At 36.3% G+C, this 71,765-nt stretch overlaps 5 protein-coding genes across 9 annotated transcripts; 2 read left to right on the top strand and 3 right to left on the bottom strand.

Annotated features, from left to right (window-relative positions):
* Nucleotides 1–19,970: 19,970 nt before the first annotated feature.
* Nucleotides 19,971–37,420, bottom strand: LOC135142236 (RING finger protein 207-like). Of its 2 annotated transcripts, XM_064073915.1 has the most exons (10): nucleotides 37,333–37,420; nucleotides 37,095–37,283; nucleotides 36,899–37,047; nucleotides 36,620–36,723; nucleotides 36,176–36,355; nucleotides 35,821–36,025; nucleotides 35,511–35,765; nucleotides 21,535–22,074; nucleotides 20,617–21,165; nucleotides 20,409–20,558 (listed from the first exon to the last, which is right to left on the bottom strand). In XM_064073915.1, exons 2-10 carry the CDS (start codon nucleotides 37,265–37,267, stop codon nucleotides 20,506–20,508), a joined length of 2,208 nt encoding a protein of 735 aa, XP_063929985.1. In that variant the 5' UTR covers nucleotides 37,268–37,283; nucleotides 37,333–37,420; the 3' UTR covers nucleotides 20,409–20,505. The 2 variants fall into 2 exon arrangements, with proteins under 2 accessions (XP_063929984.1, XP_063929985.1); XM_064073914.1 differs by having other exon boundaries at nucleotides 19,971–21,165.
* Nucleotides 37,421–37,488: 68 nt separating this feature from the next.
* Nucleotides 37,489–38,307, bottom strand: LOC135142367 (retinal rod rhodopsin-sensitive cGMP 3',5'-cyclic phosphodiesterase subunit delta). The gene is made up of 4 exons (XM_064074057.1): nucleotides 38,161–38,307; nucleotides 37,923–38,106; nucleotides 37,738–37,874; nucleotides 37,489–37,692 (listed from the first exon to the last, which is right to left on the bottom strand). Exons 1-4 carry the CDS (start codon nucleotides 38,205–38,207, stop codon nucleotides 37,611–37,613), a joined length of 450 nt encoding a protein of 149 aa, XP_063930127.1. The 5' UTR covers nucleotides 38,208–38,307; the 3' UTR covers nucleotides 37,489–37,610.
* A 411-nt stretch (nucleotides 38,308–38,718) lies between these two features.
* LOC135142364 (small G protein signaling modulator 1-like) lies at nucleotides 38,719–52,579 on the top strand. Of its 3 annotated transcripts, none has more exons than XM_064074052.1 (11): nucleotides 38,719–38,798; nucleotides 38,846–38,992; nucleotides 39,041–39,477; nucleotides 39,834–40,174; nucleotides 42,662–42,993; nucleotides 43,046–43,342; nucleotides 49,478–49,827; nucleotides 49,897–50,256; nucleotides 50,306–50,430; nucleotides 50,993–51,450; nucleotides 51,697–52,579. In XM_064074052.1, exons 1-11 carry the CDS (start codon nucleotides 38,783–38,785, stop codon nucleotides 51,783–51,785), a joined length of 2,952 nt encoding a protein of 983 aa, XP_063930122.1. In that variant the 5' UTR covers nucleotides 38,719–38,782; the 3' UTR covers nucleotides 51,786–52,579. The 3 variants fall into 3 exon arrangements, with proteins under 3 accessions (XP_063930122.1, XP_063930121.1, XP_063930120.1); XM_064074051.1 differs by having other exon boundaries at nucleotides 49,478–49,830; XM_064074050.1 differs by having other exon boundaries at nucleotides 49,478–50,256.
* Nucleotides 39,397–54,108, bottom strand: LOC135142365 (cell cycle checkpoint control protein RAD9A-like). 2 transcript variants are annotated; one of them, XM_064074053.1, is made up of 6 exons: nucleotides 53,887–54,108; nucleotides 53,586–53,839; nucleotides 53,268–53,538; nucleotides 53,027–53,207; nucleotides 52,595–52,979; nucleotides 39,397–39,486 (listed from the first exon to the last, which is right to left on the bottom strand). In XM_064074053.1, the coding sequence occupies exons 1-5, from the start codon at nucleotides 53,918–53,920 to the stop codon at nucleotides 52,598–52,600; spliced, it is 1,122 nt and encodes a 373-aa protein (XP_063930123.1). In that variant the 5' UTR covers nucleotides 53,921–54,108; the 3' UTR covers nucleotides 39,397–39,486; nucleotides 52,595–52,597. The 2 variants fall into 2 exon arrangements, with proteins under 2 accessions (XP_063930123.1, XP_063930124.1); XM_064074054.1 differs by lacking the exon at nucleotides 39,397–39,486 and adding an exon at nucleotides 52,416–52,498.
* Nucleotides 54,109–54,223: 115 nt separating this feature from the next.
* Nucleotides 54,224–55,254, top strand: LOC135142366 (vacuolar protein sorting-associated protein 29). Its single transcript, XM_064074055.1, has 4 exons — nucleotides 54,224–54,332; nucleotides 54,406–54,597; nucleotides 54,648–54,883; nucleotides 54,932–55,254. Exons 1-4 carry the CDS (start codon nucleotides 54,330–54,332, stop codon nucleotides 55,047–55,049), a joined length of 549 nt encoding a protein of 182 aa, XP_063930125.1. The 5' UTR covers nucleotides 54,224–54,329; the 3' UTR covers nucleotides 55,050–55,254.
* The last annotated feature ends 16,511 nt before the right edge of the window (nucleotides 55,255–71,765 follow it).

Genomic DNA, 71,765 nt, shown 5'->3' with positions numbered 1-71,765 from the left:
CTATTATTCTCTAATCTCACCCCATTCCCAAAAGTCTAGCGTAACTACCGATCATTTATCCGCGCATCACTTGGAAAGTGACCTACACTACTCTGACCTACTGGTGCTAATCTAATCTGACTGACATGATCAGACTCTTCGAGAAACTTACGAACAATATGACATGTTCCTAACAAAACAGCTTTTTGAATTTTAATAATTATTGAATCATTCAAATGCAAAGACTTTAAATTCTCAAGCTATTTGGGACTACACCTACATTAGAGATAACTAAGGGTAGAATTGAATTTTTTTTAAGATTCAACCTGGATTTTATTTCTATCGATAATTGTAGATATTTTGAAATCTTGGTGTGGTATGTTTGAATAATGTTGTTTGTGTTAGAAATAGCAATGGCTTCGTTCATGTGTTTTTTGATAATTATGATGTCTGGTCTGTTAGCTGTAATGTTTAAGTCTGTAAGTATTGTGCGATCCCAGTATAATTTGTATTTGTTATTTTTAAGAAACGGAGATGGAATGTAAGTGTAATAGGGTGTCGTATCTTCGATTCAGTTCATAAGTGTTGCTAATTCTTTGTGAATGATTTTGGCTGCGTTGTCGTGTCTAGCTTTGTAGTCAGTTTGTGCCAGGATGCTGCAGGAGGAGATTATGTGCTGGATCGTTTCAGGTTTTGCTTTGCAGAGGCGACAGCAGTCGTTTCTTATATTCGGATCTTTGATGATGTATTTTCTGTAATTCTTGGTATTGATTACTTGGTCTTGAATAGCAAACACAAATCCTTCTGTTTCGGCATACAAACTTGATTTTTTTAACCAAATCAATGACATCTTCTTGTTGACATGAGTTTCTTCTAAGTCTTTGTAGAATTTTCCATGTAGTTGTTTTTGTTTTAGCCCACTTATTATTTTGTCTACTGTGTGGGGGCTGTGGATTTCTTCGGTGTTCGACAGATTTAAGGGTGTGTGGTTCAAATCTACCCTTGTGATGGTGCGAAACATTTCATTTCTTTCTGCTCGTTTCAAGAAATACTTCTTCAGATCTGAGATTTGTCTCTGATATAAGTTTTCTAGGTTCTGGAAACCCCTTCCTCCATTCTGTGTTGGTAATGAGAATCTTTCAATGGACGATTTTGGATGATGCCTTCTATACTGTGTGCAGATTTTTCTTGTTGCGATGTTTAAATTTTCAAGATCAGTTTTGGACCATTTAATGACTCCAAAAGAATATGTTAGGAGTGGAACGCAGAATGTATTTACTGCTTTCATTAAATTTTTTCCATTTAACTGTGTCTTCAATATTAATTTTAATCTCGCTAGGTATTGATCTTTCAACTGTGTTTTCGTTTTGGTATGATTTATGTGGGAGGATTATTATTAATATTATTATTATTAATTATATTATCATTATTTCAAGAGGGTTTTTCCATAACAAAATTTTGTGATGACGTTATCAACATTTTATCGGTAGTGGTTTCTGACCATCTTCTTGAAATTGAGATTGGTTTTCTATTGGTTAAAACATTAAATTTTCAGCAGTTTACTACATAATTGATGTTCTTTTTTTTTACTCTCTCTTTAAATGAATAATTATTTATTTATGTGTTTTTTTTTTGGTATTTCATGGTTTAAGCTTCGTAATTGGGTTGCGATCTGTGGAGCTTATATGATAATAATAATAATAATAATATTAATAATAACACTAATAATTTTAACAAGGACTAGTATATCAATTTCAATGGATATCGTGTAATATTATTATTAATAATAGTACCGTATTCTCAAATTTTCGGGAAAATGGAGTGAACTCAATTATAATAATAACAAACAAAATCAAGGTGGATTCATAAACCACACGTAAAGGAATATGTTATTTTATAAAATTTAAACTACATTTACGTTTAAACGAATTTTGGTTAAGGCTTTACCATCTAAACGATATACCTAACATGCATATAAAATGTGACAACAACTATTGCGGTAATTATTGGGAAAATATTTGTCTTATAAAAATGGACACAAACAACAGACATACGGAAACGGGAGTTAACGAGTATATTTTTTCATAATCTAAGAAACATAAAACAGCAAGAAAACATGAAAGTATCCATTTACTGGATGGACCCTATGACAATGCTTCCTTACCTTATGACTGAGAAATAAAATCAATTACTTAGTAAATACTCTAAACAGGCAATCACAAATGAATCTCTCTGGCAAAAACGTGAAATTCGCATTAATGCTTAGACTTCAGTCATAACAACGATGAGTTCGTTCTATGATAAGACATTAAAAATTAAAAATTCGTGTTTTAAAATTACCATAAGCGATTACCTTAAAACGTGAAGATTTTTCATAACTTTAAAAAAAACGAAGTTGATTTGCGCTCAATCAATAAAGTTATAAATTGCGTGTTTTTATCCATTAAGTCTAATAACGTGCTTTCAATTTCTGTGAATATTAAAATATAACTTGCTTAAAGGTATTCTAAAGACATTAATAACTAATAACTGTGTCAACTTTATGATTATGTGATCATTACAGGACTCACACAAAGTAAATTTTTTAGGTAGATTGTTATGATATATGGATTACTTTACGAAGAAATACCGACTATTTCGTGTGTGACCCTGACATATTATTAAGCCATTTCATAATTAACCCCTGGGTGTTATACCCTGAAATGTATTTGCTCAATTAATTCTTATTACGTACCTTGATGGTAAAACTAAATTAATAACATTGCTGACAGACAAAACTTTACCTGTTTTTATAAAACTAACAACAAGCTCTCTACAATTTGTTCAAAATGAGTATTACATCGATTGTAATAGAATTTTTATTACTGCAAACAGTAAAGCCTTTAGAAGATTTCATCTGGAAAAACTTTCACAAGGAAACAATAATTTTAATAAGCTCTAATTTGGACACTCTTGACGACAGATTAATTTTCATTTTATATTTAACTCAACCGAAGTTAATAATACACCCTAAAAGCAGCCCCAACTTAGAAATCTTTAATAACTACATCATTTCCGAAACAAACCTGACCTCCCTGTCACTTTCTATTAATTTACTAAAATCTAAAACTCAAACCAAAGGACGCTTTCTCATCATCCCACAAAAGGACTTTTCCGAAGATGAAACCAAAAATGCGTTCGAAACCTTATGGAACCATTACATTTACAACGTCGTTATTTACATTAACTGGACGTCTTTCATAACGTGGTACCCCTACAGTTGCGAAAATCGTTGTGGAACTGCCTTTAATTTAGTAGAAAATATAAAGTTTCCGTACGACTACAAAATTCCCAAGCGCTTACAAGGATGTTCTATTAATGCGAGCTGGGATGACTTAGCTTTAGCTATAAAAGATCCATTTGATAAACGAGACCCGGGGTACAGTGTTCGCCTTTTAGACACTGTTGCAGAAAAAATTAATGCAAATATAATTTACTTAAAAAGCAATATAAAATATATGTCATCTGGATTAAAACAATTCCCAAAATGGAAAAACGAACTGCTAGAAAAATCTATCGATCTTGGTTTTATGGTAAAGAATGTTCCAGAACCCCTGGGACCGGAATTCGAGATGAGTGTTTCTTATTTCGAAACGTACTGTTTCTTCGTACTACCACGAAGACGCAAAATCACTAGTAGTACCAATACCTTAGTGATTTTTTCAGCTGAAATCTGGTCTCTAATTGCTATTACCGTAATCTTCATGACGGTGCTCCTGAAGAACTTCACCGAGAGGTCTTTGCAACGTTGTTTTTTCGAAGTGCTTGGATTCATGCTGCAGTCCCCAATGAAACGAGTTCCGAAAAGTACTCTAACAAGGTTTACTTTTGTTTTCTTCTTTTTCTACAACTGCAATTTAAACTGGATCTATGTTAGTCAGTTGAGTGGTGTTTTGAGTAAACCAAGTTACGAACCAAAGCTTTCGACAATTCAAGATGTGGCTTTAAGCAATAAAATTTTGCGTTTTAATAGCTTTTGGGACCAGTTCTTCGAAGGCACGATATTCGAAAAAGAAATTTTTGAAAAGAAAATCGATATACCTGACGAAAAAAATTCTTTTAAAGATCAGATAACAGACTTTCTGAAGAAACTTGATCATGGGTTTGTGAATTCAAACACACGGATGCACTTTATCAAAAACTATGAGAAGTTGAATGTTGTCTCCCATGAAAAGGTACTTACATTGACATTACGTATCTTTATAAAGCTTTTATTTCAGATTACGACTTTACATTCGCATCTAATGTTCAGGAAAGCTTTTCCATTTTTGGTAAGATTCAACGATGTGCTGTTACACATTATAGAGGGTGGATTGATGTCCAAGTGGTTTCACGAGAGTCAAATTCCTGTGGAGAAACTTTCTGTTCGTGATTATGAAGATGTAGAAGGATATCTAGATCTAGATCGTATTATTTGTGTTTTTGTGCTTTTAGGAGTAGGATTTTTGACATCTTTCTTTGTGTTTGTTTCAGAGTTATTAGTTTCTAGAAAAACACGACGTTGAAAAGCAAACGTCATTCATGTATTAAAGTGTTATACATTTTTTTTATATATTGATTAAACCTTATTTATTCCAACAAAAACATTAGTGATAATAATCTTGAACTTTGCTAAGTCAGAGGACTAACAAGTTATGTACGTATGTATTACATAATGAATAAAATAGAACTTTTAATATTGTTAAAAATTATATTAGGATGACTAGAGAACTTATACAAGGATTAATTTCAAACAGTTTCAGTATAAAGCAGTGTTCTCAATGTTGCAAGTGTTTCCGACTGTCTGTCTCTTGGCGAATTTATTAGATAAGTAATGAGCAAAACGACTGAAGAAACTACTATGACGTCGTCCCAAAATTTGCTAAGCAATCCTATTTACAACGTACACAATAATATGCTTGTTTTACTTAACATACAGTCGTTGATATATGTGTTTCCATTCCACTGTTCATGATGTATTCTTAACGCGATGAACATCAATGTTGTAAAGTAGGTCGGCCGGTTCTTTCCTATTTTTTTTATTTCTACATTTAGTGTACAAGTCTTGATGTCCGAGTTTCGGCCATGTCCGTTGCAAATAATGCCGTGACAAAGCTCCTGTTGAGGGGGTTGTGGATGGGCAGTACATTCCAAACTGTACAGACAGGGCGACTTCAGATAACTGGACAACGTCACCAGGAGCATTGTCTGTTTTCATATTGTACCATGTTCGGTAATTTAAAATCGGCGTGGGTAAAACCACGGTGTATAATAAGTTAGGTGTTACGACGAAGCGTATTCACCGTGCATCGACTTGACGCCGGTTTACTCACGATGAGCGGTCGAGAGAGACAGACAGCGGCGGCCTGTAACCTCTCACTTAGATCTGTTTAGCAGCGTTTGGCGGGCTTTTTCCCTCTGTAGGTGTGACAGATTTTGCTAGGTTTTCTCTGCGATTTCTTACTTGTTTTTTGATTTATCAATAAAAATGGGTAGAAAATGTGTTGTGCCTAATTGTTCTAGCGGATACAATGGTAATCCCGAAAAAGTGTCGGTGTTTCGGGTACCTAAAGACAGATTACTGGAATGGCACTTTTATTGCAGTAGTGAACTGCTGCTTTTGAACAACACTTTGCACTAAAAAATACTGGTCGTCGCTATAATAATAGTAGGCATTTTATGTTGAATTTTATTTTTACTTAAAACAATTACTCCCTTTTTATCGGTTATGTGTTATGTTTTAACATTCAAGAAACAGAATTTATGTTTATTTTCAGAGGGTTTTTGAATGCGATATGTATTTTTTTTTTATTCCACATAAACTATACTTTTTGCAGAGATTTTTCGGCACAATTCGACAAGCAGGTTGTGCCAATGGACATCCCTTATCTATAACTCTTTGCAGCTATACCGAATGTTATCGGTTTATAAATTATTAAAACCTCCGAAATTTGGTAATTGCACACAGATGCAGGAAAATAGTAATGCAAATCATTCGTTATCATTTAATGACTCCAAAAATATTTTTGAAACAAATACCAGAATGCGGGAAAAATCATCTTGAGAAAATAAAAAGGAAAATTGAATATATTTTAGATACAGATTCACCGATTAACGAAATAGACGAACAACTATTTGAAGATGCACTACAACTAAAATTGTTGACAACATCATTTATTACTTGGCTGGATTTGTCGCAAAAAAAAATTGTACAATACTTCAAAATGTACTATTTGCCGTGAACAGTTATATAACAAAGAAGATCCATGTTCTAGTAGGTACATCTGAATTTACTAGTACAAAATCCAGGGGGTGGTTAAACCATCCAGATTTGTTAATGTTTAATATGTTCCGATGGGTGGAAGGGATACTTATGAAATATATCGATTTTGTGGATGTATTCGATGCAACAATTGAAGAGCTATTCGCAACAAAAATTTGTATGACTATTTACTTTCCTTTTTCTTGTGAAGAGCATAGAATGGAAATATTTTCAAAGGCAATATATTTTTAGACAATTATGCAAATTAAACAATTTTATAAACAGGAACAAGAGAAAACAACCAAGGCATGTGCAGAAAAAAGAAAAGAGTCTCGATTACAGACTACGTAATAATGGTAAATTTTTATTTCTCAAACAGTAAAGCAGATCATGGTTAATGGATATTTTTTAGTTGTCTTGTGAAACGAACAGAAGTGAGTGAAACTAATATAATATGTGAAGGCGAAAAGAACTATCTTTAACAACGAGTTTACATTCATCTTTTTAAATAAATTATTATTTTAAAAATGTTTAAAGTTTTGATTTTAATACAACGGATAATTAATTTTGATGATTTTTGGACCTAAACGGCTTTAATTCCGACAAATACTTCTCCCGTCTCTTTCCCGTCAGTGCGATTAAATGATGGCCGCCCTCTTCTGTTTCTCTCACTCCAAATCTGTGACTAGTTGGGGACACATTTCACGCGCTCGTCGGAACACCTAACTTATTATACACCGTGGGTAAAACTCAACAATATATTTCTTAGTAACTCAAATTTACACAACTCTCTACGCGATTATGTACAAAATAACTCCGGCACAACTTAACTGGATTTTCTAGAAAGTCACTGGACTCGACTAGTTGACTGAATAATCATCGCTCCCGAAGGTGGCCTCTGTTTAAACCCATACTTCCCTTCTAGATGTTCCGTGATCGAGATCTTTCTAGAATACCCATCGGCCGCCGTCACCGACTATGAGTCACCCATCATCGCCGTACATACTAGAACTCATAGGCGTCGAATCGGGGCGGCGTATGGATTTTTTTTTGTGACAATATTAATGATAGGGGCCGAATTGTCACGCGGCCGGACCTGTAGGTACTAGAGAGCCACATGTAGGGGTGAGTGAATCTGTAGTTTGCAATTGGCTGTAGCCGTTTGATCGTCATTGAATATTTTTTGACAATTTGCGCTAAAGCCGCTATCTGGCCAGAAATCGTCTTACACATGAGGAAAAAATTTAGGAATTGGTAACCTTAACGAGCTATAATAATCAAGCATTATTTCGTCAATATCGCTAGTTAAATCCTCTAATAAAACCGTTCTGTTTTGATATGCATTTTCTTCATTTCAGTTAATTTTTATATGTGTATGTTCTTTCTCGAACATTCTGTTTGTATAGTGTGTTTACCAAAGCTTTTAAATAGTGCTTAAGGTTTAAAAAGTGTGATAACAGAAATTATTACATTAGTAAATTTAGGTAATCATGGAGAGAAATACATTTTATTTTTTATGAATTAATTTTCATATATATTATCAATCTAATTTTAATTGTTCATTTAAGAGTTTTTTTTACTAATTTAAATATTTGGAGAATTCTGCCGTCTTAGTGTCTTTTACTGCTGAAAAAATTTATTTAAGCCTTATTTATTTAAATAATCACTGGACTCGATCTATATTATTAGTAGTTTAAAACATTCTTCAAGCTGTAAATTATGTGTCGCGATACCGTTTTATTTTCTACTATAATTTATATTTTCATTATTTGTAACAATGGATATAGTAAACTAAAGGCGTCGACCTTCTACACTTTGTGACAACTCACCATTGCATTGGTTACAGTTTCTTCAGTGGTGATTGAATGTAACATGAAAACGCATCCTGTACCTATTTTACTTCTTTTACATTCCATACCTATCCTGTGCGGCAATATACTGGGAGTGTTCATATTTCCCTCAATCAGCCATCAAAGTGTTTTCCAGTCAATATGGAAAGAACTATCCTTAAGAGGTCACAACGTCACTGTGGTAACACCAGATCCTTTAAATGACCCCTCTTTAATCAACTTAACGGAAATCAGCATTCGATTCACTTATGACTTCCTAAAACAAACCACAATGCAAGACCTTATGTCAAAAGATTCCAACGTTTTTCAAGGTATAGATACTACGTCGCGTTTCATGGATGGTGTTGTCGAAGCCGAACTCAACAGTACCGGATTCAAGGATCTAATAGACAATCAGTCCAACTATTTTAATTTGATTTTGATAGAAAATTTTCATCCCATTATGTACGCTTTAGCAGAAAGATTCAGGGCACCTGTCATTGGAATTTCTGCTTTTGGGGCACTGGCACTCCACCACAACATTGTTGGTAATCCCACACACCCAGTACTGTATCCAGATCTACTATTTGGCTTCTATAATATCGACGTATCAATGTGGAAAAAAATTAAAAGTGTTTTATGGAGTTTGTTCTCACGACACTACTACCATGGTGATCTCGTACCTAGAGTACATAATACTGCAAAGAAATATTTTGAAGAAAATTTACCATATCTCGGAGATCTCGAGAGGGCTCAAAGCATGCTTTTTCTTAATGTAAACCCTTTATTGTATCCGCTGAGGCCCAATGTACCCGCTGTAGTCGACATGGGACAGATGCACATCAGACCGGTGAAACCAATTCCTGAAGTAAGTACCATCAACACCACGTTGTAAGCTCACGTAACTCTACATCTGAAAATACAGGATTTGCAAAAAATTCTAGACGAAGCTACCGAAGGTGTGATTTATTTAAGCTTGGGAACGAACGTTAAAAGCGTAAGTTTAAATGAAAAACTGAGGAACACTGTAACAGAAGCCTTGTCTGAATTACCTTACAAAGTTCTGTGGAAATGGGAATCCGATTGCTTGCCTGGAAGACCAAAGAACGTGATAACCAGAGAGTGGTTCCCTCAACAGGATCTGCTTGGTTAGTGTTTACTTACTATTTTCCTATTTTAATAATTATGCTTTGCAGCACATCGAAATATTCGTGCTTTTTTAACGCAAGGTGGTCTTCAATCCATTGAAGAAGCAGTCTCTAGAGGAGTCCCACTAATTGGAATGCCTTTCCTGGGTGATCAGTAGAGAGCGGATTTCTGTCGAGCTAGGCAAGGCCAAACTCGGTACTTCTCGTACGGGATGGGTATTCATTGCAGTTACGGGTTGCACTTCGTTTATTTGAGATTAGAATAACGCTGCTTCCTTGCACTCTGCTGTTAATTCTCATTCTCATTTACTTAGCCATTTGATTAATAAATCGTTAATTGTATTTATGGAATAAGTGACGATTAAATTCAGTGATTACTGATTATTATCTATCACCCGCCACTGAGTCCCGGCGATCCAGCGCGTCCCCACCTATAATTGTGACGTAGCCCGACAGAAATCCGCTGTCTAGTGATCAGCCATCGAATGTACAAAAAGCCATAGAGATGGGGATCGGACTAGGTGTGGATCCCGTTACTGTGAGCAAGGAGGAACTAAAAAATCGTATAATTAACGTTGCCGAAAACAAAAAGTGAGTTGCAATTGTTTTAAGATTGAGTTTAACGAAGAGACAAGGACGCAGTTAGCAGTTATGAACTTTTTTAAAATGTAGTATGACACTGTTTACTATTTTAGATACAATAAACGAATCAAGGAACTACGTGAACTTTTGTACGACAGGCCAATGACTGGGCTGGAGAAAGTTGTTTGGTGGTCTGAATACGTTATTAGACATAAGGGGGCAATACATCTAAGGAGTCCAGCTGCTGATTTTTCTTGGTTTGACTATTTATTAACGGAAGTTGTCTTAGCATTAGTTGCAACGATTAGTATTATTATTTATATCTCCTACAAAATAGTCCAACTGTTAAAGTTAAAATGCCATGAATAAAATACAAATAAACTTACTTAAACTTATTTATTTTATTTTTTTTATTCAATTACGTTCCCCAACAGGGCGAAGGTCCATTTACAACATCCACAACACCCACGACCCAAGCTGTAGCGGGCAAGCACGATGCTAACTAACCCACCCGGGCCCTCTTATTTTGACATTTTCTGAAAAGTAGATGCAAAGTTAATTTCGTTCTGATGCTACTATGATTTTGACCCTAAATATTTTTTTAGCAGGGATGGAATCTGAGAACTCTTTGTATTACTACTAATAATAATAAATAATTCTATTTATCGGTTCCTTTAATTATTTGTGTCGTCATTTAATATGATAGGCCATAAAATTACGGAGTGCTATAAAGCAGTACTGTCGATAAAAAACTGTTTATAAATAAGTGTGTAATTACGTAGTGCCAAGAAAGATAATTGCTTGCAGTTAGTCAAGTTAGGGAAAAAAGCTTTAGCACTAGTGCCGTTTTGGTCATTTTCTTGGATGATGTTTTTAGATCTCTTTTTAATTTTTGTCTTTGATGTTAATGATCGAAATCAGGGACACAATGCATAGGATCGTATGGTCCTCATAGACAAGCTCCGCACAGAAATAGTACATGGAAATGTGAAAACGTCTAACCGGATGCTGCACCCAATGACAAGAACGGGTTAAATTACAATTGGAGTGTACTTATCGAAGAGGAGATAATCGTATGTGTGGAAATCTCTAGGACACTTTCTGCATTTGTCACAACACTCGAAACATTTTAATTCAGTTTTAATATACAAAATTTTCAGATTACAGAAAGAAATAAATAAAACTTAGCAATCTGTATCTAGAAAGGTGTGTTATGTAATGTTTGAAACAAGTTGTTGTATTTAATTTCTGTTGCAAAAGACACGGTTTATAATAATTAAATCTAAAAATGATAGAGGAAGATTATCAAAACCCGGCTGAAACCAATTTTCTTGATATGAGTATCAGAACCCTAAATAAATTAAATTGTTATTATCTCATGGAAAACTAAAGAAAAACTGAAATAAGTATATTAGGGTAAAGGTAAAGCAATTTAATTCATATTAGAACTTTCTTTATTGATCACTATATTCTAATTTTTCAACACAAAGTTAGCATGTCTTGTCGAAACAAATAAATAATTAATAGAATAATAACCAGAAATATACCAAATAAATTAGATACCACTTAAGTTTGTAAAACTTTTTTCGTACATCAAAACAAGATACTTAAATAAACTTTCACACCACTTTGCTCTGACTTGTATTAAGCACTAATGAAAAATAATTTTGTATTAATTTTACTACTTCTGGATGTAGTTACAGCAGGTGTGATAACCTCTTTCATTAATGATCACTTCCAAACGAACGAAACTATCGTCATAGCTAGCACAAACTTTTTCAACTGGGAAGAAAACCTTCAAACTGTATTGACATCCAAAAACTCTAAATTAATCATAACACCACAGAATCAACTACAAGTACCACCTGTAATTAAAAATTACATATTTGTAGAAGATAATCTACAAACTTTAAATGCCTCATTAATAAAAATAATCTACACTATTAACGCTAGAAGAAACTTTTTAGTAATATTTCAAAAAAACACTACTGAAGATGAATTAAAATCAGCTTTCCAAGCATTATTGGGTTACTATATCTACAACGTGGTGATTCTAACAAACTTGACGCAGTTCTTCACTTGGTACCCCTACAACAACGAAAACCGCTGTGGTAAAATTGTTACTTTGGCCACAGAACAAGCAAATCCCTTTAAAAACAAGATTCCCAATGATTTGGGAGGTTGTTCCGTCAGTGTTACTTGGAGTAATCTCACATGGACTATTAAATCGCCGTTCGATAAATCTGACCCAGGATATGCTGCAGTAGCTTTGGATACTATTGCCCAGAAATTAAACCTCCAATTAGACTATTTAAGGCACCAACTAGACTACTATTATTTCGCAATCAGAGACGGAAATTTCAAAGTGTTGTGTAAATACATAGAAACGGAAAAAATCGACTTAAGTTTTACCATTGGTCATGTAACTGATAAGCCTTGTCCAGAATTGGAGACAATGAAACCCATCTTGCTGTATCCACAAAATTTTGCTTTTCCTCCAAGAAAACCAATTCGAAACAACGACAAAATTTTCTCTATGTTTAGAAAAGAAATTTGGTGGACACTTCTAGCCTCCTTTTTTACAATGTGGTTACTTTGGAAAACCGTCACAAAGCAATCTTACCAAAATAGTTTCTTTAGTATCATTCAATTACTAGTTCAGTGTATGATTTCTAAAGTACCTCAAAAACAACTACCAAGATTCGTTCTCTTCATTTTTCTTTTTTTCGTGATGAATATAAACTGGTTTTATGTGAGTCAAATGAGCAGCGTTTTAACACAACCGAGTTACGAACCTCAAATTAAAAATATTGAAGACATCATAAAATACAACAAAAAGTTGAACTTCTATCCATTCTTCAAGCAGTTCTTGCTATCTTACGGCAACGAAACTTGTGAAAAACTGATGGCGTTAAGAATGACAGATTTAGATAGCATTGCTCTACACGATTATAGTTTACAAAGCTTTGTTGACGATGCTGACTATGGGATAGTTATGCAAGAAACGGATTTGGTGCTTTTTAGAGATTCTCAGAAACTACAAGTCCTTTCACACGAGAATGTAATGGTTTTGATTTTGTGAGATAATATTAGTTTTGTTGATTGGGAATTTTCAGATTTATCCAGCTGCTGTAGTATGGAGTATGCGCACAGGTTTTCCTCTGAAGAATCATTTCAACTACTGGATTACTAGAATCGTGGAAAGCGGGCTTGTTTTAAAATGGATGCGAGATACAGCTGTCGCCCTTCCCACATATAGTTTTTCTGATGACAAAAATCAAAAAGTTGTTGCTCTTAATTTTAATCATATTTCATTAGTTTTTGTAATTTGGACTGTGGGGCTTGTAGCAAGTTTTGTGTGTTTTGTAAGTGAAATGTTGTGGGGGCGGAAGTCGATTATATTAGTAGAAACATTTTAAAATTAATTAAAACCGTCTGTCTTTTAAATAATAAAAAAATGCACACTGTATATAGAGTAGAGGTTATCTAGAATTTGAATTATTTGTCAAAAATTGGTCAAAAAAAAATAATAAAGAAATTGCTTGAGTCTATAATTCTTAGAAAATATTATTAAAAAATAAAAATCTATGATAAAAACGAAGTCTTCTAGATAATCTAAGGTTGTTGCAATACACTTACGCCATTTCTTTTTCAATCGCTTAACCCCACCTAAATACAGTTCTCGTGGTTGCTGTTCCAGAAACTAACAACACTGAGCTTCTGAAATAAATAGGAGTAAATAAAAATTAAATTTTTCTCCGAGAAAAAAAAGGACAAGGCAGCGAAACAACATTTTAAGAAGGCAGCAAAACAACATTTTAAGAAACAAAAAAAAAACAAAAAAAAACACTCAATAACGTAGACAACCATGAATGTTTAGTGGAATGGTATCCTACAGGTTGGTAGTTTTTAGAGTTTTTTAAGACAGCGTAGGTAATTTAAAAAAAGTCTCTTGCCCGGATTTCTTGGTCTTTTGCTTTTAATTTCACTACTAAAGGGTACCTAATTGTTCAAACGAAATGAAATCGGATTCGACGTCACGGTCTCCCACAACGAGTGTAATTAATGTAAAATCAGTTAATTGGAAATTTTCTCATTTGCAATTTTAACTATTCCGCCAACACTAACCGGCAAACAAAACGGACACCTTTTTTTTAAGATCCGAAAATGTGCAAAATAAAATACGATTTCGGTTACAATACCTTGATGTTGTTATGCAACGTTTATTGTAACATTTTTATCCAAAAATAACTAAAATATATTATTTTAATAGAAAATGATAAAAATTCAATAATCAAAGTTGAAAAAAAAATTAGAGCAAAATCAATGATCATTGACACACTGTTTAAGGACGTCAATAACGGGTATTTCCCCCACGAACCTGTAGGACTGGTGTCATTCTCCAGGGCATCCCATGAAATAAATTGTTTATTTATTCTTGTTGGATATTCTCTCATTCCTTAAAAGCATATCCTGAAGCTCAACTAAAGTGCGGGGTGCAGGTACACTCAATTAATATGCTGGTCAAGAAACGACATCAAAAATAAGCGTAGTAAAAACGTCGAAACAGTTTACTTAGAAAAATTTTGTTTCATTGTTTTATAAATTTAAAGTTCCGCCTGTGTTTTTAAGACAATTTAACTGTAACAATGAAAATAATTGTTTACGTAAATCACGTGACAGGAAATTCACTTATTCAGAGACTTAACTCATTTTAGTAACAATAAAGGTCTAGATGTTTTTTTTTCAGTTACTTATTTATGTAATTTATACACACTTCGTGGCTTCTTACTCGAGATTTAAAACAGTTCATTTATTACAATTATACTAATCTTAAACATGGATCTATTTGAGAGAAAGAATTTTAAAATTTGTAATCATAATTTATGTTTATTCTGTACGTATTATATTTATGTGGTACTTTTCTTACAGCCTGAATTTGAACATTTATTCCGGAATTGTTATTTTGATTTTGATCATTTAATATGTGCAGCGTTGGGCAGTATCTAGATACTTGTATCTAGATACTTGTATCTAGATACATTTTTGGGTATCTAGTATCTGTCTCTAGATAAAATCGAATTTAAGCACAAAATATCTGTATCTAGATACAAAATTAATGGCGCAGATACAGATACTTTTTTTTATTACATTTTTTTTCAGTAGTTATTAGTTGAGTTATACTAGTAGTAATTTTTGATACTTCATGTTGGTGATTTTGGTCACATAAACAAAAATAGAGGTAAGAGGTCCACTAATAGTGTTCTGTCACGGAAATTTTCATATTTTAAATACCATCATTTACTACATTGTAGCCTTCAGTACCTACTTATACATCTTAAAATATAATCCTGAGGGTAATAAATCTAAGCCATGGTAAGATGGTATTTTAAAAACCATAAACCACAATTCACTATTCACTGCGTTTTACGCTTATCGGGGCAATGCATTTTATCTGTGTACCTCAGCAACCCGGGTCCCGTAGGCCCGCTGGTTGTATTTATGTTATTAAATAAGAGTAATTTTAATAGTAAAAATATTTGTTTAAAGTATGTTATTAATTTTAGAAAATAATAATTGCGTGTTACATAATGATTAATTTTTTCAATTAGCACAAATTAGTTCAGTAATCGACTAATCGAATGTTCAATACATACATTTCTCTCGCATAAATCCCACATTTGTTACTGTTTTATACCTTTATTTTTCAGACAAATGTAGCATCTTTTCCTGTTGCCACATGTATCATTTCTTCACTTTTTCATTGTTGAACCTAACGCGAGGCGGGTTTGGCAGGTCCGTTTTGCCCTAGAATGTGCCGATTATGTTAAAGTGTAAATCTTTGCCAATAAAATTAATATTTTTACAACCCTCGGTACAATAATTTATCGTGATATATTCTCAGAAATCGTGAAACGAGATTAAAATAAAATGAGTTTTAACAAAAATCTGAAAATTTAAGGTTGCCCTCTGATGTTTCCGGCCTGCCAGGCAGCCTTTGATCCTATAAGGGGTGTAAGTACCTTTCTAAAAAATTGTACTTATTTTGCCTTAAACGGAACAAGCAATTCTTCCTAAAACCTGCCGCACCGGGATAGACGATTACCGGACATGGTCATAAAAACATCGTAAGCCGATATTGAAGAATAATAATTTATGACAGGTTGCCGACAACAGACCTTCTGCACAGAATAATTATTTCCCGTATTCTTTTGAAATATTAATTTTAATGCTGGAGATAATTACACTAGTTTACAAGGTTTTATATCCAAAGACAAAAATAGTTGAATCTAAAGGATTTGGGTTCGGGAAATTCAAATCTGAAAGCAGAAAAAATCCATCACGTCAGGTTTTTGAGATATTTATATAAACATACCTCGGGTTTTTTTTCTTTTATACAACTCTTATAACTTTTTTATTTTTAAATATATATGAACATATAGTTCTTTAAGCAAATTTGTATCATTTTAAAAGACCATTTAGGTAAATAAATAACATGAGTGTCAATTTTTCAAGCTACTAGATTGTCATCAATGTGTTATTTAAAATTTTTCAAGTATTGATTTTAGAATAATTGGTTGCTTTTGACTTATCTACGGGAAGTGATAATAAAAATGTGAGGTTGACCTCACAAAGATCTTTTAAAATGATACAAATTAGCTCAAAGAAATAAAGGTTTATCTATAAGAATAAAGAAGTTACAGGGGTTGTATCAAATAAAAGCAACACCCAGTATAAACATTATGACTGAAAATTAAAAATGGTTAACACTGACGTTCTTTTATTGGCAGTACTGTCAGTTTCCCTTATAATAGACCAACAGTAACACATTTTCGTCCCAAAAACCTTTATACCTTCATTTTAAGCATATTTGAACAGGTCTTCCCGCTTTAGGTACTATAATTTTACCACAAATGTAACAAAACTGATTTGCACTTACTTTCCACGATTTCGAAGACATTTTTTATGCGACAATTGTGCATTAACATGAATCAGTTTAACACAAACGTGAAGGTAAAGCAAAGTTCATTATTTTGGATTTATGAAAAAACCTGACGTGATAAGGATTATCCGTTTTTGGATTTGTTATCAGTAAGTAATTTAGAAGTAAATTTTTTTTTTTTATTTTTGGATACGAAAAAAAGTTTAAATTTGTAAACTAGTGTTATTAGATCTACTCAAACATAATTTGGACGCTGTAATATGGGAATAAAAACAAAAAAAAATTCTTTTTAAGCGTACGTAATAAATATTGCTCAATTTGCGACACATCAAACAGCGAAGCGATGGCCTATTTCCAGGAAAAAAGAAAAGATTTTTCAGCCTTGAATAACTATGCTACAGTAAAATGTTTATTTTTTAAATTTAATACCACAATCCCTTCTTTTGGACCCGTGGAACGGGTGTTTAGTAGCGGAACCCAAATTCTGACACCGAGAAGAAATAATTTAGGTGACGTTCGAAATGTTGTTAATTTTAAAAAAATCACTAAACAATACATAAAAAAATACACAAACATGTTTTCAGTTATTTTATTCGCCAAACCTTCAAAAAGTATCTGTTTTCTTGTATCTGTATCTAGATTCTGGATACATTTCGAAAAAATCGAAAACAATCTGTATCTAGATACTTTTAAAAGTATCTGTCCCCAACACTGAATAGTGAATATGTGCCTGTATTCCATATGTGCTTTGTTTTATGTGATATATGAATTCAGTCAGACTCCGAATTTGTACGTCTTGTTAGGATATTTGATAGGGCTGCTTGCTCAAATCCAAAGAGTATTAATGGCTCCTGGGCTTCGCACATGTCGTTGTAGATCCCTTCGGTTCCTAGGCTTTGAATTGGTGTGAATGTCAATTTTGTCTTGGTGTCCATTTCTAAGACGGATGATATGTAACCGGTCCCCGGATTAGGACTAAAGCTGCTTGATCATTGATATGATATATATTTTCAAGGGTAGTTCTACGTGTAAATTTTTTCCTTACTTTAACTAACGTTACCTTATCAAACATATGGTTAGATGGGTACTCCGTAGCATCTCCTTTGCTTTTGGTGTGGTAGGGATGACTGGGTCCTGTTTCTTCATTTAGGTTGAGAGCTCGTCGTGGTTTCATGACTGGTCAACTTTCCCACTCTCGAAGTTCTCCATTGTGACTTTCCTTTCATCCTCGGGGATTTCGTTCTCCAGTCGTTTTGGGCGTGGACGATTGTCAGGAAGCTCAATCGTTGATGCCTCGTACTCATCTTCCTGTTTTGGTATTTCGGATTCTTTCGCGGGGTCTGATTCGGGGGCGGTGTAATCTTGTAGAACCAATTTGGAAATACGTGTTCTTCCATCAACACGACTGTTGTGTCGATGTCGCTGTGTGGGATCTTGATCTAACGTGCCCTCTTGGTCCATTTCAGCCTCGTTCTTATCCCGAGATCGGTTTCACCTTCAGGGCTGGAGGTAACTGCAATCAGGGTCTCCTTCTTTCCTCCGATTTCCTTGAAGACCTAACCGAACTCACCGGTGCTGTCTCGATAGAGTCCGCTCCACTTCGGGTAGAATCTTGTCGCCAGATTCCGTCCCCTGTCCACGTTGTTTTTCTTTTCTTTTTGTTTCCTGTAATTGGGTGCTTACCCGTTGGAAATAAACATTATTGTTATTATTAATATTATTATAACATAGGTCCTCCACTTTGTTGAATATGTAAAAATGATAACAGCGACAGTGTTGCACCGTTGCCTCAGAGAGAGGAAACAACGTCAGACGCTGTCTACATAAGCACCCACGAATTTCCGCTCCGGGTCACTCCGGCTTTCGAGCTAGTTTAACTCGGAGGCAATTCTACTCTTGCAATCCAAGTCTTGTTGAGATTTAAACATCGCTTTCCGAGGCGATCGTGTTGAGATCGGCCATCCGCTCGTTCCACAAGACTTTCGCTCTGTGGCCTGCCGGACTGAAGCCACCTGAGACAGTCCGTAGCAGCATCAGGTCGTTCAGAAAAGTTCAATTTCAGCATGAAAACTGTGGATGCTTATATTTTATAATTTTTTATGTTTAGAGAATTTTATTTCAAGAAAACAGGAAAACGTGTTGTTTGTCATTCTACTGATGTATTAATCAAATATTCAAACACATTACTTTACTGAAACTTTGTTAATGATATATTTCTTGTACTCAGTGTTTTGCTTCCATTATATCTAAAATAGTAATGTTCAAAAAGTACACCTGCTGATCTTTGAGAATTCAAATATGCTTCAAAATGTAATCTTTGAAAAATGTATATTATTTATATATAACATCTAAAATGGTTCTGAGTGTACAATCAAATATCTACATCTGATTTATCTGTCATTAGTGGTTCAGAATGAAGTCACTCGGCGGGGACATCGATCCAAACCTTCCTGATCAGGGGTTCCAACATAGAGCGTAGTCTTTTTTAACACGTAGTCTGTTGGGACTCACTTTCCACATATTACGTCATTGTAGTTATCTGAAATCCCCCTAGTTGTACAATTTGGAATTCACTACCCCCGCCATAGCCCCTCAGAAGGGCCACCATCACGGTCAAAGTGGAGAAAACACTTCTACGTCCATATCGTTTCCAGAAAACCGATTTATGTCCTAACTTTGTCCGTCAACATAATCATGTTCTGTTGGATTCTATCAACGGTCCAGACCCCTCTGTCACAATTTTCGCCACACTCATGTGTTATAATATATAAGACTTACAGGCAGACATTGAGAATTCTCTCAGTGCCCAAATATATCGCATTTGTCGAAGATTTTGGGCGTCAAATATTCTTGGGGCCAAGTTTATTTCAATACAACACATTTTATGTTCCACTCAACCAGATTATAGTTTTTATCACACAACCGGTGCTGTCACGTCTATTGCCTATTTTATCAGCGACTGCCTTACATTTTTTTTTTCGACAGCTGAAATATGTGCGTTAAGCAGGGGTTCATGACTAAAACTGAAGTATTTCCTATTAGAAAAAGCAACTCGAGTATCTAAAATAAAACTTTTTACACAAGATTTAATAAAAGTACTATAGTTCTGTAAGATTTAATTTTCTTCGCTTTTATTTTACTTTTTGTTTTGCATTGTAAGTTAAAATTATAACCTTCGTACTTTCTTTAAATGAAACACATAACCGCTCAATTCCGTTTATTACAGTATTAACAATACAATAATAACTCGAACACTATCATAAGTTTTTCGTACATACTTCGAAAGTCTACCTCTAAAGAACAACAGCGCTAAACTACACGGATTATTTGCAACATGAAACAAGTCTAGAAGACGCAGTATACAGTATATTGGTGCCAACGGGGTAACCGTTGACAGTAAATTAGGCCTAAAATTCCACCCCCTCCCTCAATCCCAAACACAGTACAGCAGCAACCCCTCGTACGTGTACCGCCTTGGTTAATTGCTTTTCGGTTTCCTTCTAGTCTCTTGCACTGCCGCCACCAAACTCTTGACTGCTTCTTCGTGTCCTTCGAAACTATCTGCTTTCCTCAAAGGCATAGGGTTAGGGGCCGACAACTTATGGCATATGTGATGGCGGCGCTTGGGAGGAAAAGTTTCCCAGCTCCTCTGCTTTTGCGCAATCATATTCTCGCGTTTGTTGATCACCAAAACCATCATCTTATCGTCGGCACCTTCAAAGCTCGATCTTCTGCTAGAGGTGCTTAACGAGTCCGCCGAATCATGAAGCGGGTAGAAGACGTTGTCTTCGCCATCACTGTAAGGGTAAACTTTAGGCTTTCTTTGTTTAGCGGGTGGTTTTGCTTTGTTTTTACATTTGGGGCTGCCGGGGGTGGAGCGCGTTTCTTTATGGACTAGAGCTTTGACGCTCTGGCTTGTGGTAGCGTCGGAAATTCTCTGGTAGTCCGATTCAGTGCGTTTCTTCACTTCGCTATCAGACTTGCTGCAATTGATCTTATCACAACTTTTGCCAATCTTCTTGTACATGATCCGCTTATTAGTACCGAGTTTGTTTATGGAATCTAGATCCGTTTTGCTTAATTTTAATTCGGTTTTTGACAGTTTTCGTTCCGTTTCAGGATCGGATTTTGACTGAGATGTTGCGGATTGTCTACGACAGACCATGTCATGGAGTTTTTCTTTAAGTTGGGTTTCGAGGCGCTCAATGTTCATTTGATGGGTGCTTTGAAGAAACGATTTTTTCGGTTTTATAGGGGTACTTAAAGGCTTGTCGGATTGGCCAGCAGATTTGCTTCTTTCGCGTTCTTGAATGTTAGGACGGACTTTTTCGAAGAGCTGGCCCAAAACTCTGGATCTGGAGCGCGGAATTTTACCTAAACTGGCGTCGGCTTGCTGTAAAACACCTAAGAAAGAGAGATGTTAAGAAAAGGAAATATAGCTTGTCCTAATCTACACAAAAGGAACTCTAAAAACTGCCAGCGAAAGTATACATCAAGGAACAGACACAAAGATAGGAGAGCAATTAAAAAAGCTGCTGCAGCATAGAAAATTTATTTCTTCACTTCATTTTTCGACTATAGTGTATCCGAATTGCCAAAATAAGAATTTGAAAGAAATTTTGATTTCATAGTCCACCCAGGTATTCGTCTCTCTCCGAAAAGTTACCCTGCACAACGTCAAAAAAATTCAACAAAAAATATAGCATACAAAAAAGTAAAAAACTACAAAAACCACAAAAAAAATTAAACTAGGTCACATACAAGGATACTCACTAAAATGCTCCAACAGGGCTTGCATCTGCTTGCTCTGCTCGGCAGCCGAGTCACCCTGGGTCGACTGCTGAGCCGGAGTCAAATTCCTTATATAAGGCTCCAACTGTCCAGCCAGCTGACTCAAATGCTTCAGCTCATTTCTCAAAGTCATAACGTCAGCTCTCTGGCAACTGAACACTTCCTGTTCAACCCTCAACCGCCACAACTGCTCCTCCCAGGAAGCGTCAAACGTCGTAGCCATCCTGTCTAATTCCTGTTGCTGCCTTTCCAGGCTTTGATCCAAGTGAACACATTCTCGTATGAGTAGGTCGTAGCGGGCAACGAGTGGAGGTGATTGCGCTTTCCTCAAAGCTGTAATATCGCGATGCAAGTCTCCAACTTTCTCTTTGACGGCATTAAATTGCTGGTTGAGCTCACGAATCTGCGATTCGAAAGATCGGCAGTGTGCTGAAAAGGAGGTGTCGCTGTCGAGGAGCTTGTTTTTGAGGGCAGTTTGCTGCTTCTTGGTGGCTGGAGGGGCGCTGTCGTACACTCTAGATGCTGGAAATGGTTGAATTTATTATAGACACAATTTTGTCCTTTACTATTACTTTGTTTAGTTGGAGTAATGAAGGATTAAAAATGGTGGATGCGCCGGGTTAAGACAGTGAACCTTCGAAAATCCGAAAAAGAAAAGCATTTGAAGCTTCCACGAAGATTTTTCAAAGTCACCAGACAGCATCAACAATTAACCACGAATAATTGAAGAGCTCTGAAAGTTAGCTAAAGAAAACCCTGTAATGTTACTAAATAAAAATATTTTTTCGAGGTCAACAGAAGAAAATCATTCCAACATTTTCCAAGAAGAATTTTAAAAGCACTCTAAAAACTTTACCATGTACCAGCTGAAGTTGGTTAATAATAGTTGCCTAATAGGCAAAAATTCAGGTCGACTTAGAATTAATGACAAATTGTAAAACAGAAGGACACGGAGGGTGACAAAAGATGAAGTCTTTACTTCTAGATTTAAGGTATATGAACGAATAAAACGTGGATGGCGAAATCTTGAACATTATATTTTTAAGAATAGAAGAAATAATAAACCATTTGGACACTCCAGAAAGGTTTTTCAAAGTTGGTAAACGAAAAACATCAAATACGGACCACGAAGACGTCAAAACTAGTAGGAGAAGATCCTTTGAAAGAGAATTGTTTCAACACTATCACAAAAAATATCATATTTAAAACCACAAGTAACGCGACCATCTGAGGTTCTTTAAGAATGGCCACCTGACAAACAACGACAGATGAAGCATTTACCCTTCAACTTGAGATGCATCAACTGGGCGAACACGGATGATGGAAACTTCAACATTTAAAAATTTGAAGAACATTAGAACAAATGATTGATATCCTTATAAGGAGCAAAAAACCGAGAACAAATACAAACAACATAAAATATGTTGTTGCCGGAGAGTGTGTGGCAGCGACCTGATTTCGCGGTTAAATAATAGTTAATTAAGCTAGTGTAGGATTTTACTTAAGTTTTAGAATAATTAATAAATTAGCGCCTTGTCAAGATAGGTCCGCCTGCTGAGGCCGCTTTCCAGCCTGTAGACGTTTCTATACACTCATAAGCAAACTTTCATACAATTCAATTTTGAAACATTTTTTGTAATCCAGGCTCAGGTGGAATCGGTATTATGGGTTGCCTATTTTAAAAACACAAATGGGTCATCTTAGCTGAATAACCCTGTATATAAGGGCTGGCAAAATCCCGTCCGGGATCACTTGTCAGCTAGCATTGTCAGTGCAGGCTTCGGCGGCTAACGACTAGGGGAAAATAAATCGATTTGTACTCTTGTCCGAGAGTTTTATTTAAACAAATAAATTCTCCAGAAATAAAATACGCAGTCAGGTCTTTTCAGAACTTCCTTAACCAAGGGTCATCCAGCTTCCTGGTTTGAGCCGGTGGCTCGACAAGTGAGCCCCTGTCAACTCGCGACGTCGTGACGCCCTACCCCGTAACAATATTGAGCCAACACCGAAGTCAAACTTGTCAAAAATAACCAGGCTCATACTTAGATCTGCGGCGGCCGTAGTCCTATATCAAAACATTTTAACTACCTGCCAGTGATTATGGATAGAGTCGTATCCGCAACAGATGAAGAGAATCCAGACTATGTTGAAGGAAAAATTGCGACATCCACCACTACCATCCCTCGAGGCTGGGGGACGTACTAATCAGAAACCGCCATCCCCATAAAATAATCGCTTAGCGTTATTACAATCCCGGCAATGCAAACTGTAAGCCAGCAGCGAGGATACGCACCTTGTTTTTCATGCATTCACAAATTTTCACAAAAACAGTACCGTCACTGTTGGACCATTAACGCCCTATATGTAGCCATCAAAACCAACTATTATTTTCGCCGGCCTGGTATGAACACTTATCTCTAGACGTTCTTCCGTTCCCCCTCGACTTTTTATGGTCCTCTCAATTAATATACCGCGACTCAAAAAACCTCTCCGAACAGCCCTCTGCTCTGTTATTGCTCGTTTCTCTTAATTTAGTTTAACATTTGTGTTTATTGGTATTTATTGTTCTCTTTAATCATTTCATAACCTTAATTAAGAATAAGCTACTCTAACGAGCTGCCCGTTGGTTATATCTCACTTGCTTTAATTTACCCTTTTCACTTTTCGAAGCGCTCCTTCACAGATCTAGGACCTAAGGGGCAGCTTTTGCGGTGGCCACCGGCAAAACCTCGGACATCGACATTACTACAAACCTCGGACACTAAGTGAATAAGCAAATTACCTTTCAAAGAATAGGCCAAATACCATTTACACTAATGCTTCTAGAAACATTCTCGAAGGCAGCAGAAGACAACACTTTAAAAAAATGATGCCCGAGTGTTCTATCACATCTTACTCATTGGAAAAGAAAGACCACTTGAACTAAACCTTCTAGGAAGACTATTCGAATGCAGCAAAAGATCAACCAGACCCACCAAAAGTACTTTTTGAAACAAACAACAGACTATTTGGTAACTGCAAAAAGATTTTCCAAAAGCATTTTTCAAAGCCACTCGAAGAGAACCATGCAAAAATCATAAAGACCAGCAAAGTCATTTAAAGAGACTTGAGAGTGGCCACCTCAAAAATGGCCAAGAGAAAACAAGCAGAGAGCATCAGAGATAGAAACTTGAAAATGGAAGACGACGGATACGCTGAGAACAAACATTTTCCTCGAGACTTGAAGGATAAAACTTAATCTATAGTGGTGAACGATCAAAGCAGATCGTTACTTTCCCTGCAAGAAAATACTAAATACACATTTACGTATTTGCCTGACACAAAGGAGGTCCTCCAAATTCTTAAAATATGTGATGCATACTCATCGGTTATTAGTACACCACATAAGTGAGTTTATATGAAATTTGTCAAAGTTTCGGGTAAGTTCAGTACCTTATTATCTGTCTGAGGATGCGTTACCCAGTCCATCCTGAAGCCCTACTAACTAAGACAACTCGAGAATATGAGATCTACTCAAAAGGACTCCCTTAGCATTTATTAACCTACTCGTGTAACTAAGGAACCTGAGTGTTTTGTAGAGGCTCTATTGTCATGCTAAGACCTGAGAGTCTATAGTCTACATTCTTCACTGACACGAATGAAAATTCAAATCCAACTGTGTACTGTGGTGACCGAATTTAAATCAAAATTTTCGCGCTGAAATTAATTAACAGCGGCGCGAAATCACATTTGAATAATTTGAATTTGAGAAAGAAAAAAAAAGAATTCAAATCATAAATCGTTAAACATAGGCAACCAGGTGCACGGTAACGCTTGCTGGATAGTGGGACAATTAGTAGCGCTAGGGATTTTAGTTAGAGGATTGGTGGTTAGACAGAGGGCGGCATGGCGGAGCGTCAGTCTGGATATGTTTTTGTGAATGTAAACACGTGGTAAGAGCTAGTTTAAATTAGTTGGTTTGGTGGTAGACAAAAAGGGAGGAAAACGACACAGCTTTCCCCCAACACGTGTAGCTAATTCTTGCGGCCTTTTAATCGAAAAAAGGTGCGGACTTTCGTTCAACGCGGAACACGTGCGGTAAATTTGTTTTATTGTTTGTAAATTCACCAATCAAGCTAGTTTTTCTTAATCGTCAACTAGTGCTAACACAGTTTAATAATCAGGATTATTTAAATAAACCACTTGCTAACATCTTTGTTTAATTACGAATGAAGTTTCTGGATGCATAAACGTAAGTGTTACATTATAACACGTCATAATTCTTCACACAAGATTGCTAATAGTTCGTTTACGGCAGTTAAATTAACAAATTCATACTGCGAACTGGCGGGGGGTCAAAAAATGTCTTCCCTTAGGTGGTTATCATCGTTATTATCATCGTTATCATGATCACACCACTGAGGCATGTCCTCACAACGCTAAAGATTGACTATATCATCGAGGCTTGTCCTCAAACGCTAAAGATTGACTACATCAGCGAGGCTTGTCCTCACAACGCTAAAGATTGATTACTTCATCGAGGCATGTCCTTACGACGCTACAGATTCATTACTTCATCGAGGCATATCCTCGCAACGCTAAAATATACATGATCGAGGTATTTCCTCGCAACAATAAAATAACATCAGCGACACGCTTTTTCCTCGCAATGATGATTGGATATTTTTGTGTCTGTTTATTATGTGCTTTGTTGGGGTAACCAGTTCGCGATATGCTAAACTCTCAAAGTAAATTGTTTTTTTTTTAAGTAACCAATCATGATATAGTGTGACGTAATGTAAACTCATTGTTTGAACCGTTGATAAAGTGTAGCAAATATTAATCTCATGTAAATTGTGTTAACTTTGCAATTTTTCACCTCATACATTATTTCTCTAATCTCACAATTTTAACCTCAGTAATTTTCTTTGTTGTATAATTTTAATTGAACGTAAATTTCATGCTCTACAGCTTTAACCTCACATAATATTTCGACTGGCACAAGTTTATTTCTCACCAGATCTTTTGTTTGTCATAAATCTTTGCTAAGTTTTGTTTGTAAATATTTTGTTGACGACTGTTTCCATCGTACAAATTATTTGATGTCCAATTAGCCAAATACACTGACGTCATCCGAGGTCATCAAGATGGCAGCGTTTGACAACTAGCCGGCTTCCTCATAAGAGTCAATGCTAATATTTTCGGAATTCATTTAAATTTGAGAGTGTGTCAACTGTGTTTTTATAGTTTGGTAAGTTTGTTACAGTTTCTAGACTGTGTAGATATCTGTAAAACGCACCATAACGTTTGAATATGCTTAAAAAATAATGTTTTCCAATGTGATGTACAAGTCAACTTCGCTGCATCTTATATTATTTGCTTTGCAAATTAATTCTTTGTTAATGTACATCATTGTTTTTTTAAATAGACTAGCATCTTAATATTATAATATTTTGTATTTTAGGAGAAAATCCCTAAATTTTGTGCTGTTGTGGGTTGCGCGAATCGAAGCACCAGAAATGCGGACAAATTTTATTTTCCTTTCCCAGCAATTAGCAACAATAAAGGTAAATATATACAGGATGAGGAAAAAAGGAGGAAGCTTTGGTTAAAAACCTTGAAACGAGTGGATTTAACGAAGCCAAAGTAAAGTATTCCTATGTTTCTTTGGATCATTTTATTTTAGGTACAGTAACTACCTATTAGATTTATACAGTTTCTAATAAATAGTTACTACATTGGTGCTCTTTTAGGTAAACCTGCAGATTTGTCGGATGTGGACCACCCTGATTATGTTCCATCACAAAATTTAGGATATCAAAATAAATCCACCCATGATACTTGTAATGTCGAAAGACACAGTCATTTAAAAAAGAGAAAACTGAATAAATGCCTCTAGACTTTTGAATGCACGAATTTCATTGTGGGTTACTTTACTTATTCCAAAAATAAAAAAGTTTAGAATGGTGTTCATTGTTATGGTAGGGACATCGTCTAAAAACAAATTAAAATCACTTGCACTCATTGTATAAGGATCTACGCCGTTTAAATTGTTTAAATTTTGTACATATCTGTTTTTCTCTTTGACGGAAAGACATCGTACATAATCACTTAAATTATCCATACTTTAAAAACATATCACACACCTTCACTTAAACCCGTCACATTAACCTCAAACGAAAATATTAATTTCCGATTTACCGCTTAAAACACTTGGATGTATTTTGGGTGACGAGGAATTTAGACCAAAACAGCGTTCTGTATTTTTATTTTTATTATGTATTTCTAAACTCACATCTCCAAAAAAGGCACCCCGATATACAGAAAAGATATGAAAGAAGCTATTCACGTGTTTATTTTCTAGATCAATATCCACACTTTTAAATAAAATGTGAAAATGTTAACATTGTCACTTATGGAGTTTCACGGCGCTTGTCAAACGCTGAGTTCCCGCTACAGCGTGACGTCAGGTGTTATTGGCTAATTTTAATCTCGCATAAGAATTATTTGTTGTTTAAAATTTCACAAGATTGTATGGCGAATTTAAATATTGTTTATTGCTCTTTTGAAACTAACACTTGTTCAGTTGTTATTAATATCAGAGTTAAAAGAAATTGAACATTTAAAAATGGAACGGAGGTTAAATAACACCGAAACACGTAGTAGAAGCGTAGGGCGCGGCTCCTAGTGGTGGCTATCGGGATTTGTGGCGCCATCTGCACAAGGGGTACAGGCTTTGTATAGAGTCAGTGGGAACGGTCTGGACGACGTGAAACTGTCAGTTTATTTATAGCCCTTGACATTCCAACCAACAGTTTTCGACCGACACGGCCTGGGTTGCGTGGTACGTCTCTTCGTTAGGTAGAGGGGTGCTGGGCGGTAGGCTTGCCGATAGATAGAATCATCGTCGCGGGGGAGACCAGCCCGGCCGAGGGCCCCAAACTCCGCTTATGCTAGAACGCCCCAGGAGAATTTTTGTTGTGCTCCTGTTAACTGCCGTGACCTTAACATTTGACGTCACACGCCAGTAATAACTTGTGTATTTGCAATTACTTTAATTCAGATTTTGCTTTGTTTTATTAAATTTGTGATATTCAAATATTTGCACTGATTCCAAACAGATGTATATGATTTTGTGTTTGTTCGTTTTTCATGTGTATGTCTGTCAATTCGCGAGTATCTTTTCTTTCATATTTTTAAGGTGTTTCGTTCGAAATGTAATATGCCCGTGAATATACGATAGGGGGTTTTGGGGCTGAGGAGTGAATACTCGCAGCTTCTTTCCTCCTGAGAGGGGTGCTATTTTAGCCCCTCCAAAAAAATGTTGTCTATTATTTCTTGCGCTCTCGAATCACACGCAGTGTATGCTCACTTGTACAAAAGAACGTCTTCCCGCCATGTTTAAAAAAAAAACACAAAGTAGGTTTCCATTTTGTTAGACGATCACAATGGGAAGTTTGGGTTATCAGAGTACATAATCTTTAAGCATAGACATTATTTCTAGGTACAGGACAGCGCAGGGCTTGCAAACTGTTGTGGTGACCGAATTTAAATCAAAGTTTTCGCGCTGAAATTAATTGACAGCGGCGCGAAATCGCATTTGAATAATTTGAATTTGAAAAAAAAAGGTTCAATCACGAAAAGGAACTCCTTAAACATAGGCAACCAAATATGCATGGATGGTCTAATGCACGTAGCGCTTAGGAGTTAGTTGCATGATCTTTGGGTTAGATGGCAGCACGTAGCGCTAGGGTAATTTCAGTTAGAGGGTTGGTAGAAAAGCGGCATGGCGGTAGAATGGGTCATTCTGGTGTGTTTCGTGTAAGTGTAACCACGTGGTAAGAGCTAGGTTTAAATTAGTTGGTTTGGTAGTTAATAAAACGGGAGGAAGCCTTTGTTTAACGACGATCAAACGTATTTTTCATACTGATACAGTTGTCCCCAACCCGCGCGGTAAATTCTTGCGCCCTTTTAATCGAAAATTGCAGACTTCCGGTCGGACGCGAACACGTGTTGTGAATCTGTTCTTTGTTTGAAAATTCACAAATCAAGCTACCTTTTCTTAATACTCAGCTAGAGCAAACACAATTTAACAATTAGGATTATTTAAATTAACCATTTGCTAGAAGATTTCATGAAATTCACTTAGTCAGGAAAAACACCTTATGTTTAATTACGAATAGGTCTCTGGATGCATATACGTAAGTGTTACATTATAACACTTCTAAATTCTTCACACAAGATTGCTAATAGTTCATTTACGGCAGTTAAACAAGTTCATTATACTGCGGACTGGCGGGGGGTTATGATATTTTCTCCCCTCAGGTGGTTATCATCGTTATCACGATTAATTCATCGGGGCATGTTTCGCAACGCCAGATTGATTAATTAATTAAGGCATGCCCCCAACGCTACAGAAAATTTACATTACCGAGACGCTTTTTCCTCGCAACGATTTTGGATTTTTACATCACCGAGACGCTTTTTCCCTCGGAGCGATGATTGGATATTTTTGTGTTTGTTTATTATGTGTTTTGTTGGGGTAACCAGTTCGTAGTATTTTAACTTCTCAAAGTAAATTATTTTTGAAGTAACCAATCATTTAGATCATGATATTATTTGGCATAATGTAAACTCCTTGTTTGAACTGTTGATAAAGTGTGGCAAATATTAATCTCCTGTAAATTATGTTAACTCTGCAATTTTTCACATCGTACTATATTTCTTAATCTCACAATCTTAACCTCAGTAATTTTATTTGTTGTATAAATTTAATTGAACGTAAATTTCATGTTCTACAGTTCTAACCTCACATAACATTTCTATTTGTACAAGTTTATTTCACACCAGATCTTTCGTCTCATACATCCTTGCTAAGTTTTGTTTTGTAAATACTTTGTTGATGAATGTTTTCTATCATATAAATTATTTGATGTCCAACTTTAATCCCACATAAGAATTATTTGTTGTTTAAGATTTCACAAGATTGTATGGCGAATTTAAATGTTGTTTATTGCTCTTTGAACCTTTAACACTTGTTCAGTTGTTGTTAACATCAGAGTTGTAAGAGATTGAATGTTTTAAAATGGAATTGAGGTTAAATGACACAGAAAACGTGGCAGAAGCGAGGTTTGGTTCCTAGTCGAGCTGGCGAGATTTATCGCGCCACCTGTACAAGTCCACAGGTTTGGATAGATTCAGGGGCGGCCGCCGATGTTGTAAATTTCTAGGCTCCTGTACATAGCCTAGATCTCTTGCGGGTTGGACGACCGTAATGGCCTAGTTCCGCAGGGCAAAGTTCGTCATGGGATATGCGTGTGGGGTAGGCTTTGCGATAGATAGAATCACCGTCGCGGGGGGAGAACAGTTCCAGACCGGTAGCTCAGACTCCGCTTATGTCACAACGCTCCAGGGGTACTTTTCTTGTGCTCCTGTTAACTGCCGTAACAAAAAAAAAAAAGGAAAGAAGATCGGCCGCCACACGCCTGTAATAACTTGTGTATTTGCATCCAGTTACTTGATTCAGTTTTTGCTTTGTTTTATTAAATTTGTGATATTCAAATATTTGCATTGATTCCAAACAGATGTACAGAATTTCCGTTTGTTCGTTTTTCATATGTGTATGTCTGTAAATTCGCGAGTGTTTTTCTTCCAGTCAATTCGCGAGTGTTTTTCTTTCAGTCAATTCGCGAGTGTTTTTCTTTCACATATCTTAAGGGTCTGAAATGTAATAAAATGTCGTCCGGGAATAAAACCAAGGGGGTTTTTGCGCTGAGGGGTAAATCTTCGCAGCGTATTTCCCCCTGTGAGGGTGGTGTCGTTTCCCCCCCTCCAAAACAATTTTTGTCTATTATTTCTTGCGCTCTCGACAGTGTATGCACTTGTATGAAAGAACGTCTTCCCGCCATTTTTCAAAAACAAAAAAAAAAAAAAAACACAACGTAGGTTCCTATTTGTTAGACGATCATAGCCAAGGCCAAACTTTGAATTTTTGAATTTTTCGCGGGCCTTTCAAACTGTTTCAAGGTCAATTTTTGAGGCGGGAAGTTTGGGTTATCACAGAATTTGGTGCCGTGACCAGGATACAGTGTTTGCATACTGCATTAGAGAGATGCATTGTTGACAGACAACACATGTTTTGTTATTATTTTTGTGTACTGCCGTTTGTTGTTTGTTTTATGAAATCCGACTCTGAGCCAACAAAACCGAGCCGACCGATCAACAGGACAACTATTCAGCTTCCAACGACACCGGCCTCCAGGTGAAAGCGATACCCGATTGACGACGACGTCCAAAAAAATGCCGAGAACGAGACGACAGCGACCGCCGATGATCATTTAACGCCCAATGCCCAAATGAACGCGATTGCCCCAGACGAAACCAAAAATCAAGTTCTGGAAGTCCCAATGATTTGATCGAATATTCCAGTGACGTGCGATTGAAGTCCAGTTTCGAAGCCAAACTCCAGGCACGAGATTAACTTGTTAGGTAAAGTTGCTCGTTCCAATTCAATGAAACCCGATATCTGAGTGTTGGGTTTCTGCACTAATCTTTCAGCAAAATCTTTTAGCACCAGGATTTCCTAGATGTCAGGAGAGTTTTCACTAACGATGCCTGAAATTTTCCATCTCAATTTCAGAAAATTTGTTTCCAGAACCAGATGACCAAAATTGTGTCAGGATGTTTGAATTGGGGGCGAGAGCTTTTAATTCGTTAACAATTTTAGCACTAGGGGGCGTCGTAGCTCAAATTTCCAGTGGCGGTTCAAACTGGGGGGCGAGGGGTCCATTCCCAGAGGAGCATTTTGTCCATTTAATCCAGTCTTAGTCATAGATGTCACCTTTTCTCTCCAGGTCACCCAAGCAGAGTTCAGGGGGGCGTAGGGTTTCCTCACCAAGAGGAATCACATCATCTGAGTGTCAGCTGACGTTCTCTTTCTTCTTCTAACTAGGTGTAGCTGTCAACAGAAATCTTGTGTTCGACGCGAAGCCAAACGATCCTGTTCCTGTTTTTTTTTCAGCACGTTAACTTGCGGGTTGACAAACAAGGGGGCGCTTTCAACTAGCTTTGTTGAGAATAAAGTTTTTCCGCAGGAAAACACAACCATGGTGGAGACGACTATGATGTGACTGATCCCGTTACCACTTGTTCATTTATTTGTAATTATGTCATTTTTCTCTCCAACACGAATCTGAGTGGAACTGTTCTAACATTTTTCTCTTTTCATGGACCCGACAAACGCTTCGAGGAGAACTGGAACATTTTCGTCAAAGAACACGAACGGCCACCACCAAGAAGGAAGTGTCTCCGCTCGTTTCGCAAGCTTCACTCGGAAAACACTTGGGGGCGACTGTGGTGACCGAATTTAAATCAAAGTTTTCGCGCTGAAATTAATTGACAGCGGCGCGAAATCGCATTTGAATAATTTGAATTTGAAAAAAAAAGGTTCAATCACGAAAAGGAACTCCTTAAACATAGGCAACCAAATATGCATGGATGGTCTAATGCACGTAGCGCTTAGGAGTTAGTTGCATGATCTTTGGGTTAGATGGCAGCACGTAGCGCTAGGGTAATTTCAGTTAGAGGGTTGGTAGAAAAGCGGCATGGCGGTAGAATGGGTCATTCTGGTGTGTTTCGTGTAAGTGTAACCACGTGGTAAGAGCTAGGTTTAAATTAGTTGGTTTGGTAGTTAATAAAACGGGAGGAAGCCTTTGTTTAACGACGATCAAACGTATTTTTCATACTGATACAGTTGTCCCCAACCCGCGCGGTAAATTCTTGCGCCCTTTTAATCGAAAATTGCAGACTTCCGGTCGGACGCGAACACGTGTTGTGAATCTGTTCTTTGTTTGAAAATTCACAAATCAAGCTACCTTTTCTTAATACTCAGCTAGAGCAAACACAATTTAACAATTAGGATTATTTAAATTAACCATTTGCTAGAAGATTTCATGAAATTCACTTAGTCAGGAAAAACACCTTATGTTTAATTACGAATAGGTCTCTGGATGCATATACGTAAGTGTTACATTATAACACTTCTAAATTCTTCACACAAGATTGCTAATAGTTCATTTACGGCAGTTAAACAAGTTCATTATACTGCGGACTGGCGGGGGGTTATGATATTTTCTCCCCTCAGGTGGTTATCATCGTTATCACGATTAATTCATCGGGGCATGTTTCGCAACGCCAGATTGATTAATTAATTAAGGCATGCCCCCAACGCTACAGAAAATTTACATTACCGAGACGCTTTTTCCTCGCAACGATTTTGGATTTTTACATCACCGAGACGCTTTTTCCCTCGGAGCGATGATTGGATATTTTTGTGTTTGTTTATTATGTGTTTTGTTGGGGTAACCAGTTCGTAGTATTTTAACTTCTCAAAGTAAATTATTTTTGAAGTAACCAATCATTTAGATCATGATATTATTTGGCATAATGTAAACTCCTTGTTTGAACTGTTGATAAAGTGTGGCAAATATTAATCTCCTGTAAATTATGTTAACTCTGCAATTTTTCACATCGTACTATATTTCTTAATCTCACAATCTTAACCTCAGTAATTTTATTTGTTGTATAAATTTAATTGAACGTAAATTTCATGTTCTACAGTTCTAACCTCACATAACATTTCTATTTGTACAAGTTTATTTCACACCAGATCTTTCGTCTCATAAATCCTTGCTAAGTTTTGTTTTGTAAATACTTTGTTGATGAATGTTTTCTATCATATAAATTATTTGATGTCCAACTTTAATCCCACATAAGAATTATTTGTTGTTTAAGATTTCACAAGATTGTATGGCGAATTTAAATGTTGTTTATTGCTCTTTGAACCTTTAACACTTGTTCAGTTGTTGTTAACATCAGAGTTGTAAGAGATTGAATGTTTTAAAATGGAATTGAGGTTAAATGACACAGAAAACGTGGCAGAAGCGAGGTTTGGTTCCTAGTCGAGCTGGCGAGATTTATCGCGCCACCTGTACAAGTCCACAGGTTTGGATAGATTCAGGGGCGGCCGCCGATGTTGTAAATTTCTAGGCTCCTGTACATAGCCTAGATCTCTTGCGGGTTGGACGACCGTAATGGCCTAGTTCCGCAGGGCAAAGTTCGTCATGGGATATGCGTGTGGGGTAGGCTTTGCGATAGATAGAATCACCGTCGCGGGGGGAGAACAGTTCCAGACCGGTAGCTCAGACTCCGCTTATGTCACAACGCTCCAGGGGTACTTTTCTTGTGCTCCTGTTAACTGCCGTAACAAAAAAAAAAAAGGAAAGAAGATCGGCCGCCACACGCCTGTAATAACTTGTGTATTTGCATCCAGTTACTTGATTCAGTTTTTGCTTTGTTTTATTAAATTTGTGATATTCAAATATTTGCATTGATTCCAAACAGATGTACAGAATTTCCGTTTGTTCGTTTTTCATATGTGTATGTCTGTAAATTCGCGAGTGTTTTTCTTCCAGTCAATTCGCGAGTGTTTTTCTTTCAGTCAATTCGCGAGTGTTTTTCTTTCACATATCTTAAGGGTCTGAAATGTAATAAAATGTCGTCCGGGAATAAAACCAAGGGGGTTTTTGCGCTGAGGGGTAAATCTTCGCAGCGTATTTCCCCCTGTGAGGGTGGTGTCGTTTCCCCCCCTCCAAAACAATTTTTGTCTATTATTTCTTGCGCTCTCGACAGTGTATGCACTTGTATGAAAGAACGTCTTCCCGCCATTTTTCAAAAACAAAAAAAAAAAAAAACACAACGTAGGTTCCTATTTGTTAGACGATCATAGCCAAGGCCAAACTTTGAATTTTTGAATTTTTCGCGGGCCTTTCAAACTGTTTCAAGGTCAATTTTTGAGGCGGGAAGTTTGGGTTATCACACTGTCTCTGATTTGCTGAAATGGACTATTCAATTTATATTATTTTTATAAATAGGCGACATCATGAACTATTTTACGTTCGACTACAAGAAATTCTGTTTACCTGCTGCCAGTTCTGTTTGGTGCTGACTCACAGCTGCCGGCCCAATCCAAGGTTCCAAACATTGAGCAAATTCACTTCTATAATTAGTCTTAATGTTGGAACTTTGTAAAGAGCGAACTGGTTGACTAAGTTGTCCTACAGCAGCTAGACGTTCAATCAGTGAAGGGCACAACTCCAGGAACTGGTATTTATTAGCAGCGGCAGTAAATGTAGTGCATAAAACTAAATGGAGCTGCAGAACTGGCATGACAGTACCTAGAAGAACCTCCAAATCAAAACCATCTACAAAAATCTATCGCCTACTACTCACCCAGAACTAGAAGCTGACTTCTATAAATCCTCTCCTTGCTCTCAAACTGCCTCTGAACCTCCATAATCATAGCAGCATGCGTCTTAGCCATAGCTTCTTGCATGCCTTGACAAAACGTGTTAATCGTATGCTTCTCACTATCCATATTACGTCTTAGCTCATCCATTAGCCCCTTCAGGGCTATTATCCCGTCTCTTACTGAAGTCTAATAAATCAAGTATAGATTAAAGTGATGGCGATGCGAAAAAAGAACGAAAGCTGAAAGTAAAATTGAAGACGAAATAAAAGAAGAAACCAAACAAATCCAAAATAGAACAAAAATCGCTGCAAAAATGTACACAGTTAGGGAATTCACCTGCAAATCCATTATAGCGTTCTGACCCCTTTCTAGTCTTTTAGCTGCTTGAATATGCGCAGTGTCGATGTCGACACACTGAGCTCGGATTTCGTTCGGCAAATCTCGGAAACAATTGACGCAGAGCATCGAGTTCTGGAGAGCTGAGTACATGATGTATTGTTCGCCATGTTGAGGACACTGAAACCGCCAAAATAGAAGGCAGACGGAGTGAGTAAACACCACAGCCAATAACTTGAATTAATGAAAGAAACTGCAACGAAAATTTGTAATGTGGCGCCCTTTGATGTAAATAATTTACACCTTGAAAAATTTGTATTTAATTTAATTTAATGACAATGACAACCATAAAGGGCGCCACACAGTGTAGGTACGTCAAATCAAAAATACGATGGAACGGTAATGAAACTTATATGACAAAGTTCACCATAAGTAAGGACTCACCCTTTTCGGCTCTTTGGTACATTTGGTCATATGGACCACGTCATGGGCAGCGAACATTTTGGCCCGATGGGTATTGTCTCGGCAGTGTGAACACAACGCTTGTCCTACAAAAAAACGAACCCGATTTTGCCAATTAAAACTTAGGCGTCAGTTTGACATTCATGGTGACATAGATTTGACACAGATGATGTAGGCCAATGTCAGTTTATGCACAATTTTGACTCATGACATAATGTAAACATAAATGTCATTATTGACTGCTACTTATTTGACAATTACCGCAGGTATTGCAATAGTACATATTGGCTCTATCCCTCTTGTCACAATTGGAACAAGGAGGATTTTCGCTATTTGCAATATCGATAAGTTGTCGCATTAAGGTGTCTGGAGGTGGGAGCATTGACCCATCTTTCAGTAAAGTTGGTTGCCTACAACTTTTATGTATAACATCTAAAAAAATTTAGATAATACGGACCTGCAAAACGGGCAAACCAGACGCCGGTCCTGTTCGCGCCCCCTTAGACATCGTCCACAAAATGTATGGTAGCAACTCAAAATGCACGGTTCGGTAAAATAATCGTGGCAAATGGGACACAAAAGAGGGTTTTTGGGGTAATCCATTCCCGGTTCCAACCCTGGTGGTTCCATTTCCAGATTGCAGTTGCTAAAAATTAGCAAATATTTTTCTGCACCAAAACTACCCCCGCACTCACCTAACAAAGTAAATAATCCCGAAAATCGCAATTTCAAACCCTTGAATTTACCACAGGGTTGCCATTAATGTTTTTTTTCTATCCCCACCCACTCAACTGCACATGCGCCGGATATGACCCAGTTTCAACCCCCTTTTGTTTGAAATAAAACACAGCTTTTATTGGAAAGTGTATTAAAGTAAATGCGTGTATTATCACAAAATAAAAGGTAACAAAAGCAATTTACGCAACAATAGGCCACAAACACAAAATGGTCCCTTATGTGGTGTTATTGCATTTTAAACATAGAATAATCTCACTCTTGACGTGGAAATAAGTAGATCGTCGTCGTAGAACTTAGTTTCGATGACAACGTTGCCACTGAAATAGATAATGTAAACAATGTAGGGCACAAATGAGACTTACTTTAGGACGGATGCCGGCATCATTTCCGATTCTGGCGCCGCTTCCATGATCGATTGCCATGTATTTGTCGATTCTGGCATAACAAAACCAAATTCAAAGTACCACTCTTCGAGGCACCGTCCTTTAAACAGTACTTTCTGCAAAACAAACTTAAAAATACCGCTTGTCTTGATAAACAACAGTACCTGCTCCAGACGAAACTTTTCGATTTGCTCTTTGGAACTAAAATTAAACTCTCGAGATACTGCACGACATTTGAGGATGTTTTTAGGTACGTGAGCTTCATGTTCTACGTTTGGATAGCTCAAATCTTCAGAACCTTGCCAGAAAATCGTGCCGCCGTCGGCGTCGCGCAGACAAATCCAATTTCTAAAAAAAAAACGGTGTCAAATGTCATATTCTGCAACTGTCAAAACTACTCACACTTGAAAACCTTTCAGAATTTCTTCTGCTCTGTTGTTTTCTGACATTAGTAGGGGCAAACTCGTTGTCTTCACAACACAAGGGGGCTCAATCACACGTACGCATCTACTAACCTCAAATGCGTACGAATGACATACGTCAAAGCAAACGGCGGAAAAGCGATAGCTGTGGCGATAGTGCTGCCACCTCACTTTTTAATTTTTTGTTTTTTTTGTCAATTTATTGACAAACATATAAAAAAATCGGATTTGAGTGATTTAAAACATAGTTTTGACGATTCTGTAATTTCTGAAGTAGAAGAAGATACGAACAAAATATTTTTATAAAAAACGAGTTTAGCTGAGTCGCGAACCCGAGGTCACAGACCCCTGTCTGATGAAAATTGATGGTTCCAGTGGCGTACCCGTGGGTATTTACACAACAAAATAAATCACTTTCTACCTGAACTTGCGCAAATGTAGCATTTTCCGCGATCGATTTTCTTTCAAGGTAGTCAAAAATTTTGATGGAGACGGTACGGACGTGGCGGATTCTGCCACAATCAAATTAATTATACGTTATCGCACAATTTCCTTTATTTTTTTCTTATCAGTGGTCAAAGCATACAGCAATCAGTGCAAGAATGTCTCTAAATAACGGTAACAAAACAAAATTAAATTAACTTATATTCATTTTTCACTTTTAGAAAACGAATACAAAGGGCGTCTCATTGCCGCCGTAAAAAAAGAAGTGAAACAGGTGATGGAGGAGTCAGTCACTAGAAAATTCGTACATGAAGAAAGCGGTTCGGTTACGTCATTATGTGCAGCGGTTGAGGCGTGTTTGTCACAAGGTGGGTCCAAAAATATTTTTCAAATTTATATTATTTTTTTTAATCAAGGTCTAAGAAGGCGCGCTCTGGGCCTTTTCAAAACGTCCTCAACCACAGCCCTTTTACACAAAATTGCCAAACATAGCAGGGAGGCGGCGATAATCTCGAAAAAGGTACAAGAAATTGAAAATTCTGATCCCAACAGGAGGTCTTCTAGTAGCAGCGAGAGCTTAACAAAGCCAACGCTGAAGAAAAATCATTCTTTACCGTCGACCCCGCTTCCTAAATATTTGTGGATCAGGTTGGCCCTGTTTGAAAAACAATTGGCGAAAATCATAGACTACTTGGTTTCAAACGCAAATAAATATTACGACAAGGACGCCCTAGTAGCAGATCCGGACTATGGAAGTATCTTGAGCTCCTTACTTGTAGGACCCTGTGCTCTGGATTATTCCAGGACCAAAACCCCAGACCATTTCTGGACCGACCCGCCGGCTGATGAACTGGTAAGCAAACTGCAAAAAAAATCTGCATAAAACATTTTTATTATTGTTTGTACAGTGTATACTTTCAATTTTTCGTAATTGCGACGAGAGACCTTCAAAAAATTTCACCGAATTAATTAATATTTATTCGTAGTGTTTATTCACCAAAAACAAATTAACACACTTCCAGCGAGTATTGTTTACAGAACAAATGAAGTTAAAAAATAATTAATTAACGTTTTTGTTGCAAATAAAACTGAGTTCGCAGTCGGCTCTAAAAAATTTAACTACGTCGCAAGTGTCACTGCCGCCTACGAGCCAGTTTGTACGTGATCGCCACGGTATTCACCGAAAGGAAACGTCTTTGTTAAAAACAGGTCCAGCGGCATAGAATTTCAAGTAGTCACTCGACGCCGCCCCCGGTTCGCCGCCCCATCCTCAATTTCCGCCGTTCCCTGAATGCCAGTTCCGAGGATTCGATAACTAATCGAACAACTACGCAGCATTTAGCAAAAGATTACGTAGAGAGCCTTCATCAGAATTCCAGAGCTACGCTTCTTTTTGGGAAAAACAACGTGTTGGTCCTGCCGGTCAATGCCGACGTTTCGCAACCGATGCCCGGGTATTTGAGTCTTCATCAGACAGCGAGTGGGTTGACGATTAAATGGACGCCTAATCAGTTGATGAATGGGTTTACGGATGAGGTGCAAGACAAAAGGTGGGTGATATGATGATTGTTACTAGTGAAAAGGGATGTAGGATATGACAGCAGTCAGTATTCCGTTTTATAGTTTCTAAGTTAATGTAATTTTGTTAAATGTCTAAAACAAAAAGTAGACTCGGAAGCAGGGGCGGCTCATGACTTGAAAAATTGATGAGGCACAGCACAAAACGCTCTAAAATATAAATAAATCAAGATTACTTAAATATTTTCTATTTAGTCAAATAAACAAATTTGTAAACTCATTTAACTGTCCACAAAGAACCAAGAAGGTGTAAGGAGGTCTTGCAAGGAAAGGATGAGAATGACAGGACAAAAGGAAAGGGAAGCGTGGTCAGAAAAAACTAATATAACTTCTAACAAAAAACAAAATTAAAATAAACTTTAAAGGAAACATATCGAAAAAGATCAAATACAACATAAAATAAAGCTAATTTGATTTATAACAAAAAACAAAATGAAAAAAATATAAAATATAAATACGAATTTATTTTAAATTTTTTTTATGGATCAATTAACGATTTACTCAAATCAGGAACCGGCGGTTTTAATTCCTTAACTACATACAATTTATCATCATACGTGAAAGTAGAAAAAACAGAACTGCCATTGTCATTTAACGTTAGTAGAGAAAAATTCCGATTTACTCGTAATCTTAAATAACGATTACCGAAATCAAATTATGACAAGCACAAAGCACTAACGCGACCCACGCAAACGTAGGCACTTTTAAGACAAAATTCTGTTACCGAAATTTTGAATCAATTTATACACACACAGATTTGTGGCAAAACAATCAACGGCCTAATTTTGAATACTCCTGCGAATGCAGACTGCATTGCAATCGCACGTTCCCCGCGCGCAAATATTATAGTTGTCCATCTCTTTTGCAAGCACGGAAATGAGGCTAGCCTCAATTTTGTCTTTTTTCAACTCATACCGCTTATAAGTGTATTGCAGGTTGCTTGCCTATTAACGACATGATTTCTATATATGCTGTAGAGGCAAGCTTCGAGTCGGCCTCATTCGCGTCACAAAATACATGTTGTGCCGAGTGTTTAAGCGCGCTGTTTAATTAAGGGAGCAACGAGTACCTACCGAGATAAAAATAAGAATATAATTTTCTATATTTATTTTTAAAATTTTAGAAAAAAGACACAAATTATTGGCCGAAATGTGTCCGTATAAAATAATAAAAATCCTAATAAGGCGTAAAATTCATTGGTGAGGCACTGCCTCACCTGCCTCATAGGACAAGCCGCCCCTGCTCGGAAGTATAGAAGCACGAAACTTTAAATTCACAGATTTACTCAGCCAAATTGTGACGTCATCAAATTTCACAACACTCACTTCCGTAGTTTCTGGGATTATCTGCCTAATAATGTCGCCAACACAAAACAAACAGACCAAAATGGCAGACCTACAGTTTCATATCCTAAAGGTCATGAAACGTGAATTCGCCAAAAATATACAAAATATATTACTTATTATAAAAGATAATAGTGTCAACTTACAGCAAAAAATTCCGACTATTGGGCATCCAAGTTGGCCATTCAGCGTCAAATAATACCCCCAAAAAAAAGCTACTGCCTTAAAAATTGGCCTAATTTATTCAATCACATGTCTGCTAGTTCGTCAAATATTGAGGCAAACGTTACAATTTCATACAAACCATAGTCGATTTAGAGTTCTGTTTCGTCCCCAGCACGTTAGGAGTGGGGAATTTAGAACATTAGTTGAAAAGTTCCGATTCTGTTACTGGGTTGATACACAGGGGAAAATTCCCAGAAAGTCTTATCGTAAAATATCGTTCCTACGGCCTTGGATGGAATCGCTATTCGCCCAAGTTGTAGAGGAGATTAGAGCCGTATTAATGTGACGTGTTCCAGAAAGGGGGATCTCAAAGCCGGATAAATGTTTTTATGTCGCTGTTGTTCCGTTGTCGCCTATTCAGACGAAAGTCTGACATGTTTTGAAGTCGAACTCGTTGTATAGAACGTTCATAACAACATCAAGGGTATTTTTATGGCATTGATCGTAACTTGAATAATAACGTTTACGTCTAAAGGTCAGTAGGACTGAAGAAATTGTTCTTTAGGCTCCATTTACATACCTACTTGAGTTTACTCATGTTTGGACCTAAAGGGCGAAATGTAATATTGCTGAAGACCTGTGTGGGTCAGCATCAAATACGAGCTCATTTTTGTCGTGTGACGTCACAAATTCTGATAATTTGCCTAATTCTCTATTCGGAATACTTAATAACTAGCCGTAAGTTACCATCTTTTATGTTAATAGCATGACTTCATTGATTCAAGGGGAATGACATTTATCTAACAACTTGCTGGCGCCCCTAGATTATCAAGTGGATCCCTTCCACTGAGGCAAAGCTGATGCATTTTAAATTACGTGAATATTAATAAACACACATTTTCACTTATAAAGAATTCATTTTACCCTTAACACATTTTCTTTTCTTTTCAGTGTTTTCTGGGACTACGCTCTCCAAGTTCGTTTAGACGAAATAGTCTACGTCCACTGCCACCAAGACAGTGAAACCGGCGGCACCGTGATCCTAGTAGGCCAAGATGGCGTCCAGCGCCCCCCTATTCATTTCCCAAAAGGGGGCCACATGTTGGCTTTCCTTAGCTGCATAGAAACCGGTCTCCTACCTCGAGGACGCCTTGACCCCCCTTTGTGGTCACAACGCTGTTCGAACAAACGGAGGCGCCCCCTTCCGGCTCTCTCCGAAACTGAGGAGACTACTAAAGACTACGTTTTTCGAATCGCCGATAACACGACCCACAAAGATATACGTCAGTATAATTATTACGTGGTTTTTGCCCATATTAAGTATGTTTGTTTTAGTTAAACAAAACGAACTGATGGATACGCACATTGCCTTGCCGCCCAAATCTAGAGTTCAATTACCTAGTACTAGCACTAGTTCAGAAAGTTCCACTAAAAGCTTCAGCATAGATCAAAATGCTCCGGATAGTCCGCCGAGTATTTGCATTCAAGCAGTCTGTGATTCTATGAAACGTCAAATTATATCTAGGGCTTTCTATGGGTGGCTGGCATACTGTCGTCATTTGTCGACGGTTAGGACGCACCTTAGCGGATTAGTTAATAGCAAGATAGTCAATGGAGAGGGCGCTAGTGATGGTAATGTACTTATTATTATTGTATGTAAAGATCAAAAACGCATGCGCTGTGACTCCATCTTTTTTCAAGCACCAATAGTTATCCATGGTAATTTTTTTTAAACTGATCCCAAGTTCAAGTTAGCTACTTATTAAGGGCCAATTGTTGCATACATACAGTAAAAATTCTGTTATCAAAAATCACACAAACGAACTCTGGCTCATAGTTAACTTACGTTGTTTTCTTGTTGGTGTCACTACAAAGATTTAGATCAAAAGCATTTGATAGGAATTTTGTTTCCTTTCGATATTACTAATTTACAAATTTTTAGGTTATGATAATGTTATTTTTGGCAAATGACAAATTTGCATAATTTTTGTTAAAAATGCTAATTCAGTTTTATATAGCATTTTTTTCCAGACAAATTAGGCAAATAATTTCAACACAAATATCATCATATAAAAGACCCTTAGACATACATAATTACACTTATATAATGTTCATTTATTACATTATTATGCAGTGTAAATTTAAGAACAAGGAAAGAAGTACTGAAGATAAAACTATACCTCGCTTTTCATTCCTGTTTCAAATTTTTAAAACCATGATTTTTTATGCTTAACAGTGATTATTGATTGGTTATAGTTTATAAAAGTTTTTGAACTAAATACATCCAGTAACTTTTTTTGTCTGTTTTGATAATTTTGATTTAATTATTTCATATCTGGTATATTTTTAGCACAATAACACATGAAATGATATGACGCATATGCGATAAGCGCAGTTAACGTACTAGTTTACTGGATTTCGAAATAATAAACACATTTTTTTATTTTATATGTAGACCACTTACATATAGCCTTCGCCACTTCTATTGAAACACGATTTGTTGATCGTAAATTTTGCAACGTTCATATGCAGATAATTTTTTAACTAAAAGCTTTTCTCAACCAACTGAAATCAACAGCTAGTGCTTTAATAGTAATGGCAAAGACAAAAGTTTTCTTCCTCTTGAAGAGGGAAGCTTAGTTTAATGCACTGCAAATATCTCGCATATATGGCATCAGCGTGAGGCAAATCTATAATTTTTTAAAATGGAACTTATATTTTTTAACGGACTTTAAATAGATCATTAAATTGCGATAGCTTTTCTCCAAGTATGATTTCTTTTAATAACAAGTTTGTTGAGTTTTATCCCAGTTCTTAAAAAACTACTGCAACAAACCGCAATAAATTTGGTATCAAAAGAAAGCTTACTAATATCGGGTGTCTAATTAATAAACATCTGGCCAAGAGGGCTGCGTCCTATTTTATTGGTTTTTAGACACCCGATAGTTACAATTGAAAATGTTATAAAATAAACATATGTCCTATGTGATTATTAAAAGATAACCGACAAATTGCAAATTTAAATCACCTCCATCTTTGAATAAATATGTCAGAATTCATATTTTTTTAAATATGACCATGCTTTTACACTGTATTTTTCAAACATGACGTTTTCCGGATTTAAACCGTGTAGAAAATGACACCTAAGATACATATCTTCTAAACTTCTCGTCCTTCAGTTCCCAAGATATATCTTACGAAATTGGGCGAAACTTAGAAATCCTTTTCAAATTTGACACGGTCCAAACCCGGAAAACGTCTTTCTGTTATTGACTCTAGCTATGAAAGACTTGATTTCATTTGGTTTGCATTCTTTAATTTGTTTGAAAGTTACATCACTTGCATTTATTAAATAAAATTTCAGAGTACATACATAGGTATATTATGTTTTTGCTTAAAATATAAAATATAATTTCATCACCTTATATACAGTGGTGGATAAAACAAAGTAGTACACCTCTTGAAAGGATTTTTTCAATAAATTTAGTTGTGTAAACTGGACTTAATTGAATAGGTATCCATTAACAATAACTTTACACGTTAATACAAATTTGAAAGTTACACTAGAAAAAGAAAAGCTTCCTACATTATTTTGATCGCCACCATCCTGCATGATTCAAATTACATTTAGTGCGCAATAACGTACTTATTAATTAATCATAATAATACATATACTGCAAAAAGGATATTGAAAAACATAATGGAGTCGAAATTGTTTTATACAGAAAATGTAATTCTTGATATTGTATTTTTGCAACATGCCAAAAATATTATATTACATGTCTACTTAGTGATATGTGATACATTTATCAGAAAATACCACAAAACTACTTTCATATATGAACATTTACACATTAAAAAAAATCCGTTTCTAGATTATCACGACATTATCTGCACTATTTTTGGATGCCAACATGCTTGTCACGTGTCAACGCGTAATAACAAATGTTAAATATTCTACACAACACTTCAAATAACTCAGAATGTTTGTTTCCATAATAAAAAAACCTGTTTTTACAGTAGTCGATAAAACTTGCGTGTTATAAAGCTCTATTCAGGAACGTGGCTTTAGCCGCAATTGTCAATGTGGTAAAAATTCAGGTTAAATAGTCTCATTTCAACTTAGTCAAATCTTAATGAATGATTAAATTTACATCAAATCCTGTGAAAAATATGTATCTCTGAACACAAAGGTTATTCAATTAAAAAAGTCATCAAGTTGGCGTTGCTTTTTTGATAGAAGAGAAAAACATAAGTGTTTTATTAATTCATACCGCTCTATACAATTGACATTTCCGCGTTGTCAGCTGCCATCGGTTAAATTTTAGGTTAATTGTTGACACACTTCACAACGTTTACAAAAAGTCAAAGTTAACTTGACAACTGTTTTAATTGAACACCCGATATAACAGGTTAAGGAATAATTTCTACACTTTTGACGATTTTTATTAAATACGGTGGAATTCCATCTTTTTGCATTATTTCTACTATATCGTAAAACGACAGCCTAACGCTTACAGTTTTCAGTAAACTAATGTAATAAAATTTTGGCCCTTTGGTAGTGTCTAAATAAAGTTTCATTATTTTGGTAAATTAGGTGTAGACCGCTGTCGAGAATCCATTTGGTTACTAAGTTTTGCCTACAAATTTACTGAAAATGCATTTAAAAAGTCACAAAACAGTTGGCAATGCTAAGGAAGTGTTGTAAGTCCTCTGTACTTGTTCCTTATGAATCTGACTTCAGATTTTCCCTGAGGCCTCAAGATCGAAACTGTATGAGCATGTTGTCATAAGGTTATGAATGGCGAACGTTCGAATACGGCATGGATTTTTTTTTTTGTATTTTACATGTACTATTCCTGTTATTATCTATAATTTTTGGGGGAAATTCGAGTGTGCTGAGATGACAAAATCAATCAAATTTCAATTTAACACAAGTGCATACTTTGAAGTCGGCACTGATACGATATGAACGCGGGATGGTCAAATTCTTTCGAATTATACATAAACAGTCGAAGTTAAACAAATCCTAGAAATTAAGAATGCATTGTTTCCCGTTGGCTATCTACTTTAAATACATTTCATATTGTCAGCACTTGTGCAGACCGCGCTCCCTTGGAATTGAAACTGTTATTTACACCACTGAAGCGAGAGAAGTTCTGTCGAATTAACCTTAGACCAATTTTTACTCCCCGAGCGTAGCTAAGGAAGTATAGTAATGGAGTCCATTAGCCGAATTGCCACTTTCATATTTTCTCGATGTATCATGACCTCTAGGGACGAAAAAAGTGGTCTCCCGTTTCCGTCTGTCTGTCTGTATCCATTTTTATTAGACAAGTAATCTCAGAAACTACTGGAGCGATTGTTGTCAAATTGTGTATATACCTACGAGTATATTAGAAATATCATGTAGATTGTTAAATAATAACTAAAATTTGGCTAATCGTCCCCACCACCAATAGGATGACGTCATCTCCAAAATTTGAAATAAAAAAAATTCAAAATTGCATAACAATATTTTGCAATATAACTTTGAAACTGCGAAACCGAATGCTGTGAAATCTTTTAAGGTTATCGTAATCATGGTAAATCGTTAAGCAAAATTTATTCGTTTATCCCCTCACATAAATCTTTCTGGAATCCATAGCTCCATTGCTTTAGCGAACACCGCTTCGAGCGTTTTCTGGACGCCCCAATCGAGACTTAAAACCGCTCCAGGCTTGTTTTTATGCGAATGCTGCCTGGATGACGTCATCCACGATGCATCATTATCGCCGTAAATACCACAAAACTCGGGAACACATAGGCGTCGTACCGGGGCGGCGTATGGGTTTATTTCGTAACAATATGATGAGTCTATACTTGTGATTTATCATTGCATTAAAACTTTTTAAATTTCTTATACAGGGTGACTCATAAAAATTAATGAAAGAGTCAATTTATTTTTCTGATTAAATCGAGAACGAAAATTTGGGAATCCAATACTCTTATCATCAGTATTACACTCCACCTATCCAAAGTGATATAAGGGTCGTTGCAAAAATGTTGAAGACGTCATCACAAAATTTTGTTAAAGAAAAACTCATTTGGAACGTACGCTCAGCACGCTTCTCTACATTTGCTTTAACGCTACATACATATCTTTAATTTAAATTCATAAAATTCTCATAAAAAAAAAAAATAAAATTCGCATGATCAAATTTTATAATTTTTTGAAAAAGCTGGATTTTTTATTGTATTTCAGAGGAAAGGGAAGTTCTGTCGAAATAACCTTCGACCAATTTTTTTCATCACTCGCAACATAGTCTAATTTCTTATTCGATTAGTGATGTCCACAAAACTTCTTAATATCTCTTCACCTATTTCTGACTTATTCGCTTGTTATATCAATTTTGTCGTCAGTCTCATTTCGTTCTCCTTATATCGGGCGATCCACATAATTTGTAATCGAACCATCCTTAGACAGGATTTAGCATGTTAGTGATTAAACCACGTTCATAAATGTCAAAAAATAACGAATGTAAAAGCAAAAAGGGGACACTTTTTAATAAGATTTTTAAAAAATTAGTATGTAGTCACAAGGAAAATTCATACCAAGTTTAATTAATTTTATTGAATAAATAAAATTAAAATACAGTAACTGCTGAAAATGTTGCCTATTTTGTTGTAAGCATAAGTGAACTCTTCGGTGAACTCCATCGACCACATACCTTAACATTTCTACATTATTGTTTATGTCGCTAATTCCTCTGTTATTCTCAACTTAATTATTCCAAATTATTGACAGATGTTCGATAAATAGTGTTCTTGAAATAGGGCAACAACAAAGTCTACACGAATAAGATCAAAAGATCCCAGGGTCCAGCAGCAAGTTCCATACGTTAATACCATTTGCTATGTTAAATGTTGTACGGGCCTGATCCATTATCTCTCTAACATTTCCAATAATTTTTTGATTTCTCTTATCTTTCGCACTGCCACTTCCCTCCTTTCTTTGTACAGATGAGTTTTCTCGGGACTTTGTCACGCATCATTGTAACGAGTTGCAAAATTGGACATAGTTGATGTTGAGTTACAAAAATGGGCATAGTTGTTGTTAGGAAATTCTTCCCAAAATTCATCCCAAGCCGCTCGATGCGAGTACTGCCACACACCGTTTAGCTTCTGTGCATTTCGAAAATACAACTCAACAATAAACTCTTTCTGGCCAATGGAATTGCCATGTTTAAGTGAACATGCACATAAAGTTCTGAAAAGAACTGTTTCTAATGTAAATATTATTTCTTCAGGAAGCAACAATAAGCAAGAAAATAAGAAAAGTAAGGTTAGAAGGCACGTTCGTGTGACAGTTGTTAAAGCCACTGTAAGATTGATTAATAAATTGGCGTAAAATTTAAATCAAAGTTAAAAAACGGTTTATAAGAATTTTAGAGTGCCAATTCCAAACATGAAACATTAGACATTCAACTTGCGGATGGTAATATGAGGGATGCCATAACACTTTTGCCTCCAAATCTGTAATCTTATACCTAACCGTCGTTAGCTCTCACCGCATACGGACATCTCAACAAATTCCAAGACATTCGTTTGAAATCAAATTAGCTTGTCATTGTTCCATTTCAGACATCCTATTACCATGCGAATGGTTTCGTGACCATATAGAGGCGTTCTATGATACGACCAAAAACTTAACCCCGCAATTTAAACTGGCTTTCGAAATAGTACAACTTTTATCTTGTGTTTTTTTAATCACATCCTCAATCCTAGGCATCACCGTGGAAAAATGGAACGAGCTCTGTACCGACGGCGTCGTGACCGACCACGCCGAGCTGTACCGTCTCACCTACTTCGGCGGCATCGCCCACGACCTGCGCAAAGACCTCTGGCCCTACCTCTTAGGCCACTACAAATTCGGTAGTACCACCCAACAACGAATGGAACTGAGCGAAGAAACCAAGCAAGCATACGAAAACACCATGTCTGAGTGGTTGGCAGTGGAGGCCATCGTGCGACAACGAGACAAAGAGACCCAGGCCAACGCCATCGCGAAGTTAAGCAGCGAAAGCATGAGCGGAGAGCAAGTGCCGGCGCAGATCCAACGCGACTTAAGCAATGAAGTAGTGTTTTTTGACCTGGCGCAGTCCGGTAGGATTATCTCAAACGCGATGCTAATAGTGTTATTGCAGGTGTTCGAGGATAACATCAGCGACGAGGATTCGGGGCCGAATGTGGAGGAAGAAGGCAAGCCCGAGCGGACGCGACAGAACACGATTAAGTATGACAGCGACCCGGAGCAGGACGAGAAGGAGGAGCGATACCAGCAGCAGCAGTTGAAGGATTTCATTCATAATGTGATAGTGACGAATGCTAGTGTGGATATGGGGAATTTGGGGAGTGAGATAGAGGCGAATGGGCACAGGAATGATTTGGATGTGGTGACTGAGGAGAATTCGTCGTTGGATACCTGCATAGAGACCCATGGGCTTGCCTCGCCAGCTATGTCGACATGCGTTTCGCCGGCTAGTTCTAATGGAGGGGTGTATAGTGTAAGTATTGATTAAGTATTCTGAGTTTGAATAATATTTGGAATTTTAGCAAGAACTTCTGGAGACTTTTGGATTGAATCTCCACAGGATCGAGAAAGATGTACAAAGGTGTGACCGGAATTATTGGTATTTCACGGTGGAGAACTTGGATAAGTTGAGAAATGTTATGTGCACGTAAGTTTATCATGTTACTACCACGCGATATTCCTAAGCCTTATTTATATATTATTATTACGATCACAAAAACAGAATGTAATTTAAAATAAAAATAGATAATGCCAGTCATAGTCTAAAAAAAAAAGATACGACGCTTTATCAACTAAGCTAAACGACCACTGGATCGCATTCTTCTTATAATGTTGCGTTAATTTTGAGGCTTAGGGTAAAAAATCAAGGTGGATTTATAAACCACAAGTGTAGGAATGTTATTTTAAAAAATTTAAATAGCAGTAACCTTGCAAATTTTCAAGTGACGTCATAAATTGTTCGCGAAGATGGTTAGACAATTTTTGGTTAGCCTTTCACCATCTACACGATATTCTTAACATACATCTAAAAGTTAAATTATCGTCTAACAAAAATTGATGCAGACGACAAACAGATAGAAACGGGAAACCTATTTTTCATACTCTAGAGGTCACAAAACCTCAAAAAGTAAATACATCGTAGCAATTAGTGCCTAACCCTGTACACCTAACAAGAAAACATAAAACTTAAATATAATTTCTGTTTATAGATACGTCTGGGAGCACCTCGACATAGGTTACATGCAAGGCATGTGCGACCTGGTGGCCCCCCTTCTAGTCATTTTCAACGACGAATCCCTAACCTACGCATGTTTCTGCCACTTGATGGAACGCATGGTCGAAAATTTCCCCAACGGCAACGCAATGGACTGTCATTTTGCCAACATGCGATCCCTCATCCAAATTCTTGATTCCGAAATGTACGAACTAATGCACTCTCACGGCGATTACACACACTTCTACTTCTGTTATCGATGGTTTTTACTAGACTTCAAACGCGAACTAGTTTATCCGGATGTTTACGCTACGTGGGAGGTAATCTGGGCCGCACAACACGTAGCGTCTAGTCACTTCGTGCTATTTCTAGCGCTAGCGCTACTTGAAACATATAGGGATATTATTTTGTCGAACTGTATGGATTTTACCGACATTATAAAATTTTTTAACGGTAAGTTAACATCAGATGTCTCAAATTTTACTTAATTTCGACCATCAGCATGGATATCGACACGTGATGAAACCTACATTCATTGACAAGATTAATAATATGTTACAAAACATGTTCATTTGTCTTTTTTTCTTTAATGGACATGTTTCTACTTTTATCATATATCGATATTTCAGCTCTATTAAATAAAATTGAGACACCACCATACCAATGCGGTATGAAAATACTAACACTTTGATTTAATAGAAATGGCCGAAAGACACAACGCCGCGGCCGTGCTGTCTCTGGCCAGAGATTTGGTGCTGCAACTGCAACTGTTGATAGAAAACAAATAGAATCAATGTATGAAAAACCTAGGTGAAAAAAACTGTACCTCAACGTTTTCTAAAATTTAGGGAGGGAGATTTGTAATCGGTAAAGCCCAAACTATTTTCTACCAATGATTATGAATCACCCTGTATATACGAAATGTGCCAAAACATTTTGAGTTTAACGAATCGGTTGAGTGTGCTTCATATTTTTATATATTTGCTGTGTTCATCGTTCACTGTTGTTTCCGAAAGATGGTGCTTACGACGAATAGGTCGTCTAGTCTGCGGTCCGCCTCGTCGTAAGTACCGCCGTGTGAGGTCTAAAGTTGCCAGTTGTGAGATGATATTTATTTTATAATAAAAATTGTTTATGTAAAATATATAAATAATATACATAACAAATAGAAAAAATATATTTTATAACAAGTTAGACTTAACTTCAATTCGATATTCTATGGCATATAATTTAAACAGAAACTATTTACAAAGTACGAATATTTACGAATGTCTTAACTTACCACTATTTTTATGTATGAATGTTTAAATGTGCCTTTTTTGAAGCATCTTTCACACAGTATTTATCTATAACTAAGTTAAAGCGGGAAATTTACGTTGTTGCTCTCAGTGCCAAATGACGTCACAGATGGGATGAAGCTGTGTCCGGACCGGACCGCAGACTAAACTTCATTCGCATCCACGACGCTACCCCTTGGATAAATCCCGTTTAACTTTTTTATCTGATTTAAACGAAATGTAAATACAACATATCAAATCTTCTTATCTCATGTTGTATCAAATATAGCGATTATTTAATATAATTTGTTTTTACTTACACCTCATTCTGAGTCACTATTGGCAGCCAAAACTTCCCCCAGAATCGTTTCGTGGAAAGTCGGGTCGTAACAACGCCCGAAAACCGTCTTCGCTTTTTTGGTTCGCGGAGACTCGGGCGACTTCGGCACAATATCCAAATTCTCTTTCTCTGTATCATTCTTGGCTTTTTTCATCAGTTCAACAAAACTACTTTCTTTACTCGATAAATCGTTGTTTTCCCAATTCTCTGCTTCCATATCTTCAAAAACATCATCCGCAACATTGTCTGGTTTCTTTTGAGCTGACGTAGTGGCTACTGAAGAACTTGAATCTGTATATGGATCCATTGTTGCCACTATAAAATTAACCTCAAACGTGGGATTTTTTAAAACCATTGCCAATGGTCTAAAAGAATAATTAGTCTACAGTTTTTTCAAACAACCACAACTCACTTTCCTCCAACTTCAAAATTAAAATCTACACTCAAATTAAAATTTTCTGCAAAATGTACCAAGGTGCGCAGCGGCTTTAAAGAAAAATTAATGGAAGTGTTCTTCATAATTCTATATAATATAAACTCAGTGGAATTTAAATTGATTTGAGTACGCATCATTTTTGGACGACAGGGCGTTCCTTAAATTTTTTAATATATAATAATGTATTAAAAAATAATAAAAAAACTCCAAGTCTTACCTAGGCAATAATTTCGAGCTACAATTTTTGACTTGTTGATTTCAAACGTGATTTCATCATCTGATCCACTGAACATTGTTAAAAACTGGCTAAAGAAAGAACTAGATGCTGCTATGTCGTTAGAGCCTGAATCAGTTAAAACCCCTATTGACAGTATTTCAGTCTCCATTAATCGTAATTTGTGCACCATTACAATCTCATCACATTTATATTTCATTTTAACAATTATAAAATCGTTGTCACTTGTGTATTCCAGTTTAAAATAATCAAGCTAAAAATTGTTTTCAAAAATGGTGACAATATTGATGGAAAAAATACCTTCTTCTCTAAGTTGCCCTTAAATAATGGAAGGAAAATTTTCATATGCACTTTACAACTGATTGTTTCGTTGCTGGCTGATTGTAACTCATCTTGGTTGATTTCGTAACTACTGAAAAAAGTGTCAAAAAAATTGAACCTGGCGCACACAGTCTTGCTCGAATTCAAAGTAATTAGAGAAAATTTGTCGCTTTTGGCTTCAATGAACAGTTCGTCACCCACTCTTGATAATCCTTGTAGGGCTTTAGCCAAAACTACAAGAACGTAAATATACATATAACCTCACTTTCAGAAAATTTACCTTTCATGTTAGTGCCCGGTATAATGCATTCCATTGTGCTAATTTTAACACTCTAACAACAATCACACACCAAATTATTTGTTTATATTAGTTTTACACATTTTTAGAACATAATTTGAATCTTTCCCACTATCACATAACTTGATACAGTCGGGATCTGCGTTACCGATATAATAAAATAAATAATCAAATCCTTGTTATATGAAATATAACTCCTATAAATTAATACTAGACAGAATTTATATAACCACCGAAAAATCTCGAAACTTATAAATTATTTAATTATTTTTCGTGAATTTGCCAATCGACAACAAAAATGTCGCAGTATCGCCACCTGCAATATCGACATCACCAAATGTCGATGTTAAAAACCGCCCCTTAAAATTATTAAATTAAAACAATTACAATTGAAGAGCGATAGTTTTGATCGCAATAGACCAAAAATGGTGACTATATTAACATCGCACCTCTTTCAGGTGTCCGTTCCATAACGTGAAACCTAACCTCAATCTTTTCCAGTTGGTTCTTGTTTTGGGTGATTTACACATTCCACATAGATGTAGTACCTTACCTGCTAAGTTTAAAAAACTTCTTTTACCAGGACGAATACAACACATCCTGTGTACTGGAAACTTATGTACAAAAGAATCCTATGATTACTTGAAAACTTTAGCCAGTGATGTACACGTCGTAAGGGGGGATTTTGATGACGTAAGCCTTTTGGAAGCCTCGAAAGTCTTTCTTATCATCGTTTGTTTCAGAATTTAAACTACCCAGAACAAAAAGTTGTCACAGTTGGACAATTTCGCATAGGTTTGTTACATGGTCACCAAGTTGTTCCGTGGGGTGATCCAGAGTCCCTAGCGTTAATTCAGAGACAGTTGGACGTCGATATTCTCATTTCGGGTCATACGCATAAGTTTGAGGCCTATGAACATGAAAATAAGTTTTATATTAATCCAGGTTCGGCGACAGGGGCGTATAATGCTTTGGATATGTAAGTACCGTGATTTAAGTTGTGTACTTTCTCATTGGTGCTTTTCAGTACGGTGACGCCGTCTTTTGTTTTAATGGATATACAGAACACCACTGTTGTGACGTATGTGTATCAACTTGTTGGTGATGATGTGAAAGTGGAAAGGATCGAATTTAAAAAGAACTGAAGCCGTTATTTTTATATTTATATGTATAAATTGTGTTATTTATAAGCGGATGATTTTTATTATATCGTGGATTGTACAATTTCAAGTTTATACAAGAATTATCGTTGTAAATTAATTAGGCACAGATCTTGTAGTTGCAATTGGTTCATTGCATTGTTTGTTTATAATTTTCTCCAATCAAAACTAATTATAAATTATTAATTGATTTTTGTTTTTTTTTTTATTATTCTGATATAAGAAAGGCCCAGTAGAAATATATTTTTTTTTACACTTGTGAGTATGTATAACAATGAGATCTTGAAAATTTTCAGCTACCTACCTACATCTTGCCTATGAAAAGTGTTTCTAAAGATATTTGGAAACAGAATTAAATATTTGTGCATACAGGTACTCAATAGCAGGTAGTTGAAGGTTTACCAGGGACAAATGATACTCATAAAGCAATTAACTCGGTCTCCAAATAGCTTCAGAAACGCATGTTAATATGGACGAGGAATAAACCGCGGGCAAAATCTTGTACACTAAATATTCTTTCAGACAAAAATTCCTTCTGATATCCTCGAATTTCCATTTGATCACTGAAATTACTGGTATTCCGTTACCAACATAATTTTTTCCTGGTTCTGACTTTGTTTGTTGTTCTTAAAAAAACAGTTACAATGACCACACTCTCAGTTCTTTTACATATTCAAAGTGGTGCTGAAGAAGTAATAAATGGGTGCACCAAAAATCTAGTACATATTAAATGTTGGGGAGAGAACTTGAAATTAAAATTGCCGGGTGATTCGGCCTAGATTACGAAAGTGATTTATGGTTAGCGGCAACCCACAATACATTATTCATTTATTCCTTGAGTCACACTAGAACTTCAAAAATATCACATATCCACAAAGTCTGTGGTTTTAAAAACGCCAAAACAAAATGCCACTGTCACGCATTACATTTAAAATAAAAGTTTATATGTAGTTTAGTTTAGTTTAGTTTATTTATTAACGGGAAAACCCCACTTACAAAAAAAAATAATTACACTCTTAAACATAATTAACTAAATATATATATATATATATATATATTATTATATACATGTATACTAATAACCACCTCATATCATTAAAAACCGAAGTACTTTAAAATTTGCTTCCTGAACTGAAGAATTGAAGATCTCAACTTTATCATCATTTGTATAGCGGTTAGCAGCGTCCATCATTCTTCGCAAAGGATGATTTTTTGCTAAATTTGATGTTGCCAATCGAATTCTAAATATATTTCTGCTACGAGTAGTGCAGCTTCCTGATGCCGGTACCAAAAATGTCAATCTCCTTAGTAATTCAGAATTATCAATACGGCCATTGATAATGTTGTGAAGTGTATGCGCGTCATTAATACATCTCCGTATGCCTAGTTCCTGAATGTTGAAACAACTCATTATCCAACTATATTCACCTCTAACATGCCTATGTCCCATCTTAAACTCAATTGTTCTAAGAAATTTCTTTTAAACCTTTTCCAGTAATAAAGAGTCTACATTATAAATTGGACACCAAACAGAGGAGCAATACTCCAAATGTGACCGTACTAACGAACAATACAGAATTCTCAATGCTGACGCTGACAAATCTTTGCAATTACGCCAAATGAAACCCCACATGTTTAAGGATTTATTAAAAATATAACCATAATGACTCTTAAATGTGAGACCCGAGTCAAATATCACACCCAAATCCTTTATCTCAAAAACACGAGTAACAGCATGACAGTTAATTTGATAGTTAAACTCAATACGAGATTTTAAATTAAGAAATGATATAACATAACATTTTTTAATATTCAAAGGGAGCCAATTGTTATCACACCATTCCCCAAGTGAATCTAGGTCTACCTGAAGTTGCACTGCATCTTGAACCGATCGTATATTTTTAAAAAGCTTTAGGTCATCAGCATATAGTAAGTAATTCGAATAATTAAAGCATTGAGTCACATCATTCACAAATAATAAAAAAAGGATAGGACCACAATGGGTGCCCTGCGGGACACCTGACGGAACATTAAAGGAAGAAGAAAAGCAATTCCCAATGCGAACTTGTTGCATTCTACCCAATAGAAAAGACGATAACCATTTAATCGATAGATCCTTAAAACCTAATTTTTGCAATTTCATAATAAGCAGTCTATGATTTACTCTGTCGAAAGCTTTGGCATAATCAGTATATACCGATTCTATGTATTTACATAGAAATAATTCTCTCAAAATGAAGGAAGTATTGTAATCGAGTCCGTCGGGCGACTGTATACTTTTACGTTTCCTCAACCTTTCATGACCCTTAGAGTAGGAAGAAATAGGTTCCCCGTTTCCGTGTGTCTGTCTGTCTTCTGTTCGGATTTTTTTCCAAATAATTTTCAACTACTCAAAATTGACAATAACATAAGAATGCACACTTGGATTCATGATATTTCTTAAATTCTACTGTGAATCAAGGAGGATAAGAATACTTAATGTACTTTGGGGTGCCTATGAAGACAGATCAAATTCGTCATTTACGCTGAATTAATCTGTATCTGGTTGCAATAAGTATATTGTCATGAAAATTATTATTTTATTATTATTCCTACTTTAGGTTCTTTTTTCTTCGAAATTTTTATTAAGCACATTGCCAACAATATTAAATCTGCACCTTTCTGCTTGTTAAGTTTTGATGGATTATGAATAAGAGCAGCGGACAGTCGTTTTATAGTTTTATTAAATAAATAACAAGTGTGTTCTAGAGCGAGTATGATATTATGACCGTTAGGTCCAGAGATTGAATATAAAGACTATGTTAACCGCTTGAAGAGTGCTTGAAGAGTCAATGATGAATAGTGAATGAAATTCCCTGTGTTTCAAGGTGGTGGTGGCCCTGGCTCCCACCCTTACGGGTGGAGAGGGGTGAAACAGGTCCCCGCCAGAGGCACTAACATACCCCCCGCCTTGAAACAATTACATTGTTTTAATACCAAATAATAGAATGTTAGAGTGATAACATGATATCATAATGATCAATTCAAATGAGAATACATGAGTAAGATTTACTACAATTAACATTGTATAGAATGGATTAACAGTGATTATGCAATATGGGCAGTAAACTAAGAATAGCGATTTACAACAAGTTGCCCACATACAATAAGAATGAATGTAATTTATAGGTACTTGGAATACACCTGAAAGAGAGATTTACAACTCTTTATCAGGTACAATACGAGTGGACAAACTTTATTTACAATAGTGTGTAGATAACCAGAACCCGAATTAGTAAATGGACAAGCCGTTTCCGAATAGGCGCACTTTATGATGCAATTTCGACACTGCACTACGCGAACAAGATCGTCTTTGCCGCGATGCACTTGCACTATTCGTTGTAATAGCCACCGCAACGGGTGCCGGTTGTCTTCTTTGATCGGTAGTACCAGCGCTCCAGTGCCGGGAACGTTTCTTGAGAGGGTTTGCCACCTGGATCTCCCCTGCAGCGTCGTATGATATTCCACGGACCAGCGCTTCCAAAAATGTTGGCGGCAGGATTCACTCAATTGCCAACGGGAAAGCATGTTAACAGGAGTGTGGTCCTTTTCTATTGGAGTTGTCAATGGATGGCCAACGAGACAATGTCCCGGAGTCAGTGCGGCTAACTTCGTAACGTCGCTGGAAAGCGGCGTCACAGGGTGCGAATTCAGGACAGCTTCAATCCTGACCAAAAGCGCATGCATCACCTCGTACGTTAGATGGTTGTATCCGATAATGAGCTGGATGTGAGTTTTTACGAATTTAATCCACGCTACCCACAAACCACCAAAATTGGGCCCACGCGGGGGAATTAAAGTCCATTTGATATTTTCTGGTTTTAGCTTATTCTGAAATTCTTTCCCTAATAGCAATTCGCTTAGCTTGCGCTTAGTACTTACGAAATTTGTGACGTCGTGACTAATGAATGCTGCATATAAAAAGATTCTTTTTGGTTATCCCACCTGATATCTAAAGTTTTATTATTGTATTGTTTGTCAGTTATTAAACGATTACTGTTGGATGTAGCCTGAGCGCATTCTTGTATATCAGGACAATTAGACGACCATTTACTTATCTTGGAACTTGCCTTCGCTAGAACGGTCTTTAAGTCGTCTTTGGGCTCGATTAATTTGACTAAAGAATTTGAAACGAACAATGCCTTATCGACATAAAAACAATGATTGTGTTCAGGAGATTCTAGCCACATGATTTTTTGATAATTGCGGTCGTCAGAGTGAAGCCAACCGCACCGGTACATCTTCGATATATCACATGTATTGATAAATTGGGGCAAACGAAATTGAATTAGAATGGTGAAAGGTTCGGACTGCAAAACGGGGGCTGTTAATGAGTTGTCTTTTAGGCTTAAATTGTTTGAGCTAAAATTTGAACGGTCAACAACCTCGCAGAGTTTAATGGAAGAAATGTAGGGATTGTAAAGACAATTGTGTGGCAGGTAACTAGGATTATTTAAAGAATTTCCGTTAAATACCTTCAGGTGTACAAGGTCTAGGTACTTCCTTAGAAAGATAATAAAACCCTTGGTAAGTTTATGGTCACGACCCTCTGTGAACAATAACGGTTGGAGAACCCCTTCTTGGGAATTTCTTAATTGAGGTGGATTTTTAAAATAAGGGACTGTGGAACGACCCAACTTTTCCGAAAAGAGGAGTTTAATTACGAAACGACCATCGGGTGAATGGCCGGTGGTATTCTGAAAAGGGGTTGCAAAAACAGAGGTTTTTAGACCTTTGCTTAATAACCTGCTTCCGGTTTTGACAGTCTCAACTTCAAACAAATGAGAAATAATTTTATTCAAACTAATATTGCGATGACGGGAATTTCTTAAATGCCCAAAACTGCCGTTAAGAATCAACCCCAGCGCGGTATTTTGATGCGCCGGTGGATTTTTAATAAAATGATTTTGTATTTTAAGTTCGGCATTTTCTGAATGTTTTTTCTTATCGAGTATTGCTACGATTGACGTGTCGATGCTATGAATATGTAATTCCAAAGCCTTGCCCAAATTTTCGGTGATGAATTGAGATTGACTCCCGATGTCCAAGAAAACGCGACATTCTTTTACTTTACCTGATTGGCCCATTACGCGAATCAAACCGGTGGATAAAAGTACACTAGACGGAATAGCTAAATTACATTTCGAGGTGTCTTCAGGATTATCGGAATCCTCATCTGGTTTATTTTTGATTTCATTCTTGGGAAGGTTATTGTTTGTTTCTGTGTGCAAAAGCGTGTGGTGCTTCTTATGACATTGTTTACAACGCCTAGATATGTAACAATTTTTCGCGACGTGATTACTTCTTAAACAATTGAAGCAACGATTCATTTTCTTTATTTGTTCCACTCTATCGTTGGACGTTAAACTTAAAAAATTTGTACAATTGAATATGTTGTGCATTTGGGAACATATAAAACACGGGATTGATTGATTATTGCTTACTTGTACCTTATTTGTGTTTGATTTTAATGATTTACCCAAATATTTGGTTTGGGATTCACATTGTTTACCGGTATCCAATAATGAGCTACAATCTTTCAAATTATCTGTAGGACTTTTTATTGGAACTAACGCGGTGTCTGATTTTGGATTGGATGTGCTATCTATCTTAGTTTGGGACATGCCCACAGAGTTGCAAAAATTATTATCAGGATGATTTTTCGGTTTGTTGGATATTGAATTTGATAATAATTTGTGAGAATTCGGTATTAACTTATGCGTTTCTGAAATAATGACTTTTTTGTTGTCGATAGTTTTATAATTAATGAATAGTGCAGGGGTAAACCGCACCTTAACCGGAGTATTGGCAGTCTTACGAAGTTTAATGGGTTCTCCATTTAGCATGTTGTCCACTTTTATGGGTTTTAGATTTTCACAACGTTTTTCGAGATGAGCATTGTTAGTATTTACATTAAACGAATTCGGAAAAGGAAGATGATACAACAAATCGGCTTTTTTGATTAGAGCAGTATATAATTCCGATATTTCATGGATATAGGTTTGCACGGGTCCGAGATTATAAACTGCGGGTTTGTTAGATTCTTCGCTACTCGTGTCATCTAAAAATACCACGATTTCCGATTTATGTTCAACTATAAGATTTTGTACGTTAGATTGTACCCGTTTCAAATCTTCCAACCTGCATCTTAATTCGCCTATTTTTTGGTGGTTTGTAACTTCCGAGATGAACTCCGCATGTGAATGTATATCATTAACAAGAACGATAAATTTCCAGAGAGATTTGTTATTCGACATCGTCAGTACGAGAATAATGCACTACGCAAAATGGACAAAACTAAAGCCTACCTGAGTTTCTTGATGAATGACCCTCGATGATTTGCACTGCACTCGCAGCCGTTACCGATTTTTGAATACTTGATGATTTAGGTGGAATGTTGAATTCCAAGCGATGATGATTTATCGAACTACACTTATCACTTATCACTGTTACTGATTTTCTGTCGCTGATCCGGCTCGAAGGACCATGTTAAGTTTTGATGGATGAAGAATAAGAGCAGCGGACAGTCGTTTTATAGTTTTATTAAATAAATAACAAGTGTGTTCCAGAGCGAGTATGATATTATGACCGTTAGGTCCAGAGATTGAATATAAAGACTATGTTAACCGCTTGAAGAGTGCTTGAAGAGTCAGTGATGAATAGTGAATGAAATTCCCTGTGTTTCAAGGTGGTGGTGGCCCTGGCTCCCACCCTTACGGGTGGAGAGGGGTGAAACAGGTCCCCGCCAGAGGCACTAACACTGCTTTGGAGTAAATCTAACAACTTACCTGTAATCTACACAAATGCTGCATCAGGTCAATGATAAATAAGAATTATAGAAGAACATAACATTTCCAGCCACAGTGGAAATGTATATAGTCACAGAAGCTTTTAAAAACCTTGATTTTATAATTAGGTCTAGTACATAGTTGCTTTAATAATATCAACACTCTTTCTCAAATTTATGTTGATGCTCTTGAAAAAAAACCAAAGACGCTTTCTGAAGTTTTTGACATGCAAAGTTGCTGGTGTTTAACCTGTCAGAAGAACTCCTCAGTCTGGTCTTTTGCGAAGATTTGGCTTTAATACTCTAATATCTAGGCGTGTTAAAACCTAATTGTCGTTTCTTAAAAAAATTGGTACTTCTCTCGCTGTCGGAAACGTGACGACTGCATGCTTATTATGTTTTTTTTCTCATTACATTTTTGTAGTGGGAATTTAAAAAAAATTGCGATGACGTCATCAACATTTTTGCAAGGACACGTATATCAATTTGGATAGATGTAGTGTAATATTAAAAATAAAAGTACATACTATATTCCCAAATTTTCGGGAAAATGAATTGGGTCGTCTTGAATATTGATTTATAATCAATAAAATAATCAAAAAGTTTACTCATGTATGTTGCGTGCAGTGCCGAAATGAAAGAATATTTAGGTATAGGCGAACCTTGCGTTAGGCACCCCTTCTCTACACATAAAAATGCAATTTTACAAAACAGTTTTATTTATATTTTTTAATAAGTACGCAAAACAGATACTATGATCAAATATAAAAAATTCGTCTGAAGAGTTTAGACAGTACTTCCCTCGCTGTCGGAAACGTGACGACTGCATGCCTATAATGTTTTTTTTTCGCAGTAGATTTCAAAGCATTCGGTTTTGTAGTTCCTGAGTAAACCAATAAAATAAATTTACGCATTCATTATTTTTTTTGAGTCACTCGGTATTATGCAAATTCAAAAAATATGAATGGAATGATAAATTACAAATACAGACTCATCATATTTTGTATATTCTAGATAGGATTTATTCGGCAAACTTTTGAGCCGACGTCATCAGTTTTTTGGAGAAGATAATCAAATATATTTTGACTAAAAATTTATTATGCTCTTTATAACCTTAAAACATTTGCAAAATTTGAAAACATTCGGTTCTGGAGTTCCTGATTAAATCAATAAAATACATTTACGCATTCAATATTTTTTTGGGTCACCCTATATATGGAAGTCGAAAAAATTTGAATGGAATGATAAATCACAAGAAGAGACTCACCATATTTTGTACATTTTAGATAGAATTTTTCAACAAAATTTTGTGGTGACGTCATAAATTTTTTTAGGGGGGACGACCAAATACATTTTGATCAAAAATTTATCATGCTTATGATAATTTTAAAACATCTTTAAAATTTCAAACCATTCGGTTTTGTAGTTCCTGAGTAAATCAGTTAAATACATTTACTCATTCATTAATTTTTTTGAGTCACCCTGTATATGCAAATCCAAAAAATATAAATGGAGTGATATATCACAAGCACAGACTCATCATATTTTGTACATTTTAGATAGGATTTATTCGGCAAACTTTTGAGCTGAAGTCAAGCTTTTGGAGGGGATAACCAAATATATTTTGAGTAAAGATTTATGATGCTCTTTATACAGGGTTAGTCACGAGAGAATTACTTCTGAAAATTATTTTTACGCAACCCAAAATACTAATACCCTCTACTACTTGATATTATCTGAATTCAAAATGAAATGCCTAATCCATGATTGCTTTGACTTTGGAAGTGTCACTTTGACGTTAATTAATTTTTAACATTTTTTTTCATCGTTGACTCGCCTCTAGAGCCCCATTGGATCGACGACATACAGTCAGATCAATCTGGGCTATACTGAAGCCGTAAGTGCTCTACCAATGTTGTTCGCCGCTAATGTGCATGTGTTAATTTGCCATCTCTGCGTCACCTAGAGCCTCTTCGAAGTGCAAATCTGCAACCTCTGGACTTGTTCGGCCATCCATTTACAAAAAAGCCGTAGCATCCCCCCAAAATGCCCAACATTTTCAACAGATTAGTAGTTAAATTATTTACTTACTTGTTTGAGTTTGTGTTGTAACCTTTGAATAAAATGCCGTAAAAGGAATTTTTAGAAATAATTTTCTCGTGATTAATCAGTTGCAAAAGATCAAGAGGCACACTGACAAATTTATTAGCGGCGCCGGAGGAGATTTCCGACTGGCTGTGGTACCACCATGGACACACGCGTAACCTCATTTTCCACAATTGTCAAAATGAGATTGCCAAACTCAAAGCAATCATGGATTAAGCATTTCATTTTAAATTCAGTTAGTATCAAATGGTACATGGTATTCGTATTTTGGGTTGCGTAAAAATAATTTTCAGAAGTAATTCTCTCGTGACTAACCCTGTATATAGCCTTAAAATATCTGCAACATTTCAAAACATTCGGATTAGCAGATTCAAAATTAAATTGCAAAATGTTGTTTTATAATTTTTATTTTTTTTCCAAAAATCTGGACGTTTCGGGTAAAAACTCAATTCGGAGTCGTAAACTACATGTGTAGGACTATGTTATTTTATACAATTTAAAACCCATTTACTATGTACAATTTTGAAGTGACGTCGTCGTATTAGTGGTGGGGATGATTAGACAAATTTTGGTTAGCGTTTTACCATCTACATGATATTCCTAATATAAATACAAAATTTGACAACAATCGGCCGAGTACTTTCGGAGATTATCTGTCTAATAAAAATCCGGGACAGCAGACAGACGGACGGAAACGGGAGACCTATTTCTTCGTACTGTAGGGGTGTCGGCCGACGGACTCGATTACAATACTTCCTTTGCTTATGCTCGGGAAGTACAAAAATGTTCACCCTGAGATCGATTACCCAAAACTGTAACATCAGATCTGTTCCGGCATTTTCTTCTCGTTACTATCAGTTTTTTCATATCCATTTTCTCTAAAATAAAATAGAAGTATTAACTATTGGTTTTTTATCATTATTTTTAAGTATACGTATCTTTAGTAAATTCTTTACCGTTCTGAAACGCGAATCAATCGGACAACGACGACACGAGACGCAACGCAGGGGTGTGGTGGGTGATGGTACGATTGGCAACACGAAGTAAGTGGACCACGACTGAGGGCCGGGGGAGAAGACTTCATCGGTAACCAATCAGGGACGAGAATTTCGACGGACAGAAAAATGACATGGTTCGATTTGAACCCCCGGCTGAACTTGCTCGTTCCGTCTCTGGAGGTCCCCAGGAGCCAAATAGACGAACCAAGTATGTGGACTTTGCGGGAACCGAAACATTTTTCCCCGTTACATTCGGGAAGGCCGTTGTACCGTCACTTCGGGTATTCCAACAACTTGACCGAAACAGGTATGACAGATCCATGGAAATTATTTTGCCAAAGCCATCTCGCGAGGCCACCCTGGGAAAAAACACGGATGCGCTTGTAGGTAAGCTAAGAAAAATGTTGCTGCCTCGGTGGGAATCGAACCACACGCCCCCCGCTTGCCGAGCAGGTATCCTGATCACTAGACTACGAGGCCGATTATCTTTCTTCGCTTACTACTACTTATTATTCTGTCGCCACACGCTGATGGCAAGCCACTTGGGGATCGCCAAGACCATCGCACGTTTCTTTCACCGGTATTATTGGCCCAGAATGTTCCGAGATGCCACCAAGCACGTCCAGGGTTGTGTACAATACCAAAATTATAAAGGTTCCCAGCAACAGCAGACTTATGGAAATCCGTGTCTCCCGGCTTTAGCAACTTCAGGGTTCCCTCTCCGAAGAGGGAGCTGGCGCCCGAGCACAGCACCTCCCTACAAAGGCGCCACCCCCGTGAAGATGACTACATCGCCTAGGCCGGCCAAACGTATCTTCTTTCCAACAGGCCCTGAGAAAACCATCAAATTTTAGCTAGAAATCTTATTTTTGTCGAATTTTATGACTTCTGAAGTATATTTCGACTTGTTTTGAGGATTCTGGTCATCATGATGCACTTACGGTATTCGGTCGACTTATTTTGCAACAAGGAGACAATCGGGTATATTTTTTACATTCTGTTGTTTGTAGATTTATGAAATTCGTTAAAAAGCTTCAGACATCGTAATTTTCAGGCTTTTTCTTGTGTTTTCTAGCGTTTCCAGTACACAACGGGCTTGAATATATCTACCGAGGAAACCATCAAATTTGAGCTGGAAATCTTATTTTTGTCGACTTTTGAGTTCTGAAGTATATTTCGACTTGTTTTGATAATTCTGATCCTCATGACGCACTTACGATATGTAGAATGGGCTTATTTTCCGAAGAGAAAACTATTTTTAAATTAACGATTTCCTACGCTGACGTCACCAAGTTTTTAGAAAGGATGAAATTTTGGTTGAAATTCCCTACTGTCTAAACCATTGAGGTTATGTAAAATGTGAAATATATCAGGTTATAAAAGTCCCCTTGCTTGACGAGAACATGACGAGAACTCTAGCAACTTAGCTAGCGAGGAGTAATTAATTTCTTTTCCTCACAGTTCACTTTCATCTATGCATTGTGCCACACAAGCTTGTAGAGCTTTTTTTACTTCGAATTAAATTTACTCACAAAAAATTCAGATGACATCATCAATTTAAGGAATCAATTTTTAAAATAAATGTAAACTATTAAGGTTGTCGATGTTACAGTTTAGAGACTGTGGTGACCGAATTTGAATCAAAATTTTCTCGCTGAAATTAATTAACAGCGGCGTGAAATCACATTTGAATAATTTGAATTCGAAAGAGCAAAAAAAATGCAATCACAAAAAAAATCGTTAAACATAGGCAACCAGGTGCACGGTAACGCTTGTTGGATAGTTGGACAGTTAGTAGCGCTAGGGGATTTTAGTTAGACGGTTGGTTGGTAGACAGGGGATAGCATGCCGAAGCGTCAGTCTGGATCGCGGAGGTAGAAGAGACCGGAGGGAGCGTACCGTATGCTAGCAATGTAACGATTCTGGCATCGTTCAAGACCCGGTCAGACACCGGTTATGATCTTATTTGAACAAGGCGCCAATATTTGCCAGCCCGACGCAAACGCGCTCCTACACTCAACAGCTGACAGAGTTTGGATTTCCAGTGGCGTACTATCACGTAACACGTGCTGTTTATATGCAATTGTTCGTTCTTGAGTTTCGAGTTTAGTTGTGCTGTTTTAGTTTTGGACGTGTTGTTGGTGTTTTTAATTTGAATAGATTTTGATTATAATTAAAGATCATAATAACATTTAGAGACTTATATATAAGGTTGTCAACATAAAATATGTTGCCCCGCCACTGGTTATGACTGCTAAACATTTAGAGGGTGGAGCTTAGCACAGCGCGCATTTCAAGTAGGGTCATAAACGGTGCCTGAGTCTGTGTCACAAAATTCACGACACCTTCCCTCCGGTCTTTTCTACCTCCGTGGTCTGGATGTGTTTTTGTGAGTGTAAGGTAGTTTTGGTTAGTTTAGTTGGTTTGGTGGTTAATAAAAAGGAGGAAACCTTTGTTTAACGACAATCAATCGTAACTCCTATGAGGACACAGTTTTCCCCCAACCCGTGTAGCTAATTCTTGTGGCCTTTAATCGAAAAAAACATGCGATCTTTCAACTTGGAACACGTGGTGTAAATTTGTTTTATTGTTTGTAAATTCACCAATCAAGTTAGTTTTTCTTAATCGTCAGCTACGGCTAACACAATTTAACAATCAGGATTATTTAAATAAACCACTTACTAGGAGATTTCATGAAATTCATTTAGTCAGGATAATAATTCTTTGTTAAACAAACTACGAATAGGTTTCTGGATGCATATACGTAAGTGTTACATTATAACACTTCTTAATTCTTCACACAAGATTGCTAATAGTTCATTTACGGCAGTTAAATTGACAAAATTCATACCGCGAACTGATGGGGGCATGATTACATCACCGGGGCATGCCCTCACAACGCTAAAGATTGATTACTTCATCGAGGCATGTCCTCGCAATGCCAAACTTTGAATTTTTGAATTTTTCGCGGGCCTTTCACACTTTTTCAAGGTCAATTTAAAGGCGAGAAGTTTGGGTTATCACAAAACTGTTTAAGTAATGGAGTCTACAAAAGAAAATAAAGAATTCCGTTACAATGCATTTTGTTGCACATCATTTAACAAACACAATTCCGAAGATTCCCAGGATTCCAAGAATAGGATACCTACTATCCTTTTTTCAACGCATAATTCAAGCTTATTCACATGCACTTTGTTGAGTGGATTCTGATATAAATACGAGTACAAATTCAAATTTCTTTCAAATTTTAATCAATAAGTCTGTTTCGTTAATAAACCTGTTTAGTATAATCTTGTTAGATAATGTGGAATGGAATAAGGAGAATCCATAGTAGTACGAACACATCTGTCTGCAGTAGATTATTGGGGTAAAACGAATGGTGAACTGAGTGTAATTTTCAAAGTGAGTCAATTTTTTCATTTCTGAATGGACATTAAGGTACTGAACTTAATAAACAGTCTCACGTTAGTTGTTGTGGTGCAATTTATTTATCGATTTATTTACTTGTCCAGAGAAAAATCAAGTGTTTGATGTAAGTTCAACAATTTCGGTGTGAAATTTGTATCTAAAACAATGTGAATGAACACGTAATATATTATTTCGCCTGTTTAACTACAACGTGAGGAAAAAAATAACTGTTTTAGAACTATATTCCTTAAAAAAAAAATTATGAGGTTTCTCGCAAGGTTCTCTACAATATAAAACTGTTTATCTCTGATGGTTTGTAAACAAGTCACAAAATAACGATCTTGTGTTTTTAATTCGTCCTATTTCGTTTTTTTGGTAAAGTGAATTCTAAAATAAAAATTAAAAAAAGTATATAATAAACAAAAACATTGTCCAGTTACTGAACTCGATTTATAGTACTAAAGTGTTTACAAATTTTCGTAGGATTCGTTATTTTTATTAGCTTACGCTTGGCAAATATTTTCCGAGTGTCTGTCGTCTGTCGTTTTTCTCGATTATATTTGACCGATAATTTTCTAAACTACTAGACTAACTGCTGTGAAACTTTATCCGTGTTTTAGGAATAATGCGCAGATGGTAAAAACTAACCAAAATTTGTCTGGCCATCATCACCAACAATTTGATGACGTTACTTCAAAATTTTGCGTAGTAAATGCTATTAAAACTTTATAAAATAACGTACACCTATCCTTGTGGTTGATGAATCCGTCTTGATTTTTTTACCCTAGACATCCAACTTTTTTGGAAAAAACAAAATTTTAGTAGAATATTATCAATTTATCTTGGAAACTGCAAAATGCTCAATCAAAACTTGCTGACGTATTTCTCAAAATTTTGCTTGATAAATCTAAAATGTGTAAATAGGCTATATTTGTGGTTCATCAATGTTACACACCATGTCTTAAAAAAAAATAATGAAGTAATTTATTTTACTGTCCAAATCAGGAAACGGCTCAATCCACTTCCCTGAAAATTTGCGAATACAGCTCTTTTTAATGTTTTACAGCGCCTGTAGAAAAAATATTGTAGTATACGCGGCCAAAACTCATTTTTAGCGTTTTGTATGACTGCCTCTGTCCACTGTGCGTGAAAAATTAAACTTTAGTACGACCCTGGCCTCAGTCTATTATTTTTCCCCTTTAGAGCGCACGAACTGTTATTAAACTTTTCTTCGAAATAAAGAACAAAAGTTGTAATTTGTATTATCCCTAATATATAGTTTGTCGAATTTTTCTTTTGGACTGCCTTAATTTTTACTAAGCTAGGAAAATATTGTAATAGGATCAATTTGACGATTTTTTTTCTAGGTCTTATGGTTTGTACAATATGACAATATCGATCTCTCATTTCCATCTGTCTCTCGTCTTTAGTCTGTCTGTTGACAGTTTTATTAGACACGTAATCTCTGAAACTACTGGACTCATTGTTGTAAAACTAATGGTTTTTAAGATCATCGTGTAGATGCTTAAACGTTAACTACGCACCAACAATTTGATGACGTTATTTCAAAATTTTGCAAAGTAAAAACTTTAATTTCATCGACGTCTTTTTATCCCTTTTGAAATAAATAAAACATATTAAATTAAACGTGTTCCAGAGCAATTTACTTCACACGATGATATTTTACCAAGTTTTGGTAAGATGTGACTAGCCGTGCACTCTCAAATGATGCTAATCTAACACACACATCGTTATCTTACAAAAATAAAAGGAGCTGACATGGGTCCTTGTAATACTTGTAAAAATGTACAACTATTAAGGTCTTAAGCTACATATAACACTACTTTTCTTCCGCCGGTGCTTCTGTCATCTCTTCAGCCGCCGCCTCCGTCACCTCTTCAGCCGCCGCCTCCGTCGTTTCCGGTGGCGGCGTTGAAGTGTTCCTTTCGTCAATACCAACAGGTGTGGTAGTCATCGGCGGTTGTGTTGGCATTACGACTACAAACATCAGCAACTCAGTCATAGTTCTACTATTTCACTTTTTCTTACCTGGGGGCGGTACGTACGTCACTGGCACGGGTACCGTCTTATAAACCACAATCCAGAAACACGATGGTAGTTTCGGGTCTTTAGCTAAATGGTGTCGATGCACCGGTATAAAAAGTGCTGATGATATCGTCAGCCCCATCATCAAAAAAACAACTGAAGGTTTCATGGTGGTGTGTGTACCGTCACTGATGTTGCACTTTTGTTGTCAACAGAGATGGGATTTTATGATTTCATGCTGGGCTTTGTAACGAAACAAATGATCTTTCAATTATTTTAGGTTGATCCGCGGTACAATGCTGTGGCTAATTGAGGAAGGCATAAAATGCATGCAATGGTGATGGAATGACAGATTAATGAGGCGTTATAGGTGCTGGTTGGATGGGCGATGGTGATGATTATGCACAGAAAGTGGTAATTTAAAATTTACATAAAGGGCCGCAATAAATACAATGAAAGAAGAGAGTAATGGCGGCGATAGGGGAGGTAAATGTGAATGAGGATGTGGGATAGTTAGGGGAAAATGATTGTAAATTAGATGTACTGGTTTCTTGATGTAAAGGAGCTAGAGGAAAATTTCATTATCTTCACATTTTGGAAACATATCTACAATTTGAATTGATTTCCAACAAAAACTAGTCTTCTTAAACACCTATTAATAGGTGTCTAATAAATAGCAATGAAAATTTATTCCTTGTATTGGTTGAAGAAAAAAATTTTTTTAGTCATTTAATTATTGTGTTCGCCGTCATATGACCAAAACCAACACCATGAACAACAACATTTCGACAAGAAACACTGCAGAATAATCTTTAAAACAAGACAGTAATTTTAAAAAAAGTCATCGAGTAAAAAGTAAGTGGTTCTTGTTACAATAATGAAAACCACGAAAACGAACGAATAAGCACTGAAGTAACTAAAAAAATGTAAATTGTGTTTAATAATAATATCTATATACATACGAAATGTTTATGGTTTTACACTTTTGTTACGGTAAAACCAGTGGAACGATCACTCTGCTAAGTAAAATATTCTGTAGGATTTCTTGCGGGATTTAAACATCTGTTGGCTATACAAGTTTTTATTCCAATGAATTGTACAAATAACTTCCTAAAATTATGTACAATTTAACATTTTTTTTTACCCACTCGTAGTACGCCAAGGTTACAACAATCATTCTGCTTTTTATCAAAGGTTTAAATTTTACACTTTTTTCGTATATGACGTCAAATGTTTAAATTGGGGATCTTATCGACGAAATAAACAATATAATTGTTATGTACAAGTACGAGTATTATGAGCGAATGTTTGTAATGA

Source organism: Zophobas morio, unplaced genomic scaffold, assembly GCF_036711695.1.
Source record: "Zophobas morio isolate AGI-343-1 ecotype UQ-CSIRO unplaced genomic scaffold, CSIRO_AGI_Zmor_V1 ptg000046l, whole genome shotgun sequence".
In the NCBI taxonomy this organism is placed as follows: Eukaryota; Metazoa; Arthropoda; class Insecta; order Coleoptera; family Tenebrionidae; genus Zophobas; species Zophobas morio.
Note: the sequence above shows the minus strand (reverse complement) of the source record. Positions and strands in the feature narration are given on the sequence as shown.

Coding starts and splice junctions, on each gene's coding strand:
- LOC135142236 (XM_064073914.1), bottom strand. CDS start 37,267: ATGGAACCACCAGGGTTGGAACCGGGAATGGATTACCCCAAAAACCCT. Junction 36,356..36,619: donor GTACCAAAGAGCCGAAAAGG/GTGAGTCCTTAC, acceptor TGGCGGTTTCAG/TGTCCTCAACATGGCGAACA. Junction 22,075..35,510: donor CCAAACAGAACTGGCAGCAG/GTAAACAGAATT, acceptor AACCATTTCCAG/CATCTAGAGTGTACGACAGC.
- LOC135142367 (XM_064074057.1), bottom strand. CDS start 38,207: ATGTCAGAAAACAACAGAGCAGAAGAAATTCTGAAAGGTTTTCAAGT. Junction 38,107..38,160: donor ATTCTGAAAGGTTTTCAAGT/GTGAGTAGTTTT, acceptor TTTTTTTTTTAG/AAATTGGATTTGTCTGCGCG. Junction 37,875..37,922: donor AAAAGTTTCGTCTGGAGCAG/GTACTGTTGTTT, acceptor TTTGTTTTGCAG/AAAGTACTGTTTAAAGGACG.
- LOC135142364 (XM_064074050.1), top strand. Junction 40,175..42,661: donor GATGAGGTGCAAGACAAAAG/GTGGGTGATATG, acceptor TTTTCTTTTCAG/TGTTTTCTGGGACTACGCTC. Junction 50,431..50,992: donor TTGAGAAATGTTATGTGCAC/GTAAGTTTATCA, acceptor TTCTGTTTATAG/ATACGTCTGGGAGCACCTCG.
- LOC135142365 (XM_064074053.1), bottom strand. CDS start 53,920: ATGGAATGCATTATACCGGGCACTAACATGAAAG. Junction 53,840..53,886: donor ACCGGGCACTAACATGAAAG/GTAAATTTTCTG, acceptor ACGTTCTTGTAG/TTTTGGCTAAAGCCCTACAA. Junction 53,539..53,585: donor AGGGCAACTTAGAGAAGAAG/GTATTTTTTCCA, acceptor AACAATTTTTAG/CTTGATTATTTTAAACTGGA.
- LOC135142366 (XM_064074055.1), top strand. Junction 54,598..54,647: donor TAAGGGGGGATTTTGATGAC/GTAAGCCTTTTG, acceptor CGTTTGTTTCAG/AATTTAAACTACCCAGAACA. Junction 54,884..54,931: donor GCGTATAATGCTTTGGATAT/GTAAGTACCGTG, acceptor GGTGCTTTTCAG/TACGGTGACGCCGTCTTTTG.